The 69,824-nt window shown below is 54.1% G+C and overlaps 2 protein-coding genes across 3 annotated transcripts; one reads left to right on the top strand and one right to left on the bottom strand.

Moving 5' to 3' along the window:
- Window positions 1-25,742: 25,742 nt before the first annotated feature.
- On the bottom strand, window positions 25,743-50,932 carry IGHMBP2 (immunoglobulin mu DNA binding protein 2). Its single transcript, XM_029208185.1, has 15 exons — window positions 50,787-50,932; window positions 48,915-49,084; window positions 45,855-46,038; window positions 45,549-45,646; window positions 43,639-43,802; window positions 41,960-42,160; window positions 40,486-40,633; window positions 35,953-36,127; window positions 33,058-33,240; window positions 32,661-32,779; window positions 32,022-32,116; window positions 30,949-31,072; window positions 29,437-30,267; window positions 27,789-27,961; window positions 25,743-26,832 (listed from the first exon to the last, which is right to left on the bottom strand). Exons 1-15 carry the CDS (start codon window positions 50,870-50,872, stop codon window positions 26,635-26,637), a joined length of 2,949 nt encoding a protein of 982 aa, XP_029064018.1. The 5' UTR covers window positions 50,873-50,932; the 3' UTR covers window positions 25,743-26,634.
- A 77-nt stretch (window positions 50,933-51,009) lies between these two features.
- Window positions 51,010-62,965, top strand: MRPL21 (mitochondrial ribosomal protein L21). 2 transcript variants are annotated; one of them, XM_029209309.1, is made up of 7 exons: window positions 51,010-51,124; window positions 54,410-54,467; window positions 56,650-56,735; window positions 57,800-57,963; window positions 59,662-59,714; window positions 60,087-60,190; window positions 62,853-62,965. In XM_029209309.1, exons 1-7 carry the CDS (start codon window positions 51,025-51,027, stop codon window positions 62,915-62,917), a joined length of 630 nt encoding a protein of 209 aa, XP_029065142.1. In that variant the 5' UTR covers window positions 51,010-51,024; the 3' UTR covers window positions 62,918-62,965. The 2 variants fall into 2 exon arrangements, with proteins under 2 accessions (XP_029065142.1, XP_029065141.1); XM_029209308.1 differs by lacking the exon at window positions 62,853-62,965 and having other exon boundaries at window positions 60,087-62,827.
- Window positions 62,966-69,824: the final 6,859 nt, after the last annotated feature.

The raw sequence follows: 69,824 nt of genomic DNA, 5'->3' as shown, positions 1-69,824 counted from the left end.
ACCTGACCCCTGGCCTTTGCCTTCGGGTCGCCTTGCACCCACGGCGGGTCTGATTTCTTTCCCCCAGGAGGCCACACTGCAGCCGGAGAGCCCCCGGCCGACCCCTCTGGAGAGGGACAGTTGTTGAGGGGACGGTGCCCCAGGAGGCGGGGGCAGCCTGGAGGCAGCTTCATCCCAGAGACCCACGTGACTAGCAGAACGAGAGTCTGTGCTCCAAATGATTGCCCCCCACCAGGGTCTGCCTCAGCTTGCCCCAAACACTTCTCCCTTTCCCGTGCCAAAGTGCAAAGAGGGAAAATTGGGGGTGATGCCCTTCTCCCCACCCTCCCTCTTTTCTTCCCACCAGCTCCTGGGTCCAGGACAAGAGTGGATGCATCACACCCTTTGCTACCGTCCAGTATCCAGCCTCGTGCCTGGGGGCTTGGGTGGAAAGGGGACGTCATGGGAGGTCCATGATGGGAAAGCATAAAAAGGAGGTGGGAGGAAAGACAGGAAGTGGAAAGGGCGATTCCCAGGACCCCAGCCCCACCCGCACGGCGGCATCTTGCCGTGTGATCCTAGTCTGTGTATCAGTAGCGGAAGAATGCTTCATTCCTTCTCTTGGCATCCTTTCGAAGCATTTCCCAAGCTCCTCCTGAAACATGGAGGCTTCAAGCCAGATGGGGCGAAGGTCAGAGCTTCAGAAAGGAAGAGAAAATCTCGTTGATAATCTATAAAAAGTACAGTATCGCAGCAAATCTCCGAGTCTACGACTGGGAGTCCTGGGAACTAGAGTGTGTGGAGCTGGGGCACGTCGTCCTCGCCTCCGCTGCCCCTCCACCCCCGCCGCCAACCCCTGTCCTGGCCTCCCCGTGGCATTCACTGAACTGAGCTAAGGACTGTGCGGCCCCTGGAAGCAGGTGTGCTCTCAGTGCCCTCTGTTCCCTGGGTCACCTGCTTTCCCATCTCAGCTCAGACCCCCAGGTCTGCGTGTCCCAGGGAGGCGTGAGAGGTGGAGGCTCTTTATCAGTCATTCCAGGCATCTTACGGAGCACCCAGCACCAGTTTGGACCTTGCATGCCATAAGCACTAATAAGCGCTCATTTGTTTAATAAGAATAACTGACACCTGTGTAGTGCTGTATAGCAGCGGGGCTCAGAGAGGCCAATGTTTTGTCCAGCGTCACACAGCTAGTGAATAGAAAGGCTATGATTTAACCTTTATCTTTTGACCACAAGCCCCATCCATGCTCCACAGCCTCCTCTAACCTGGACAGGGACAAAGTGGCCCATCTGAAGCAGATGGTCAGTGATGAGGGAAACCTCACCTTTTGGGGGTAAGTGAGGTGAGGCCCGTCACAGGGCCCCTCAGCTGCATGTGGAAGGAGAGGAGCCCTAGAAATTGTTCACACAGTTTTGTTTGTTTGTTTGTTTGTTAATTTTTGGCTGCACCGTGCAGCATGTGGGATCTTAGCTCTCCGACCAGGGATTGAACCTGCACGCCCTGCATTGGAAGGTGGAGTCTTGACCACTGGACTGCCAGGGAAGTCCCCACACAGTTATGTTTTGGTAAAATTTACTATATTCTACATCAGGCCATGTGACGCTGGCGTGGCTGCAGGTATCCAGGGGATCTGGCTAAGGGAAGGTGGAGTTGGTGGCACCTGCAGTGTGGGCTTCGTGGGGAACATTTATGTGATTCACAGCCCCCATTTCTGTGTGTAGCTGTGATCAAGGCAAACCATCTCGGCAAAGGAATGCCTTTCAGTGGTGTTCCCACCACCGACTGTGCCAACTCACCCGGCATCGTGAAGAAAAATGCAGGCCCAGAGTTGTAAGGAAATCGGAACATCTTCAGAATTGAGTGGGGAGTGGGCAGTGGAGAAGAAATAGGTTTGAAATGTACATAACCGGAAGCTAGTCTATGGGGAGATTCCGTTCTCACGGCTGCCTAGTCGGAACAGTTCTCATCTGTAAGAAATATGCTTGAAATTGCAGCATGTATAACCGTAAAACATGCTATACCTTTTTTTTCTACAGGAGACGTGCAAAAATGCAATTTATCAGACATCCTGTCCTTGTAGGCATAATCCTGACTGGCAAAATGTCTGGGTGAAGTTGCATGTGTTATGCATCTCAGCTATTGCTATTGTTAAATAAATCTGATCATTGAGGAGAAACCAAGTTCTCTTTCTACTTTCTCTATAGAAACACTACAAAATGTGCAAAAACAAGAACTTGGGGTCACACGGTTGGGGTGGGAGGTGCAGCTGGCCTCTGTCACACACGGGCGGTGCAGGCTCGTCAGGTCACTAAGTCTCTCTGATTCTCCCTGTTCGCATCTGTGAAGTGGGGACAATACTAGTCCCTGTCTCCTGGGTTCACAGAGCATTCAGTGAGATGATCGTGCTGCGCTTAGCTGTACGTGGCCCACAGCAAGGACTCAGTAAGTGCTTACAAGGACTCAGTGAGTGCTTACTATTTGTATGTGCCGGATCTTTGGGAGGACTGGGGAGGGATGCACCCAGCCTCTGGTCCCCTTTCCTAGGACCCCGCAATTTACTACTGTCCCTCTTTGCAGGACAACTTGGTTAATCAAGGAGACCTCCACTCCAGAGACCATAGGGGTCCCCTGAGTCTCTCCTATCAGGTCCTCACCGTCCCAGAACATCTAAGGGCTGATCTAGGACCTACACTGGCCAGGTCCCTCTCTCCCAGGATGCTGAATCATGAAGAGAGCAGGAGAAGCACTTGGGAAGTCATCCATTCCCACAGCGGCAACCTGACACTTAACTCAGATCTCGTCCCATTGCCTGTTCTGTTTTCAAGCTGGTTCTCCAGTCTGGGTGTTGATTGCCCAAGCTCTCCGTTCTCTTTCCAGATGATGTCCTTTATTACTTGACCACAAGAGGTTTTTGTCGCCTGCACCAAGGAACACTAACTTACACAAGAACTCCTATCAGTAATGCAACAGGTCTTCCAGTTAATAACGCAGGGCTCTGAGAACTGAGACCTGGCTGAGGGTGCAAGGCTGGTAAAGCGTGAGCCCCAAAACTCCCCGCCACGTGGGCTCCCCGTAAGTCCCTGGAGGCGGCCCCGCGCTGTGTCCATGAGGTCATATGTTGGTGGAATTTGCAAGGTGATGTATTTTAACCAGGACTGGTTACCCCTGATGCCCTATTCCTCACCAACTTCCCTTGTCACTATCCCCTTCATGGCAGTGACGTTGGAGTGGCCACGGAGGGACATTTGGGGGAGGCTGAGTCGGAGATAGCTTCAGTTTGGGTTTAGTGACAGATGTTTGCGTAGTTCACACTCACTCCTATGTAACGATGGTTCCCAAGTCTGATTAATGGGTTGACCAGTGTCAGGACACAAAGGGTCTGGGTGGTGGAGGAGAAATGTACAAGCCAGGAGCCAGACTATGGGAGAGCCTTCCAATCACCAGATTCATAGCATTTTTTTTTTTTTTTTTTTTTTTGTGGTACGCGGGCCTCTCACTGTTGCGGCCTCTCCCGCTGTGGAGCACAGGATCCGGACGCGCAGGCTCAGCGGCCATGGCTCACGGGCCCAGCTGCTCCGCGGCACGTGGGATCCTCCCGGACCGGGGCACGAACCCGCGTCCCCTGCATCGGCAGGCGGATTCACAACCACTGCGCCACCAGGGAAGCCCCAGATTCATAGCATTTTAAATGGAGGAATCCGTTCTCCGGGATGCTAAGCTGTAGCAAACAACTATGATGCACCCTAGATCCCATCAGAGAAAAAGCTGTGGCCCACACTGCTGTTGACCTCTGCAGTGTTTCCAGTGGTTATAGGTGTTCTTTCCGAGTTCATCTTGTAATTGGAATATTTTAACACACAGCCCAGCCTGGCTTCTCCTCTTAAAGAGCTATCATAACGAGAGAGTAGCCCATCACAAAGCTGTTCAAGCCTTATGTCACGGGGACGGTGACATTTTCAAGACTCCAAAATATATATTTGAAAACTGGATGATGTGGAAGAAAAACAGAAACTGTAAATAACAAAAAAAGATTGTTCAAATGTGGAAAGATATTTTGGAACATTTCCAAAAATAGTGAAAAATTATAAACTCTTGGCTTTAATAGATATGAAAATGACCTTCTTTTGTTACCTTTTTGTTTGTTTGTTAAAGTTCAGATTAAAATTAATGAACTATGGTTAAAAAGGGATAAAGATAAATAATGAAGTCGATAGAAGTTAGCTTTGAAACTGAGAGCTGAATTGTAGTCAAAAGTAATTCCCCAAGAGGAAATCATTTTAGAATAGAAGAAATGAATGAGCTCTTGGATCCTGATAATCTGATTGATGAAGAGAAACATGTCTTAAGAACACATTGGGGGGCTTCCCTGGTGGCGCAGTGGTTAAGAATCTGTCTGCCAATGCAGGGGACACAGGTTTGAGCCCTGGCCCGGGAAGATCCTACATGCCACGGAGCAACTAAGTCTGGGCACCACAGCTACGGAGCCTGCGCTCTACAGCCCGCAGTCACAGCTACTGAGCCCGCGTGCCACAACTACTGAGCCTGCGCTCTAGAGCCTGCGAGCCGCAACTACTGAGCCTGTGCTCTAGAGCCTGTGTGCCACAACTACTGAAGCCCGTGGGCCTAGAGCCCGTACTCCTCAACAAGAGAAGCCACCGCAACGAGGAGCCCACACACCACAACGAAGAGCAGCCCCTGCTCGCCGCAACTAGAGAAAGCCTGTGCACAGCAACAAAGACCCAACGCAGCCAAAATAAATAAATAAATAAACTAATTAGTTAAATTAAAATTTTTAAATGTATAGGACATTACCAATAATGAATTGTGGAGCTAAGAAACATTTTTAAACTATTAATATTACAAAATAAATGTTGATCAGCCATGCTAAAAAAAAAGGATCAAATTACCTTTCAGCTCTCTATGGAAAATATTCAACACTATTGACGTATTTAAAGGCTATCAAAGAATGTGCAGCCAAAAAAGGTAGGAAAAAACACTGCAGATATTTTTCTCTATTTTGTATTATTTGTGGTATTTGTGAGTTTTTAAAAATCTGTGATTTGGTCTTCCCTGGTGGCACAGTGGTTGAGAGTCCGCCTGCAGATGCAGGGGACGCGGGTTCGTGCCCCAGTCCCGGAAGATCCCACATGCCGCGGAGCGGCTGGGCCCGTGAGCCATGGCCGCTCAGCCTGCGCGTCTGGAGCCTGTGCTCCGCAACGGGAGAGGTCACAACAGTGAGAGGCCCGTGTAACGCAAAAAAAAAAAAATCTGTGATTTCTTTTCCCATTCTAAACAAATACTCGTTGTATCTAACTTTGTTGTTATAATTTTGTATTCTTTTTCTTAAAGAGCACCCCCTTTTCTTTTTTAATTAATTTATTTATTTTGAATTTTTGAATTTTACTTTATTTTTTTATACAGCAGTTTCTTATTATTTATCTATTTTATACACATCAGCGTATACATGTCAATCCCAATCTCCCAATTCATCACACCACCACACCTGCCACTTTCCCCCCTTGGTGTCCATACGTTTGTTCTCTACGTCTGCTTCTCCATTTCTGCCCTGCAAACTGGTTCATCTGTACCATTTTTCTAGATTCCACACATATGCGTTAACATACGATGTTTGTTTTTCTCTTTCTGACTTACTTCACCTCTGTATGACAGTCTCTAGATCCATCCATGTCTCTACAAATGACCCAATTTCGTTCCTTTTTTATGGCTGAGTAATTTTCCATTGTATATATGTACCACATCTTCTCCATCCATTCGTCTGTCGATGGGCACTGAGGTTGCTTCCATGATCTAGCAAGAGCACCACCTTCTTGTTGATAAGCTTTGGGCCCCACAAAATTTTTCCCTGGATGGAAGGCAGAGGAATTCCCGTTCAGACCCTGGGATGGTTAGCAGAACCCTTGGGTCAACAGAGGACAGCCTGAGGGGTGACCACAGAGCTATTTTCATGGAGCCCCGTGAAAAGTGGGAGGAGCCCCCAGGAAGAGTGGGAGGAGCCTCAGGACTCCTACTGGGGCTCAGGGAGCTGGGGGGCTGGAGGGCTGCTTCTGACAGCCCAGGTTACCTTAAGTCAACAGAATGACCGCTCAAATCCCTAATTTCTTGTTTTGAAATCTGGACTAAAACTCGGGGAATTTCTATGCCCATGCTGAAAAAAAACACCTTTTTTTTTTTTTTTTTTTTTTTTTTTTTAGTAGCCTGGAGGCTGAGACTGATTTGGAAAACAAGCAAACAAACCAAATGAACTCACAATGTGCTTTTGCAATTTGCTGAATTAGAACCTCTGTTGAATTCACCAAGTCATGGGTCTGTTATTCATTCAACAAACATTTATGGTCATTTACTGTGAGCCAGGCATTGCTCAATAAGAGGCTGCACTTCTGTCCATGGAGATGTTGAGAAGGTTCCAGAAGACACGGGGCAGACCCCGACCCTGAAGAGCCAAACTCCCTGGAACCACCCATAGGCATCTCTTGCTGGAAGGTTTCCCCTCCTCCTTGTCTGAGGCCACCCCTCCCTTCCCTGAGGAGCTGCTGCCTTCCCATGGGAGCTCTGCTAAGGAACTAGTTCGCAATCCCCTCCGCGTCGACCCCGTAGTCATCCTTACCTTGGACTGGATCCCACCTGAGCCAGGGTGGGTGGAGAGAAGGGCGGGAATTCCATACCCCAAATGAGTAAACATCTGGGTGATTGTTGTGGGGATGGGTTTGGGGGAGTGCTTCACAGAAAAGGGTGCAAAGTTACTTAAGACCAAGTGAAACGGGTCGGTATGCGTGTGTTTATAGAAACCACACAAGGTTGGACGTGGTCCTGGGAGTCTGAGGGCCATTAATACGAATCTGAAACTCGCCTGGGCGGGGTGGGGAGGGACCTCGAATGACAGAGCCCTCGGCTTAAGGTAGATGGAGGGATCCGAAGACCACAGAAAATGGGGGGAATCTGGCATGGGAGTCCCACCCTGCCCCCGCCACGGCCCCAGAGAGGACCCAGAGGGACGCGAGACACCCACAGAAAAGGCAGTGCCGGAACATTCCAAGATGCTCCGCGTGATGGGAATGTGTGAATCAGGAGGGGGCGTGTGCCGATGGCCTTGCTCTCTGGGGTGGTCTCACATCCAATCCCTTTTCTACATGAACCAGGATTCCCTTGTAGGAATGGCCTCCCAGTCTTTTTTTTTTTCAGGTTGTATCATGGGATTTTTTTAAAGGTGTAAAATGTGGTCATTTAATACACGCATACACCCTGAAACGATTACTGCAATGAGCTTAACACATCCCTCACCTCCTCACCGCATGGCGTGTGTGGTGGCAGCACATAAGATCCACTCCCTTAGCAACCTTCCAGTGTGCAGGACAATATTGTTAACTGCAGTCACCGTGCTGGGCAGTCGATCCCCCGAACTCATCCATCTATAACAGGAAGTTTGTTCCCTTCGTCCAGCGTTGACCCCATTTCCCCACCCCCCGCCCCTGGCAACCACAGTTCTACTCTCTGCTTCTATGAGTTTGGTTTTTCTAGATTCCACACTCAGGTCAGATGGTCCAGGATTTGTCCTTCTGTGTCTGGCTTAATCTCAATTAGCACAATGTCCTCCAGGTTCATCCAAGTTGTGGTAAAAGGCAGGATTTCCCTCTTCTGGTGGCTGAATAATATTCCACTTTATGCCTACACCACATCTTTATCCATCCATCCATCCAGACACTTAGCTTGTTTCCATATCTCGGCTATTGTGAGGGATGTGGTGATGAGCATGGGGGTGCAGATCTCTTCAAGAGGCTGGTTTCATCTCCTTGGGATAAATGTCCGGAAGTGGTCATTCTGTTTCTAACTTTTTGAGGCAGCTCATCACTGTTCTCCATAACTCCTGTACCAGCCTCCCAGTCTTGGCCGGTACGGGCCTCCCACTGTCAGGTGCCGACCCTTCAGTTGCTGGATCATCAGAGAGAGGTCCAGGGGGTCCCAGGGTTGGCAGTTAGGGCAATGAGGGGTCAGGGGGCTCGGGGTAAGAGCAAGTTATCAGCCGTACCAAGATGGTTCTGTATGTCAATGGCCTCGAGGCCTGACTGTACACGCGGTGGCTGAATGCCAGCATGGGTGACAGGACCAGAGGGGGCAGCCCCTACACAGCCATGTGAGCAGCACAGATGGCGCTGACGGGGCCTGCGGTGGGCCGTGGGCAGTGGGCAAGTGACCAGGCGGACGGAGCAGGGCAGTATAGGAGTGCAACTGGGAGCCTGGCCTGGATCCCCAGGTTCCTAGACCCGGCCAGGATGGGGGGGTGGCTATGAGGGGAGGGGGCACCGGGGGCCACGTGATCCATCAGGGCCCTGGGTCTCTGTGCTGGCCCTGTTCACCCAGAGGCCTGCAGACCAGGAACAGAGACTTGGGGTAGGCTCACCCCCCAAGTTCCTGCCACCCCGCTGGGTCAGTGCCCCAGGAGACACGAGGGGCGCATGGTTTCTGCTCAGCCACACCGTAGGCCGGTTGGCACCCTGCATGGACCACGCATACAGCAGACATTTAATACGTGTTTGGTCAAGTGCGAGTAACTCCACCTTGTGCTGGGCCTGGTGCTCACAGGGGGCCCACAGGTGCACCCTGGCTTCTTTCAGCCTCTCCTTTGAGGCCGTTTCCTGCCTCCTCTGCACAGACTCCTGGGCAGCAATGGTCTCCCTGCCCCAGTCCGCTGACCTCTGCCCTCGCCTTCTACAACTGCACCCACTAGCTCCAGGCCGCCTCAGGACCTTTGCACCTGCTGTTCCCTCTGCCTGGAATGCTCCTCTCCCACCTGCGTGCAGAGCTCTCTCCCTCACCTCCTTCAGGTCACTGCTCAAATGTCACCTCTTCAGAGAGGCCTTTCCTGACCACCTTACATAAAATAATGCAACACATACACACCCCTCAATCTTCCAACCTCAATTCATTTCCCCCGTGTGCTCGCCACTGTGTGATACATGTTCACGATGAGAGCAGGGGCTGTGTCTCTTTCAGTCACTGCTGTGCTCCAGACCTAGGGCAATACCTGGTACAGAGAGAGGCCCAGGACATGTCTGTGCAACGTCCCACTTGGCATGCAGGCCTGAGGGCCAAGGGGACAGCAGCCACGATAGTGGGGGTGGGGGGAACCCAGGTGGCTCAAGTCCACACTCATCTCCAAGAGGACCTCCCTCCAATGACACACCCCATGAGGGTCCTCGCCCATACCCAGGTGGGACCGTTGGTGTTTGTGTGGACACACGTGTGTGACTGTGTGAACAAAAGTGAGAAATGAGTGTGTCTGCCTGCTGGTGTACATCTATGTTGTGTGTCCAAAGTACATGAGCCACACCATCCTCACCTGGTGCTGGCCGCTAGTCTCCAGCTGTTTCATGCATCTGTAATATTTTTTTCTGCCCTCTGTAGGGCGAACTCCCTGAGAGAAAAGCCTGACTCTTTTCAACCCTGCCCAAGGCTGATGGCAAAGACTGCAGTCCCTCACCAAAACCTGGCTTTCAGAATGAACAAGCAAGCCCATGCATGAGGTGTTACTTTGCTTTATCTATTTTGAGGCTATGTTATTAGGAGCACACAAATTTAGGGGTGTTATATCCCGGGAAATTGGAGCTTTGGTGGTAAATTATGAACTTACCCTCGTGAATCCTAGTCATGTTATTTCTTTACGGTCTATTTGTCTGATATTAACACAGCGTCACCAGCTTTCTTTTGGTTGGTACTTGCATGGTGCATCTTCTCTCCTTCTTTAACTTTCAACCTTTCTGTATCCTTATCTGTTAGATGTATCACTTGTAAACAATTCAGAGTTGGATTGAGTTGCAACTTTGAAAATTAAACCCACCATGGCAGTGAGTGGGCCTGTGTGTCCCGATTCCCACACCCCACCCCGGAGTCCATCCTGAGGAGTCGTACAGGTGAGCAGGTAGGAAGGCCCCGCCCTCACTGAGGGACCACAGCGATCGGGGAAGGGTGGGAGGGGAAGGACTGACTCTGGCTTTGAGCCTCGGCCCCACCACTACCTCCCTGGGTGCTTTTTGTCCTCTCTGAGCTGTGTTCGCATCTGTAAAATGGGAACAACCACCTCCCTCCGCTACCAGGCTGCGGTACAGAAGGGATGTCCTGCATCCATCTATCAGTGGGCACTGAGAAGTGTTATCCCTAAGGTGGAACCCTGGGCCTTCTGGTGAGGCGGCCTGTGCTGCGTTAGAGCTGTATGGACACAGCCCAGCCCTGCCCCATCCCAGGCCCCCTCCGTCCTGTCCCCGGGTCCGCCAAGGGTCAGCCCCCGAGGGGACTCACAGGATCTCAGAGGATGAGTTTTCATCCCAAAAAAAGCCAGGACTTATTTGGCTCTTACATCACCTATGCCTTATTTTCCGGGGCAGGGCTGTACCCCGTCCTTGACTCAGGAGCTCCACTTCAGACTTGCAGAGCCCAGGGCACACTCACTCCAGAGACAGCTGGGAGCAGTAAACAGGGCAGTGAGGATGACGAAGGGGGCTGGATGACAAAGACAAAGCGATGACCAGGAAAGGCCAGGATAACCAGGGGAGGCCAAGATGAACGGGGAAGCCAGGGTGACCAGGGGAGGCCAGGATGACATGGGCCCGTGAGGGTGAGGCCCTCCGTCCTGGGCCGGCAGCCTCCACTCCAGTCTGCTCCAGTCCGCTCTGTGGCCGAGGCCCCCTGGCCCCCAGAGGCTCCTCTCAGTTCCCTTTTGCCAAGGGGAACATTTGCCTTTTCCAGACCTGGCTCACTGCAGTCTGACTCAGGGAGGATGCGGAAGAGGGAAAAGCAGAGGGAAGAAGAGAGACGGCCAGTCCCCTCCCCAAGCCTTCCTGCCTCCCCAGACTCCTGCCCTTCAAGCAGCGATTACGGGGTGCAGGGAGGGAAGCCCACTTCAGAGAGGCCCAAAACACCCGCAATGGGGATGTATAAGCCCGATGCGGCATCTCCCGCACCTCCAAAGAGGTGCACGGGCCCCCTCACAGTGACCCCCTCGCAGAGCGTCCGGACCTCCAAGAGTGACCCAAGGCAGCCTCTCCACCTGGCCAGGCTATTCCGCCCGGAAACAAAACCTGGTAACCAGGGAGGGAGCCGGATCAGGACCCTGAGCAAGCCCTGCCCCAGGCCCGCCCACCAGGCCCTGCCCCGCCAAGCCCCGCCCCGCCAGGTCTCCGGGATAAGCTCCTCCCCAAGCCCCGCCTTGCCCCCTACAAGCCCTGCCCTAGGCCCCAGGACCAGGCCCCGTCCAAACCAGCCCCACCCAGATAAGCCCCGCCCCACCAAGGTCCCACCTAAATAAGTTCCTCCCAAGTCCTGCCCTTTCCCCGGACAAACCCCGCCTCCAGGCCCCTCCCAGCCTCAAGCCCCGCCCTCCACCCCCTGTAAAGATCCCCCTAGCAAGGGTCCCACACTGGTGAGGAAGGGCTGGGCCTGACTGGGGTGGAAGGGGACACGTAGTAGGGGGCCCTGGAGCTCAGAAGCCTCCCACTAGAGCCCCTGCCCAAACCGAGGAGCCCCCTCACGCAAACCGCTTCCAGCAGTCACAGCCCCACCATGGCTCCCGCGGACCCTGAGCCTCTAGTCCCAGGGGTGCCTGAGACCAGCCTCCTCCTGCCCCAGCCTGGTCAGCGGAGGCCGTGTGCCGGTGAGGCCCCCCCTGCATTAAGGCCCACTCAAAATGTGGTTATTAACCTGTCAGCACTTGCACGCAGGCAGCCCTCACTGGGGGCCGTGCACAGTTCCAGGCACCGTGCAGACGAGCCCCTTCAGTCCCCCGCAGCACTGGCAGGGCGTCCTGTTAGCACCTCGTTCCACAGCTGAGGTAGCTGAGATGGTGAAACACTGAGGGGCTTGTCACCAAGCCAGGAGGCAGCAGACATGGACTCTGAGGCCAGGCGTTCAGCTCCAGAGTCTGTGAGCTCAACCCACGAGCCTTTTGAAGGTCAGCAGTCTTCAGCAAACCCAGAGCCCAGCACGAAGGTGCATTGGTAAACAGACAACTGGATGTACCCTTAGTGCTCTCTGTCCTAAAACAGACCAACCTCAGGGTTGCATCCAGTGACACTAGACAAGACCAAGAGCAGGGACGACGCTCATTCTGACAACTGGAGAAAAAGTGAAGCTACACACTGGTCAGGGAGACCCCCCCCCCCCAGCTCCCTGGGCTGAAGGTTGGAGGACTCTTTACTGGGTGCGTTAGTTTCCTATTGCAGCTGTGACAAATGACCACAAATTTAGCATTTTAAAACAACACAAATTTGGACTAATATCTCTGAGTGGATGGACTTAGAACCAAGGTTTTTTTTTATATATATAATTAGGAAAACACAGCTCTTTGTACTTTGTACTTTAGTCTGTTGTTGCCTGAAAGGTCGCTAAAGCGTGATGCTACAGAGAGCTTCTGGCCGGCAAAGCATGCATTTTGAATGAAATGAGACTTATTAGCTAAATCACAGCCGATGCTTCACTTCTCAACCTTGTTCAGCAAATAACATTTTCTCAGGGTCCTATTTTCCATGTTTCTCTCTTAGTTGTATCAGAACCAGATCTTCAATATTTTAAACTTGGTGACACATATACATATGCTAAAAATGAAAGTGGAATGCAATCCCTGCAGTGGTATAAAAATGAAATATTTCTTTAGTTAGAGATCACTTGGTAACCACTTTAAGCTATTGGTTCTAAAAACTGAATAAAAAATGAAATATAGGGACTTCCCTGGCAGTCCACTGGTTAAGACTCTGTGCTTCCACTGCAGGGGGCACGGGTTCAATCTCTGGTCCGGGAACTAAGATCCCACATGCTGTGCAGCGCGGTCCAAAAGAAAAAGGAAAGAAGAAAAGAAAACAAATTTCCACTTGACATAAATAAATAAAATACAGATTCATCATCCTACAGTTTGGGAGGTCTGAAGTCTAAAATGGGTCAGCAGGGCTGCATTCCTGCTGGAGGCTCTAGAGGAGAATCCGTTTTCCTTGCCTTCCAGTTTCTAGAGGCTGCCTGCTTTCCTTGGCTGGTGGCCACTTCCTCCATCTTCAAAGCCAGAAGCATAACATCTTCAAATCACTCTCTCTCAGCTTCCATCGCCACATCACCTTTTCTGTCTCTCACATGCCTGCCTCCCAGATCTTCCAAGGACTTACTGGGCTCACCCAGACAATCCAGAATAATCTCCCTGGGACCCAGCAGAGCCCTGAGTCCTGGGCTCTTCTCCCAGTCTGCTCCATCTCAGGAATTCTAACCCCATCCACCAGCTGCCTAAGCCAAAAACCCAGGAGGTGTCTTAACCTCTCTTTTCAACCCCTCATCTCCCACATCCTTTCAGCAATCCTGTAAGTTTAAACCCAAAATATATCCAGGTCTCTCCATCACCCCCTCACTTTCTCCTTGCCTCTGCCTCTGCCCCTGCAATCCATCCTTTACCAGTCTGGGGTCTCAGTGGGTCTCAGAGTAAAATGCAAGCTCCCTTCCACAGCCTCCGAGGTCCTGCCCCACCTGGCCCCCCCCATCACTCTCTAGCCCACTCACACTCACCTTCCACTGGCTCCTCAACAGTGTCCATCTCGTTCCCGTCTCAGGACAGTTGCACCCACTCCTCTCTTGACCCCAAATGTCCTTCCTCGTGGTCTTTGCACGGCTTCTCCTTCTCAACACTGAGATTCCAGTTCTAACATCACCTCCTGGTGTCAGCTCCTCAGATAGGCCTTCCCAGACCCCAGGACCTTCCACTGGCCACTCTCTGAGATGATCGTATTTCACCGTCTCTCTTCCCATCCCACTCGATGTCACTTCCAGAACATTCCAGCCCCCAGAGCTCAGGAACCCTGCATGCTCTGTTCATTCCATGCCCCACTGTACCCCAGAGCCCTCATACAGCACCTGCCACTTAAAAGATTTTGAAGAAATCAAAACCCGCCCCCCCAAAGTAAATAACCTTAATCAGGGGTAGGCACACTTTTTTCTGTCAAGGGACTGGTAGGAAATATTTTAGTCCTTGTGGCCACACGGTCCCTGCACAGCCATTGGCGTCTGCCATTTCAGGGACAGACAGCCCTGCCCCAAATGGGCAGGGCTGTGTTCCGATAAAACTTTACTAATAGACACTGAAATTCGCATTTTATGCCAGTGTCATATGTCACAAAACATTTGTCTCCTTTTGATTTTTCTCAACCATTACAAAACGTAAAACTCATTCTTAGCTTTAGGGCTGTACAAAAAAGGGCAGAGGGCCAGATTTGGCCTGAGGACTACAGTTTGCCAACCCCTGATCCAAATAACATTAGGAAAATGGTTTACTGAATTACAGAGAGCTCCATGATGTAATACATGATGTAATACTCACAAGGCGATTTTAGATGACAATCGCGACAAGTCTTTTTAAAACATGGGAAAATGTTTAAGACACATAAAGTGAAAAACAGCAGAACCCACAAGGGATTTGAACAGCCTGATTGATGGTAACTCTGTAAAAGTGTGCAGACACGTGGAGGATAATCTGTAAAATATTAAAAGGACCGTGCTGGGTAAGCAGAGTAGTTTTATCATTAGTTCTTCCCATTTTTCTTCAAGAAGATTCAGTATAATTCTTGGCTCCTGTTGTAAAGTGAAATTCCAGAGGCTGGGGGAAGCCAGGGATTAAAGTCATACATAAGTTTTGACCACATTTGGGATTCGAACCCAGCTCTGGCCCTCACTCGTTGCTGAACCCCAGTCCCCTCCTCTAGGAATGTGCGAGCAGGGAGTGAGAGGGAGAGTCCAGATAGAGACGCCGCCCTGCATGGAGCCTCCCTCCCGTGGTGGCCGCCCATCATGGGCACCTCCCTCACGACGGTTGTCTGTGTCTCAGTGGTCAGCCAGCTCTCTGCAGGAGGCTCCTCGGCAGCCCTAGTCATCAGGGGCCCTGCCCAGACGGCACCAGCACTAAGCCAGCTCCTCCTTCAGAGGGAGGACCAGAGGCTCGGAGGCCAGGCCGGCCATGGAGATAACAACCATCCCTTCTTCGCAGGGATGAGTGAGGGCCAAAGACAGTAACAGTTATAGAGAGCCCGGCTCAAGGGCAAGCTAGAAGGCTTAAGCCACTGTTTGCTTTTCAAGAAGTCCAGGCGACGGGGAATGACCAACTGACCTAGCACTTCCACTCTGAGAGAAGTGAAAACAGGTACACGTAAAAACTCATGTGCAGGGCTTCCCTAAGCCTTCCCTTCAACTAAGCCCGTGCGCCACAGCTACTGAGCCTGCGCTCTAGAGCCCGTGAGCCACAACTACTGAAGCCTGCGCGTCCAAATCCCGTGCTCTGCAGCAATAGAAGCCACCACAACTACAGAAAGCCCACACGCAGCAACGGAGACCCAGAGGAGCCAAAACATTTTTTAAAAGAGATGAGACAAATACGATTATTATTAAGAACATTTGGGTGGGACTTCCTGAACCATTAAGTCACCCATCACCCAAGCCAGAAACATGGACATCTTCCCAGCCTCTCACCCCGCTGTGGGTCAGGCAACAAATCCCAATGATTTAACCCATGAATATTCAGCAGCTGTGCCCCTCACCCCCTCCACCTGGTCACCGCTCCAGACTCTGGCTACACTTTCCCGCATGACTCCTGTCCACCTCCGACACCTCTTCATGGTCGTCACCAGAGGGATTTTTCTAGAACACAGACTGAGCCGATGTCCCCCTCCTCCCACCCGTGTGAGACCCAGGCTCACTCCACAGCCAACCAGGACCACACGAGGCCCAAGATGGAGAAGCTCGTGGAGGACCCCAGACCCAGCAGGGATCGTTCTGTTCTGATTACAAGACCAACACTCACCGTTGGGGAAAACTTTTAAGAGATAAAAAGTGGGGCTTCCCTGGTGGCGCAGTGGTTGAGAGTCCACCTGCCGATGCAGGGGACACGGGTTCGTGCCCCGGTCCGGGAAGATCCCACATGCCGCGGAGCGGCTGGGCCCGTGAGCCATGGCCGCTGAGCCTGCGCGTCCGGAGCCTGTGCTCCGCAACGGGAGAGGCCACAGCAGTGAGAGGCCCGCGTACCACAAAAAAGAAAAAGAAGAGGGAGAGAGATAAAAAAGTAGTGCAAGTGAAATAACAAGCACCACACCAAATCCCAGAGGTCAGAGAGGCTTACAATTTGGCCTTATGGCTTTCCATCTTTCTTACACATACCAGTGTGTTTTACGTAAATTAGAGCGTACTGAATATACAGCTTTGTATCCCATTTTTATCATTAAACATGAGCATTAAATGAGTACACAGTGTGATTATAAGATGATTCTAGGGACTTCCCTGGTGGCGCACTGGTTAAGACTCCGCACTTCCCCTGCAGGGGGCACGGGTTCAATCCCTGGCTGGGGAACTAAGATTCCGTATGCCGGATGGTGTGGCCAAAAAAACAGAAAAACAACAAAAAAAGATTCTACCATTCGATTTTTACAAAGTATCTGCAAAAAGATGAATTCCTAAATATTATAGAGGAACTCTGGGGTAAAGCTGGCAGACTAAACACATACATCAACTGAAGGTCACCCAGGAGTCAAGCAGACTGATTCCACAGAATCACCAAAGGCTCGGGAAGTAGGGGCCTTGGGTGATAAAATAACCAGGATGGAGGAAAGCCTTTCGGAGAAGCAATCACTCACAGAGACAGACAGTAGAACAGAGGTTACCAGGGGCTGGGGGAAGAACTTGGTGTTTAAATGGGGACAGGGTTTCCATTTGGGAATACGAGAAAGCTCTGGAAGTGGACAGTGGTGATGGTTGTACAATATCGTGACAGTACTTAATGCTACCGAGATGTACCCTTCAGAATGGTTAAGATGGTAAATTTTATGTGTATTTTGCCGCAATTTTTTTTTTTTAAAGATGCAGTCAGATACTCAAATCCCATCTGCTACCCAGCGAGCCTCCCCGCCAACCTGGGAGAAGACTCACCGCAAGCCTAGTCTCTGCTGTGGGTAAAACGGGCACCTCTGCTCTGGGGCCCGAGGCAGAGTGGCGGCGGGGATCCCACACAGAGGAAAGAGCATCAGTCGGGGAAATGAACAGCAAGGTTGAGCACCCCCCCACGCCACCCCCTGCCACTGGGGATCCAACAAGTCCAAAGGGAAAGACAGGCACCGATCTCCGGCCCCCAGCTCTAGGGCCGGGCAGCTGACTCCAGAGCAGGGTCCTCGGTCAACGAGCCCGTGTGCATCTGAGGGTCCAGGCCTCAGTAGATACAAGTGGACAACCAACAGGTGTCTGAAGAGAGCCATCCTGCAAAGGCAGACAAAAGCAACACGGGGGAAGGAAAAGCGCTTTGGGCAGAGGAACGCAGGGAGCGGTCCACCAACAGCGCCCCAGGAGAGGAAGAAGGAGAGAGAGCGGTAAAAACTGGAGAATTCCTAAACCGTGAAAAATGTGATCGTATGAATTTTCAAAACAAATAGAACGGTTGGGCAAATAAGGCTGAGGAACAGCTCATAAAAAGAAAGCAAAAGGCCGAGAGACAGAAAACGGAAGAGGTAAAAATAATTAGAAAACGGGTCCAGATTTGCCATACACGCGAGAGGAACTCCAGGGAAAGGGCAGAGACACATCACAAAGAAGAAAATACTCAGTAAAATGACCTCAGAAAACCTCGCTGAGTAGGATCACCAAAGAGCCCTGTCCTGGCTACAGAGGGACGGGCCCGAGTCACGCGCTCGACAGATGACTGGAAGTTCCAGGAGGTGGACCGGGGCTTGAGACTGGCGCAGACCCGCCCCCATGGAGCTTACAAACATTTCAAACCAAGACTCACAGAAAGAAATGCATTTACGTTACAGCTCTGTACGCACAAAGCCCTGAACAAAAGTTTCGTCAAACGATGCTTCCTTTGACCGCGTCTGTCACACTCTGATCACTCCCATCTCACTTACTCTATTCTATTTCATTTCAATGTTGTTAAAACCCTCGTCAAAACTCACCATATTGATTTCACAGCCTACCACTGGCATATGACCAGCAGTTAATGAGAAAAACAAAACATTTGGTGCATATATACAATGGAATATTACTCAACCGTTGAAAAGCATGAAGTAATGCCATTTGCAGCGACATGGATGGGCCTGGTGATTATCATACTAAGTGAAGTAAGTCAGACAGAGAAAGACACATATATGATATCGCTTATATGCGAAATCTAAAAAAAAGATACAAATGAATTTATTTACAGAACAGAAACAGACTCACAGATTTAGAGAAGGAATTTATGGTTACCAGGGGGGAAGGGTGGAGGGGAGGGATAGATTAAGAGTTTGGGATCGACACGTACACACCGCTATATTTAAAATAGATAACCAGGCTTCCCTGGTGGCGCAGTGGTTGAGAGCCCGCCTGCCGATGCAGGGGACACGGGTTCGTGCCCCGGTCCGGGAAGATCCCACATGCTGCGGAGCGGCTGGGCCCGTGAGCCATGGCCGCTGAGCCTGCGCGTCCGGAGCCTGTGCTCCGCAACGGGAGAGGCCACGGCAGTGAGAGGCCCGCGTACCGCAAAAAAAAAAAAAAAACCAATAAAATAAATAAAAAATAAAATAAAATAGATATCCAACAGGACTTCCCTGGCAGTCCAGTACTTAGGACTCTGCACTCGCACTGCATGGGGCACAGGTTCCATCCCTGCTGGGAGAACTAAGATCCCACAAGCTGTGCAGCGCAGCAAAAAAAAAAAAAAAAATAACCAACAAGGACCTACTGTAAAAAATAATAATAATGCTAATAAAAGAAAAACAAAACACTAAGCCAGAGGGGATGGCAGATTCTATAATGGTGTAGTAATAAAGTCTCATGTGTTCCACTTGGCTAAGTTTTGAAACTTCACCCCAAACCCCAGAGCCCTCCCTCTGACAGCAAACTCCCAGCCCCCTTGTCCGTGTGTGGCAGGACCCCTGCCTCCGACTGCTTTGCTGAGAGCAGCTCGTAGGTGCAAGGCTGGAAGCTGGGAGACCAGAGCACCAGTGGAGTCAGGAAAAAGGGAAGCCACGGTGGGCACTTCAGTCCAAGGATCTCACCCAGGACGCTGGCTGCACAGAGAAAATAAGCAGCTACCAATCACCCTCAGTGCTGAGAGGACAGAAGGGCCGCGAGCTCAAAGGGCGGGCCCCGCAGCTCTCTGAGGAGTGGGTGCTGTGCAGCCTCTGAGGACAGGCGAGAGGCCGACTCTGGAAGAACCAAAGGCAGCTGCCCTGCTGGAGGGACACTGAGAGGGACAGGAAAATAGGGCCCAGGTCCCTCCTACCATCTCCCAGTCTCCCTCTGGAGCCGGCTGCTGGCAGAACGGGAGGACCAGGGTGTGGTCTGCTGAGCGTCAGCCCAGCATCACAGAGCAAAGCAGAGAAAGGGGGACTTGGAGGAGAAAGGTGCCGTGTAGCAGCCAGCGACCCCGAGGCGGACAGGAGGAGGCTGTGCCGGGATCCGGGGAGGCGGGCTGCAGGCGGGCGTCTGGCCCAGGGCGGCAGCAGTGCGTTGGGAAGACAAGGGCTGATTCCGAGCGTCGTTTGGAGGCCGAGGACAGAGGACTTGCCGGCGGTCACTGTGGGGTATAAGAGAAAGGCGTACAGGATGAGCGTGAGAGTTCAGGGCTGCGCGACCTTGAAGACCGAGCTGCAGACGTAGACGGCGTGTCAGGGTCCTGGGGCAGCTGCAGCAAATGACCACAAACTGGGCGGCTGAAAACCACAGAAACTTGTTCACTCCTGGTTCTGGAGGCCACAAGTCCAAAATCAAGGTGTCAGCAGGGCCATGCTCCCTCCCAAGGCCCTAGGGGAGGAGCCTGCTCACTTCTCCCAGCTTCTGGGGCTCCAGGTGTTCCCGGGATTGGGGCCGCGTCCCTCCAATCTCTGCCTCTGTGGTCACGTGGCCTTCTCCTCTTCTTTTATCTGTCCTCTCTGTCTCTTTTTTTTTTTTTTTGGCGGTACGTGGGCCTCTCACCGTTGTGGCCTCTCCCGTTGCGGAGCACAGGCTCCGGGCGCACAGGCTCAGCGGCCATGGCTCACGGGCCCAGCCGCTCCGCGGCACGTGGTATCTTCCCGGACCGGGGCACGATCCCGCGTCCCCTGCATCGGCAGGCGGACTCTCAAGCACTGCGCCACCAGGGAAGCCCCTCTCTGTCTCTTATAAGGACACCTGTCGTTGGCTTGAGGGCCCACGGGCCGCCAGGATGATCCCATCTTGAGATCCTTAATTACGTCTGCATAGACCAAAAAGTCTTATTCGTAGGTCCTGGGTAGTAGGATGAGGGCATATCTTTTGGGGGCCACCCTTCCACCCACTGCCGAGGAGCCGGTCAGGTGCTCAAATTGGGACGTGTTGAGTTTGAGACGCCTCTTAAATACCCAGGTGCAGATGGGAGCAGGCATTCATCTGGAGTTGGGGGAAGACAGCCGAGAAGACAGTCATCGGGGAGCCAGCAGCATATAATTGACCTTAAAGCCCCGAGTGGCTCAGGCCTCAGTCTCCCAGAAGCAGAGGGGGCATCCAGCATTCAGGTGTCCGGCTTACGGGGAGCGGCCACTCGAGGGAAGAGAGTGCGGAAGCAGGTGGGACCGGGGGAAGCTGAGCGAAGAGGAGGTCTTAGCTGGAGACAGGCATCGGCTGGGGCAAAGTGCTGGGGGACAGATCTCACCAGAGTCCTCCCGCCTTGAGCCAAGGGCCAGCATCTTGAATCTCTGTGTCCTGCTGAGTTCTGTCCAAATTCCTGAGCCCAGAACCCAGGAGTCTGGTAAACGGTTGCTTTATACCAGAGTTTTGGGTAAATTTGTTATGCGGCCATAGCAACGGGAACAGCCTTTTTTCCCCCCCTCTGCTGAATGGGAAAGCCCCGGCTGGCATCTAGTTCGAGCATGGCCCTGGCCTCACCCCACCTCGGAACTGGCCATTTTTGCCCCCATCACCCACAGGTAGAACACCCCCTGCTTCTTCCCAGACCAGGAGCCTAGCAGGCCCACTGCTTCCCCGCCTCTGACTGCCCTAGTTCTGTCTGCTTTCTGGAACACAGGGATGTTTATCTTTGGGTGGGGTGTGGCTTCATGTTTTTAAACCTCTTTTCCATTTTATTAGCACGGCTGGGGGTGGGGTCAGAGATGGGGGTGAGGGCCGTGCCCCGAAGCATAAACTTGCAATGTCATCTTGACCGGAAGCCTGAGTTCTACGCCTCCTGCCCTCAGTGATGGGGGCCCGGGGGACCCCCGTGGGGCCTGCCCCTCCCGTTGCCTCCCCAGGGGAGAATAAAGAATGGGGTGGCACAACCCCTGTTCTCAGGCTTGCCGAGGCGGAGGGTCCCGCCTTGGCCTGGAGACGGCTGCCTCTGTGCTGTAGAAGAAAGACGCAAGTTTATCCCCAGCTGAGGCCCCGGATCTATGGCCTGCTGGTGTCTTCCCCGTACACATTCAGAGACAGGGCCAGCAGTCCGTACAGGGTTTGCTAGGGCTTGGCTGCGTGGATCTAAGTGCTGAAGCCAGCAGGGAGATCCACAAGCAAGGGTAACCTCTATCCTCTCACTCCAGGAAAGGGTGTGAAAGACACCAGGACGCTCCTGCATTCACTGCAGAGGATCAACCAGAAATTCCCTGCCCCGGCTCGGCTGTGTCATCCAGACCTGGGCACGCCATGCCCGTCCACAGCCTCTGTCTGTCCGGGGCCACTAGCAGCTTCCGTAGCATCTCTGGGCAAATTAGAAACTGGAAGCCCCCTCTCCCCCACCAGAAAAGGGACTTCCCTGGCAGTCCAGTGGTTAGGACTCTGCGCTTTCACCGCCGAGGGCCTGGGTTCAATCCCTGGTCGGGGAACTAAGATCCCGCAAGCCACACGGCACAGACAAAAAAAAAAAAGAAACTGAAAGCCCTTCCTCTGAGTGGCCACAGCCAGTTTCGCAAGACTTGATAGGCTGGGCACAGTTGGGTTTCAGCCCCAAATCACCCCCAAAAGCCACTTCAGTCCACTCCCGAGAAAGGTGAGTAGGTCCAGCTCGGGGGCAGGACCCCTCTGACTGCTGAAGTTTTCCACGTGGGGCTAAAGGCTAAAACGAGTGGCATTACTATCTCAGAATGGTGTGGACACTGTGTTTAATAGGGAAGAGAGGGGCATGAGAAGTCCTCTGCTTCTCTGGGTCCTGGAATGTCTAACTCATTGCATTGAAAGAATCCAAGTATGGCTTCCCCCTAAGGAGGTTCACTTCTGATTTGTGGCAGACCCCAAAACAGTGATTTCCAAGTGTTTCTGATCTTATACCCCCATCAACAACATATACAAAATTATACACCATGACCAAGTGGGATTTACCCCAGGAATTCAAGGTTGGTTTAACATTCAAAATTCAATTCATGCAGTCTACCATATTCGTAAAGGACAAATCCCACATGGCCATCCCCGCAGGCACAGAAAAACCTGTGACAAAGTCCAAAACCTATCCGTGATGAAAAAAATAAAAACGTTTAAAAAGCTAATAAAAATTCATAAATAAATAAACAAAAACTCTCAGCCAACTAAGGATGGAAGGGAACTTCCTCTCCTGATACTGCAAATGGGCATTAGGGAACGTGGTGGAGGTGAAGGACGGCCCAACCCTACACGTTAACTGAAATTTCTTGCGTTGTACACTGGCAAGGGGTGGACTTTATGGTATGATACTCACACCTCAATAAACCTGTACAACAAAATAACTCATCGGCAGCTGAGGGCAGGGGAGAGAGAGCTGAGTGATGGTTCCAGTAGAAAAGGGGGGAATCGTTGCTGAAACAGGCAGGCAGCCCAAAACAAAGAGAGAAGTCGGAGATCAAAATAATTCACAAACTGGACAACCCAAGCTGGCATAACTAAGAATCTGCCCGCCTAGAGTGAGCCCAGGTCGGCTCACTCGCTCCACTTTTCCTCCGAGCAAAGACGTTTCCAGACCAAATAAGGCTGCAGCTTTTGAAACGCTCCTGGCACAGAACACAGTTCCTTTTTAATACCAGGTTGTAACTCAGGCCTAAATCATTCCCAAAGCAGCCTGGTGCCCATCAGCCCACTCTGATGGCCTGGTAACGCTCCAAACAAACCCAGGTAAACACAGGGCAGGGCAGGGCTGGCCCACCAGCAGGGGGTGAGGGTGCGCCCTGCTGCACGGAAGGAAGCCCGGGGTGCCAGCCCAGGTGCAGGGCTCGCCGAATCAGCAACATCGGCTGGCAGCAGACCAGCTCCTGGGGCTCCCGGCACCCTGGCTGAGTGCGGGAAACACCATTTGCTGAACCCAGACGAGGAGCCACATGTGCTGTCTTGTGTCATCTTCACGGCAGCTCTGCAACAAGATGACAAGGACAGCGGACACTTCCGGAGCACTGAAGCACTCTTTCAAGGGCCTTGTGAGTTTAAAGCTTTTCATCTTCACAGCAACCCTGTGAGATGGGTCCTGTTACCTCCCCATTTTACAGACGAGGAAACTGAGGCCCAAGGCCATGCAGCCCGTACAAGGTAGATCTGGGCATGCACCCCAGGGCTGACATGCTCTGAAGCCGGGGCTCCATCCTGGGCCGTATCGCCCCTACCCCAAAAGAAGAAAACGGCAGGCCCCCTAGTTGGTGCCTCCACAGAGGCGAAGAAGCACGCCCACCCGGAAGGGACCCCAACGCCAGCTGCTCCTTCAGGAAGGGCTGCAGCCTGCAGGTGCCGGGAGCTCACGCTTCTTTGGCCTGGGACGTTTTCTCCTTTTTTGGGGCTACCCTGCCCAGGCTGAACTCTAGGACATATTTTTGAGCAACCAGCTACAAATATTTTCCTAACAAAGTCTCTCTGGGATGAGAAACGGAAAACTTTTGTGTTGTAACCATCAACTCATGACATTTTAACCATGGGTCAAAGCCGGCTTGAGTGGAGGGCAGTGGTGGAGGGGTGAAGGCTCCATGCAGGGCAGGGGTGTGAGGCAACCACAGCAAACCACACGGGGTACTGCCAAGAGCCCAGTAGCCCAGCCCAGGCCTTGCCAACACACACTGCCCACTGCCCGTTGCCCACTGCCACGCTGCAGACTTCTCAGCATAGCCGGAGAGGCGGCCCATTCCCGTCCCTGTGACAGAAGAAGCCACATTCAGTGGAGCTGGCATCCACTCGCAGGGCCCCCCAACTCGGGAGGTCTCTCGCCACCCCCGCGCCAACTTCCCTCCTCTACTTCGAGCTCTTCCTGGCGGGATGGCCCACGGGACGAAGGTACAGGGCCTGCCCTTTCCGGTGCCCTGACTCGGCACCGCCTCTGTGCCGGGACTGGATAGACCCAATAAGATACACAGACGTGGGCACAACTGGGTCAGCGAAGATCCTTTTAGCTGCTAGCGACGGAAACCCAAGGCGGACGGAGACCCAAGGCTAGAAAAGGGGATTTATTAGTCCGGGACACTGAGAATGGGCTGGGGATCAGGTGCGGCTGGACCCAGGTGCTCGATGTGATCAGGTTATTCCGCCACACCCCGTTTTGGTGCTGCCTCTGTGCTGGCCTCCTTCTCTCCTACAGACAGGCTTCCTCTAGATGGCAGGAGGGGTGGCTGTGGGTCATCCCCGGCGGAAGAAGAACCAACACCTTTCTTTTAGCATCTGTCTGCGGACCCCAGGGTAGATCCCTGATGGGCCCTGTTAGGATTCTGGCCCATCCCTGAACCTGGCCCTCCTGTGGCTGTTAGGGTATGTTCCCTGATCCAGCTGAGGACCCAGAGCCTCCCTGCGGCAAGGGGATTGGGGCTTGTTACCACAGAGGCAGGGAGATTAGCACCCTCAGGAGGCAGAAGAGCTGCCACCGTACCGCTCAGCAACCATGAAACGATGCTTCAAACGCAGACGCCTTGCGACCTTGTAGCCACGTCCACATTTCCCACCAGCCTGGGCCCTCAAGGGCAGCGGGAGCTGCGGCTCTACACAAGGCAGTGCCCTCTGTGATGACATGAATCATCACCAGACAGTGTGTGGCACTTAAAGACACAATGCACCCGGGTCCCCACTCCTTCCTCTTCCTGAAAAATTCAGTCCTACAGCCACTTCATGGGAGCCAGTGAGGAAGGCACCCACGGAAGGGGCAGGAGGAGGGGCCGTGGTGCAGAGTGGGTGTCGGGCCTGGGCAGGGGTGGGGCGTCTCCACGAGAGGGGGCACAGGGAGGGCCGCCAGGCGGGGGGGCGGGGCCCAGCACTGGCAAACGCAGGGTGGTCAAGCGTGTGGGCCTGGCGGGAAGGACAGGCTCCATCAAGACGCTGGATAAGTGGCAACTGGGGGGGGCTCCTGAGGGAGACTGAGGCCAAAAACCCAGACACCTGAACACCAGTGGCTCTGAGGGCCCCGGGGATGGGAATGACGATGGGGGCGGGAGGGTGCAGTTGGCGACAGAGAAGGAGCCAGACCGATGCCCGGAGGCCCCGTGCAGGCCTGGCCTCTTCTCCAGCGGCAGCTCTAGGCAAAGCGCCGTCCTCAGTGCTGTCCTTCCTTCAAGCCGGACCCTGTGTTTTCCTCTCCAGTTCACAGTGCTACACCTGCCAACCTGAAACTTTCGTTCCAGTTGGTAGAAAATCAAGCAGAACAGGTATGTTTTCTCCCCCTTGTCGTTTGTCCCCAGGACAAGAGCTGCCCCGCGTGGCCGGCGCCCACCTCCCGCCTAAGGCCCCGAGTGTCCTGTGCTCACCGGTTCTCAACCACTTCGGAAAGTGACGCTTTGAGCAAAGAGGGGAAGAACGACCATCGGAGACACATAACACACATACTGTGGACCATGTGCACATATTTTTATTTGGTTTTTAAATCACTTATATCCCTTTGAAACACAAAAAACTCTGAGGATAAAAGAATACATCCACCTGGGCTTCTCTTCAACGAGGGACCCGGGAGGACACCTCCGGGGGCTCTGGGTCTGCAGGGGTCAGCAGCGCCGGCGCTCTGGGGCGGCTCTTTCCCGAGACCATCACCGGGAACAGCGCCGAGGACGGGCAGGCGCTGGCCCGGGAGCCTTCGTAAACCACACCCGGGCCTGAGCTAGGGCCTGCACAGCAGCAGAATGGTCAGGGCTGTCAGGTCAGGCTGGGGCCACCGCAGCCACGAGGGCACAGACAGACGACGGCCTCGGTGAAGTCACAGCCCCAACGAGGGGCGAGTCGTGCACGGGGGCACGCAGGAGACGTGCCAGCTCCGAGACGTCACCTGGGCGCCCTCTCACCTGACGGGCTGAACGCTGGCCAGCCCTGGACGGCAGGGACATCACTTTTATGGAGTTTGAGGCCCAGGCAGGGGTCCGAGGGAACAGAACCTTCCCAACGCCGGAAGCAGCAGCCCGTGATTCCGAGGGCGGGATCTCGGGGAATGGCCTGGGCCGGGAGTGAGGAAGGGGACGCAGCAGTCCAGGGCCTTCCCTACAACAGCCCTGAGAAGCGGCCACTGGCCCTAGCTGTGCCCCGCGGCCTCTCCACCGCGACCCACCACGTCAGAGCAGCTCACCGCCCCGTGCTCCCGCAGCCACCTCACCCGTCACCGGGTAGACGGCATGGGTCTGCCTGTAGCACTGTCGCCAGGAGCTGCCGCCAGGGACAGAAAGACGCCGGGGGCAGCCCCGCTCACCGGCAGCCACAGCTTCAGACACAGAGGCGGTGCACGCGGTGGGGTTCCCGGCCTCACTTCCCCTTCTCCTTCCTCTTGCCCCTCCGCTGGCCGGTCAGCTGGTCCAGCTTCTTGTCCAGCCTCCTCTGCAGCTGGGCCCTCTTGGCAGGGTCCAGGGACCTGTCCTTGGCCCCGCTGCCGGCGTAGGGGGCCCCTTCCCGGCTAATCCTCTGCCGTGCATGGGCGCGAGCCCTCTCCCCACAGCCGTGGGTCTGGGGGACACAAGAGGCAGTGCTGTGCTGGGGGCGGAGGAAGAGGCCCCCAGTTCCGCCATCGCAGAGCTCGGGGCTCAGGAAGCCCCAGCACCGACCTCGGAGGGGCTCCCGGGGGTCGGGGGCGGGCAGGGTCCACACCCTCACAGGGCTGGCAGCTAGAGCCCAAAACCCTTCCTGCAGCCCTGCCCAGACCCTCCTCCGAGCAGACCTCCCTGGCAGGGTGATGTCAGTCTGCTTGGCGGTGACACACGCACAGGCCCACAGTTTGTATGTGGGTGACACACACAGGCACAGGCCCAGTCTGTATGTGGGTGACACACACACACGCACAGGCCCAGTTTGAAAGTGGGTCACACACACACACGCACAGGCCCACAGTCTGTACGTGGGTGACACACACACAGGCCACAGTTTGTATGTGGGTGACACACCCACACGCACAGGCCCACAGTCTGTACGTGGGTGACACACGCACAGGCCCACAGTTTGTATGTGGGTGACACACCCACATGCACAGGTCCAAAGTTTATATGTGGGTCACACACACACACACACACACACACACACAGGCCCACAATTTGTATGGGGGTGACGCGCACACGCACACAGGCCCAGTTTGTATGCAGGTTACACACACACGCACAGGTCCAAAGTTTATATGGGTCACACACACACAGAGGCCCACAATTTGTATGTGGGTGACACACAGGCCCACAGTTTGAATGTGGGTCACACACACACACGCACAGGCCCACAGTCTGTATGTGGGTGACACACAGGCACAGGCCCACAGTCTGTATGTGGGTGACACACATGTACAGTTCCACAGTCTGTATGTGGGTGACACACACGCGCACAGGCCCAGTCTATATGGGGTGCATACACCCAGGATCTGTGTCCTGGAGACAAAGCCCTGCCGCCCTCCCCACTGCCCGAGCCGAGGGTCCACGTACCTCGGGCAGGTGGTGGCTGAGGCAGTAACGGCGGCTGCAGTGCTGACAGAGCTGGCCCAGGGTTACGACGCTGGCTGTGCACTTGGCGAGGCCACAAGTGTTGTCAGCCTTGATGGCGGCCGAGACCAGGGCGTCAAAGTCCTCCCCGGCGGGCAGATCTATGGCCATGGGTCCTAAGGGGAGAAAGGTGTCACCCGAACAGGCAAGGAGAAAGAAGTCGGACCGGAACTCTCCCGCTGGGCCCACATCTGCCCCATCGGGCAGCTGCGCCCGGCCTCCTGCTTTCGGGGCCACAGCGCGTGAGCAGATGCACCATCGAGCTGGGTCCCTCACTGAACCGACGACCACTCACACCAGGCAGTGAAGGCATGAGTCTCCAGAAAGGGCTGGCCGTGCAGGGAGCAGGCCTGCACAAAGTTCATCCTCTTAAATCCAGAGAAGCATTTAAATGTGAGAATGTTCCTTACCTCGTTAAGTATAAAAACCCCAAACTACCACGCCTCCAGGGTAATGGTCAGATGAACCCCTGCACGTTCACCGGCCAGGGCTAATGAAACCTTAATGTTCGTAACCAGGTGTGTGAAAATCTTTTAAAGTTGTAGGAAAACGCTCAGAAGAGGAAGAGAAACACAATTATAATATGGTCGTAATTCTGTAATTACACCATAATTCTGGCTGCTTGAAGAAGCGTTTCAAACCCCGAGCAGTGCCAGCAGCCGTGAAATGGGGTGATGTCTCCCCAGGGCGCTCGGTCCTCAAGTGGCCATGCCCCACACCTTCCTCTGGAAGGAAGCCCAGTTCCTCCAGTCATGCCTTCCTGGCCCCCATCCTCCATGGCAGTTACATGTTCTCAGTGGGGTTTAAACAGGAGTGAAGCATCTCCTTCCCCCATCAGAGTGTCAGCTCCCACAGGGCGGAGGTGGCGTCCGTCTTGCTCACTAGCGCCAAGGCTTGGCACACGGAGGTCGCTCACTAAATGCCATGGAGTGAGTCCAGACGGACCCGCAGGCGCAGGGAGGCTGCTCTGAAAGCTGAGAATCATGCTCATGCAGCTTTGCGCACAGGCATCAAGGGATACGGGGAACGGGACCGCCTTCGCGGTCTTGCCAAGAGGGAAGCGGCTGTAACAGAGCTCACCTAGGCGTCTACAGAAAATCCAGACCCTGGACCTTCAATCTCAGTACGAGATGGGGGTGCAGAGTAAACAGGCCCCGGGCGCCCCAGCAGAGGGCCAGCACAGCCCGGGATGCAACAGCGGAGTGCACGGCCCTGCCTGGGACCCCGCGAGCCCGTGGAAGGAGCGCCGTTGCCGCAGCAGGGCACTGCGGCTGCCCCTCCGTTCCCAGGGGCCCCAGGCCCACCCCGGCTGCTACTCCAGGCCCTTCACCTGCAGTAGAAGCTCTGAGGGCTCCCTACCTGCCGGGCCCTAGGCGAGGCCCCGGGCACACAAAGGACACTGTGACTAGCACGGCCCTCAGGGAACTCAGACCACACCAACTGAAACTGGGCAGAAAATGCAGGATTAGGGCAGGGGCACCACCGGGAAGGGGTCCTGATTCTTTCGAGGGTGGCAAGTGGGTCTGCAGTGGGGCAAACTCCCCAGTAAAGGGGACACCACGCCTGTGTTCTCGCGAGCCAACCAGCTTACCTTCTGCTTCTTTCTTCTTTTTCTTTTCTGGTAACTTCTGCGGCCCGGAGCCCGTGGCCCGCTGCTCCGGCTGGCTCCCCGCCCTCTGCAGTCTGTCCAGGTGCAGCGCCTTCAGGTCCAGCTGGCCCTGGCTGCTCTGCTCCCCGATGGCGGGCTCTGTCTGCGCAGGGCTGGGGGGCTCTGGACACAGAGGGGCTTTGCTGCCAGGCCCTGCCGGGGTTGCTGGAGCCGCAGGGGCCACTGGGACCCTCTTGCTCACGGTGATGAACCGTTCCTTCCCCTCCCCAGCACTTGCGTGCCTCAGCCCGTACTCTTCCGCGATCTGATGGACCCACATCCTGTCTTGCGAATCCAGGGAGGCAGGGAACTCTAGCTGTGTCTTCTCACTCGCTACGAACTCCGTTATCACAGCCCTGAATTGCTCTGCGCCATCTCTGCTCCTGGCCCTCTCCCGGCCGCCTCCGTTGAGGCTGGGCTGAGGCTGGGCCTCGGAGGACAAAGGCGCCGTGCCCGGCTTCTTCCGACCCAGCGCGGCCCCCGTGGGCTGCCTACTCCCGGGAGCCCTCCTGGCCGTCGCGGCAGAGCCACGGGTCTTCGCGCCGGCCTGGCCAGGGCCCTGGGCACCCTCACGGGAGTAGTTTTCAGGGACAATGTCGTCGAGATACTCAAAGGCTGTGCGCACCTCCCCGTGCTCTGTGAAGTAGTCCACCAGCGTCTTCAGGAAGGCGTGGCTGCTGACGGTGTGGGAATCGCAGACCACGGCCACGTGCCGCCGGGCGCGGGTGACGGCCACATTGACGCGCCGGTTCTCGGCGAGGAAGCCAACCTCACCTGCACACGAACCGGGAGGGGGCGCAGGGAGCAGGGACTAAGGGCTAGGAAGGCAGGCCTCCCCCCATCAGCGACCGTCCCCCGAGAAGGACCACGCGGCTCCGTCCACCCCCACAGCCAGGGGCCCCGTCACTCAGCACCCACCCCTCAGCCCCCAGCCACCGTCTAGGACGGTCCCACGGTCCCACCTGGAGTTTTGGCAGCTACCAGACTGCCGCTCATTCCCAAGTCGGTACAAAGTCCTCTCCCTAAGCCCAGACCCAGGACACAGCCCAGGGCTGCAGCTACGGTCGACACACAAGGGAAAGCGCCAGGGACATTCCGGTGTGTTCTTCCCCCGCCTCAGCTTATCCCCTCCTCTTATCTGTTGCCAACCTCGTACTGGAAACGACTCACAGAGCCCGTTAACTAACAACTGTTTCTGGGTACAGTTTTCTTACCAGATGGCACACCCACACGCCCTGGCCGCAGAAGCCATGCCCTGAGGCTGAACTGGCCTGGAGGCCAGGAGACAAGCTCTGGGCTCTTGGGGCCCCCTCTGCAGCAGTGTCCCGGTCTCCCCAGCCACCCCACTCGGCTTGCGGGACCCTAGTTCCCCGAGCAGGGATCGACCCTGGGCCCTGGGCAGTGAAAGCGCCGAGGCCTAACCACTGGACCACCAGGGAAGTCCCGGCTCCGCACCTTTCCTGTTGGATCTGACGAAGGACAGGATCACAGCCTCCTTCTCTCGGCCCTGGAAGCCGTCGACAGACTTAATCTCGAGCTCCGGGTGCCTGTGCGTGAGGCTCTGTCTGAGCAGGTCCACCTGAAACACCAAGCGAGGCCACATATCACAGCCCAGGTCGGGCCGGCCTGGACGCGCTGCCGTTCAGCCCGGCGGAGGCCTGGCCCTGCAGAGCTGCCAGGCCCCAGGGAGGCCCCGCAGGAGCCTCGGGGAGAAGGCTTCCGAGAACCGCTCTTCCCACGGGCGTGCGCACAACAGACCAAGATAGCACACAAACGTGGCAGCTGTGACCCACACCCCAGCGCTGACATGCGTGTCACCATCTCGCTTGGCTCAGACATCCCCACGTGTGACGCCTCCAAACCGGGATGGCAACTGATCAGCGGGCCTCAGAATGCTTTGAAGCAGGTACGTTTTTCCTACCAAAGCAGGCAGGCTTTGCTTCACGAGCACAGAGGCACTGAGAGGGGAAACGGCAGAAAAGCCCAAGAGAAGGCAGCAGACATCGGTTGTGTCTGCTGGTCCCGACCCACCGCCTTCTCCAGGTGACAGCCGCGCCCCCGACCTTCCTTCAGGCAGCCTCCGGAGCCGCGCCAGCCCCGTGGTGTCCCACGAGCCGGAAGGCCGACCCCGGGAGGGGCGAGGACCCCTCAATCCAGCGGCTCAGGGACGGGACAACCTGAGCCGGACCGATAAGACTCAAACCTGAGACTCCCGTGGGAAATGCCATAAAGAGACAGGCGGCGCCCCCGGGACCACCTTGGAAGGACGGCGTCGTGCTGACGCTGCCTGGCCCCCGAGGGCAGGCCTGAAAACGCAGCCGACACAGCAAACCAGGCGAGAGCCCAGGATGGGGCAGGGGATGGCATGGCAGGGGGAAACACGGACAGGCGGACGGAGGCCGTTGCTGAGGTCATTTGAGCCCTGGATCCAGTCAGGATGTGGTCAGTTCCACCCTGGAGCTTTCATCCTCTGGCCCCTCTGGGGCGGCAAGTCGCCCCGACACACAAGAGACAGCGGAGCCCCACACCTGCAGGTTGTACGGCGTGATGATGGCGATGTCGCCGGCCTGGACACCGGCGTCCACCAGCGCCTGGACGTGCAGACTGACGAGGCGCACTTCACCTGGAGGGAAATGGACGACTCTTCAGCACGAGGCGGGGCGCACCTTGGACGCCTGTCACCGACGCCTGTTTTTTAAGCACTTTTCCGTCTGTGACGACAGGCTGGTCTCACACTGGGCCTGACTCCTGCAAGCCAACAACCTGGGGCAGAGGGGCCACCAGGCCCAGCAAACAGCGCACAGGACCCACAGCTGATGGGAGTCTCCTCTTGGCGGAAGAACGGCCGTGCGACCCACTGACTGACAGCCCTGTGAGTGAGCCAGGGTCGCGTCCCAAGGCCAAGCCAGGCCACGCCAGGCCACTCGGTTCTGAACGAGGACACAGGACGCGGCCTGGGCCCACCCACTCCCTTGACTCGGGGACGCCCACCCGTCGAGAACTCGACCTCCCGGGGCGTCTGGCTCAGGACCGCCGCCCCAAGGAGGGCCGCGCCGTCGCCTGCTCCCCTTGCTCGCTCCGCTCCTCTCTGACGCGGGCAGCTGAGAGGGGCTTCGATCTTTAAAGAGCAGCCCAGGGCCATTTTGGGCCTCTGCAGGCAGGCTCACCAGGGTTCCCTTTAGATTGCTCATCCTCGTCCTCCAGCTCAAGCAGCCCGCAGCCGGCCGTGTCCAGCAGCAGCAGGGGGACACCCGTCTCCTCCGTGGCAGCCACTCCCGGGAGATCCCTGCACACAGGTGAGACTGAATGCACGAGGCCCCGGCGACAGAGCGGCGCTGGGGTCCCAGGAACAGAAGCCCCGCTGCCCTTCTCCCCCAGCCGCCCCTCTCCCCCGACAGGACAACGGGCGGTGCAGAGAGCAAGGGACCTCAGACTGCAGGAGCCCAACCCAGCTCTCCAGGGCAAGATGCAGAAATCCAGTCTCAGAGGCGACTTTCACTCTCAGATCTTTGTGGAACGTGGTTCCGGTGACACAGGGGATGGGGGTGTAGCCGAGTCACTCACCGCAGGAGGTGCCCGGCCACGGAAGGGTGGGTCGTGAGCTGTCCATGGTACAGGGCCTCCGAGGCCCAGCGCGCGATGGCCTGGTGCATGCGGTACTGCACGCTCAGCATGCGTACCGACCTGGCGCCATGCCCTTCCGCCAGGCGCTCCATCAGGCTCAGTGACAGCCCCGCCAGTGCGGCCCTGCCCCAAGGAGAGGACAAGGAAGGAGGGCCTGAGTCCTGAGTCCAGCCTACACCAGGGGCCGGGGAGGAAAGCAGTCCTCAAACCTCAGCACGCAACCCACGCCCCACTTCTGACCTAGAACTAAGGGTGCGGCCCCTCAGAGGTGCCCACGTCCTAATCCTGGGACCTGCAAGCATGTGACCTCAGTGACAAAGGGGAGGAGCAGAGATGCGAGATGATCCCGGGTCATCCGGGAGGGCCCATGTCATCACGAGGGCCTCCTAAGAGGGAGGCAGAAGGGTCAGCATCAGAGAAGGCGATGTGACAAGAGAGCCCTGAAGATGCTGCAGAGCCGGCTCTGAAGACGGAGGGGTCACAGGTAAGGCAGGCAGGTGGCTCCAGAAGCCGGGAGAGGCAAAGGCCCGGATTCTCCCCCCCCCCCCCCGAGCCTCCAGAAGGAACCAGCCCCGCCCACACCTTGATCTCAAGTCGCAGAGACTGATTTTGGACCTCCAGAACTGTAAGATAATAAAGCCCCGTTGCTTGAGTTCGTGGTAATTTGTTACAGCAGCTGAAGGGAACTAACACAGACAAGTTTTTGAAAATTCCAACACACTCCGGCCGTAAGGAGTCCACTACTAACAACAGCAGTAGCTGACGGTTGCTGGGTGCTTCCCACGCACCAGGCACTGCTCTGGGCACTTTACACCGATTAACTCGCCTCATCCTCACACAACCTGAGCCGGTTACTGGTACGCTTCCCTTGTTCCACACGAGGAGAGAGACCAGCCCGAGGCCGCCCAGCCAGCGAGCCGCAGAGCCAGGGCCAGGCCAGGCGGCCGGGCTCCAGAGCCTCCTCTCACCACGGAGGGAAAGTGCCCAGTGTTACCCAGGCATCCGTCCTCCCTCCGTAACTGACCAGGCCTCTGCAGTTAATGCTGTTTAATAAAGGTACCAACCAAAAGCAGCGCCAAGGACAGGAGGGGTGAGGTGACTCCCAGCCCCAACCACAAACCCAGAAACACCCAGCACGACCCCACAGACAGACTTCCCCCCAAATCACCCTGCTTTCTCCACAGACACCATACGGTGCCCCCTCCCCGAGCCCACACCGTCTACCCAGAGACCCGCTTCCCAGGACCCTCCGGGCCTCCTCCGGAACCAGCTGCTGAATCGACGCCCCCGAGGCCCCGCTTCTGGAGAGCGTCCGAGCCCCTCCCCACGCGCACGCCCGCTCCCACCAGGACGATCTTCCAAACCACGTTCCCCCGTCTCCCACTCTATTCACCCCACGCTCTGCGCCCTCACTCTGAAGTCCCCGGCCGGACGCCCCTTCCTGGGGGACCCTGACCTGCACACCCCTCAGCTCCAGGGTCGCCACTCCCCTCCTGCGAGCTCCACCGACGGCCTCCCTCGCACGGACTGGAGGAGACCCTCGTCTCCAACAGCGGCAGCAGGGAGAGGTCTGCTCGTCTCCTGATCTCGCGGGGGCCTCAGCCTCTGGGAGCCACCCCTGGACCTGGGCGTGGGAGCTGGCCCGGAAGAGGCCAGTTAGCTCAGGGACGCCAAGTGTCAGGCCTTGTCCCCAGGCCTCACAGGCCTCACACTGCCGCTGGGAAGTAAACGATGGACTGACACACACCATCGCCAGGAGTGCCGAGTGCTGACAAAGCCAGGCGAGCGAGCCGTCAACGGGGATGACAGAGAAGTGAATGAAGGGCGGTCGGGACCCGACACCCGTGGAGGAGGGACGGAGGGGCCAGCGTGGCCGGAGCCCTGGGGGTCTGCGGACAGGGTGAAGAGGCCCGGTGGCGGCAGCAGGCCGCACCCAGGAAGCAGTCACACCACCAGGGACTGACTGCTGCGTCCCTACAGTGGCAGGAGCGCAGTCCCCTTAGCCACCCCTCGTGTCCTCAGCGGAAGGACGTGCCTGCAGATGAGGGCCAATGAGCCAGAGCCAGTCACACTCCCCCGGGACCCCTGCGCGAGCACGCACCCCCACCTGCCGCCCCGTTAGAGGACGTCAACTCGACAGGCAGGGACTGAGCACGCGCCCGGTTCTGGGGCCACAAGGATGGACACCACTCGACCCCCGACCTCAGGGAGCACACGTCTGACCGAGCTGCCATCTGAACAAGCAAGTACAGGAGCCCACGGATGACGGCGCCCCCGGCGGGATGAGAAACGCCACTGCTCTCGGAGCTGCTGCCCGGGCGGCCTCACAGTGTGATCACCCAGCTCACGCCAGAGCCCGCACGCCCAGAGAAGGACCCGAGCTCAGGGCTCTCGCTCCCGCTCTGCTTCGCTCGGGGCACCTTTTACAGCCACCCCTGAGAGTGAAGCCCGGGAAAAGCCAGTGGCCTCGGCGCCAACCAACTTATAAATGACAGGTCTGCTAGCCACTCTCTAGTGACCTGGGCTGGACGGCTGCCCCTCCCCTGCTGGCCGCGTCCCCTCTTCTGGGATCTGTGAGTCATACAACTTGAGACCCTACTTCCTCTGTGCGGTGTAACTGAAACCGAGCCTCCGATCGGGGGACCCCAGGCTTTTCCCTCCGCCAAAGTGGGGGCTCAGATGCCCAGGGAGCCACCTGCCCACCGCACATCCTTAAGTCAGCACATCGGCCAGGCTTCCCAGCACCTCCAGTACCTCCGGCTGAGCCCGGGGCTTCTGGGCTGGGCTTCGAGGGATAGACACAGGGGTGGCAGCTGAGGGGCGGAGGGGCCTTACTTGTGAGAGAAGATGGTGGGGGGCAGCTGTCTGTGGTCTCCGGCCAGGACGCATTTCCTGGCCTTCAGCAGGGGGATCCAGCAGCTGGCCTCCAGGGCCTGGGCACACTCGTCAATGACCACCATGTCGAAGTGGCCGTCTGGCAGCAGCTTCAAGGGGCCGTCCGAAGAGGCACCTGGTCGAAATCAGAACCGTAAGCCTTTACAGGACGCACCGGCTGTGTCATCCTAGCTGCAGTCACCCCAAAAGAGCCACCAACAAGCCACTGTTTCATCATCTAGTCTTGTATTAAGGCTCGTGTAATATGATTGCACCTTGGAATAAAACCTGGGAAGGACGCTCCGGAGCTCATGGTTCCAGCCCACTCCACGTGTAAGTGTGAAGCAGTGCGCCCCTGGTCACGGCCACTCCAACGTTTCATTCACCAAAATCAATCACCGCTTTGGGGCTGGGACCCCAAATCCTTGGAAGGCTGTCTTAATTCTAAATGTAATTTCTGTATTGTTTTCTGAATTTAGGATTTACCTCATTCTCTTCTTAGGTGTCCTCTTGAACACACAGAAAATGAACTGCTGGGCGTTCACCCGGGGAAACCCCTACGTACCAGCAACACAGAACCACCGCACCAGTGCCTCCTCCGTGGAACACAGAGCCGTACGGTGGAATGAGGTCCAGTGTGGGCGAGACCCGGGGCCCGCACCCACGCTCACAAACAGCGGTGAGGCCTTGGGCAAGCCACCCGACCCCAGCGCCTCACCTACAAACAGACTGTTACACACACCACATACTAATAGAGCACGGATGTGTCAAATAACACATACTGGTTGCCCAAATACATATATAAAAATGTAGCACACGTGTTAAATAATACGTATCAAGTGCCTGCCACAAGATGAGAGGCTTTAACAGATGCTACAAACGTGAGTTCTTGCCCTTTTCCCCTAGATTAATGACGCTGCGATGTATATTATCTTATGATTAAGACCTACATCTCGATAACTTTCCTGAGCCCGACTTTGCAGAGACGGTTAGGGAGTCTGTCTGCAGAGAAGGCAGAATTTGGACGGGGCTTTGGATAGCTAAGAGCTGTGCCTGGATTATGGCTGTGATTTCACGTTGCAGAGGGAAGCGCTTCTAGGAATCTCATTCCAGTTCCCCAGTCTAACCAGGAGGGACCTAAAAGGCCACATGCTGACCTTGCACGGAGGGGCAGCTGTGATTTCCAGCGGGTGCTGCATTGAAGTCAGTCAGAGAAGAATGTGAGCAGAATCGGCTGGATAAGGGCCTCTGAAAACTCCCTCCACCACCAAAGCAACGAGAACACTGGCAGAACTGGCAGAACCGACTCTTTCAGAACTCCAGAAATCAATCAAAAGCTTACAGCAATCCAGGAGTGTCTGCTCCGAAAACTGACTAACTCTGGGCAAGCAGAGCGGGCTCTGTGGCATTCCTGGGCACAGGCACCGCTCCCAGTTCTGTGCTGGCCCTGAAACCAATGGCCTGCATTCACAGTGAAGAGCAGCGGCCTGCCCCACTGGGGACAGAACTCCTTCGAAGCCCCGCCCCCAGAGAACTGTCACTGTCAGACTTGCTGCTGGTTCCCTGGAAGGTCCCACTCGCAAGACTGTCTTTATTTGACCTGACTTGGAGCTCGCCCTGTGCAAACAACCCCTCCCCAGGGGGTGTCAGTGGGAAACAACCAGAGGCCACTGTTGCACACGAGTGCTCTCGGAGGCTGAGGATAACAGCTGGCGCAAAGCAGGATGACCAGAAGCTTTGGAGGAAAACCTGGGGAGTGAGATGTCCGTGGGCTCTGAAAGCTCCGACACGTGGCCGAGAACCTAGAAGCCACACTCGTGTAAGGGCTGTGTGCACACTCGGGAAAGACCAGAGGAGGCCCTACACACTCACCTCTGGCTCACCTTGGGGCTCTGCGCCCACAGGAGGTGAGGGTGAGGGATGTCTGAGAATGACGTCCCGCCAAATAGAGACTATCGATAAAGACACAGAAATTATTTAAAAAAAAAAAAAGTCTGCAGTTGAAAAGTACAATAACTGTTATTCACTGGAAGGGCTAAACAGCAGATCTGAACAGGCAGAAGAATCAGGAAACAGGCCAACTGAATTATTCAGTCTGAGGAACAGAAAGAATAAAGAATGAATCCCATGACCAGCAACTTGAAGACCATCAAGTACACCAACGTGTGCATAATAGGAGCCCTAGAAAGAAAGGAGAGCAAGAAAGGGGCCAAAAGAATATTGGAAAAAATAATGGCTGAAAACTTCCCAAATCTGATGGAAAACAATGCACACATCCAGGGGACTCAACAAATCCACGTGGTTAACCCGAAGGGAGCACACCGAGACTTTTACCACAGTCAAGCTGCCGAAAGACAAAGAAGGAACAGCAGGAGAGAAGCAACCTGTCACATACAAGGGATCCTCAGTAAGACTAACCCTGTGCTCTCAGCAGAAACCAGAGAGGCCGAGAGGCAGGGGGTGACACAGTCAAACAACTAAAAGGAAAAGGCTGCCAACCGAGAACTCTCTCTCTAAAAACAGAGTCATTCGAAAACAGAGGAGAAAAAAGATAATCCCAGGTAGAGAAAAGCTGAGACCTGCCCTTCAAGAAATACTAAAGGGAGTCCTTCAGGGTGACATGAAGAACCCTAGACAGTAACTCAAATCCACACCAAGAAGCAAAGAGCACCAACAGAAGCAACTACATAGGTAAGTACAAAAGACAGTATGAGAGCATTTTTGTAATTCTGGTTTTGTCCTATCTGATTTAAAAGGCAACTGGGTGAAACAATAATTACAAAGTCAATCAGAACCTGGACTCCATTCCTTAGAGTAGCCCCCATGAGAGGCTGTGTCAGACAGACCCTAAGGCAACCCCCTCCTTGACCCTGGCCTCCCGGTATTCACACTCCGTGGAATACCCTCCCCTTAAGCGTGGGCCAGACCCGTGCCTTGCTTCTGGCCAAAGGAATATAGCAAAGATGATGGGGTGTCACGCCATGGTAACATTACAGAAGACTAACCCATCTTGCTACAAGACTCTCTCACTTGCTGGCTTTTAAGAACCAAGCGGCCACATTAGAAAGGCCTAAAGCAGCTAAGTGTGGTCTCCAGCTGAAGTGGCTATCTTCATACCAAAGTAGACTTCAAAAAAAGAACATACTAGGGATACAGAAGGTCATTTCATAATGATAAATTGGTTAATAAAGGAAACATGACATTTACGCCCCAAGTAAAAGAGCTACAAAGGCCACAGGGAAAACACTGACAGAACTCCAAGGAGAAATAAACGAATGCATAGTGACAGGTGATTTCAACACCCCTCGCTCAGAGACAGGACACACAGACAGAAAATCAGGAAGATACAGACTTGAACGACAGTCATCAACCATCATGAAACACTTTGACAAAACCAGACAGCCCATTCTTTTCCAGTGTACGTGGAACATTCACAGAGACCACGTTCTGGACCATAAGATAAGTCTCAATGAAATGATTCAAGTCGTACATACTACGTCCTCTGTCCACATGGAATTAAATTAGAAATCAATGATAGGAAGCTATCTGGAAAACCTCCAAATATCTGGAAAGAAAATGACACACTTCTAAATCATCATGGGTCAAAAACAGAAATTAAAAGGGAAATGAGACAATATTTCACAATGAATGAAAATGAAAACCAATACATCTGAATTTATGGGATGCCATGAAAACAGTACATGGGGAAACATTTATAACACTAAATGCCTCTAGTATAAAACACAACGGGTCTCAAATCAATACAAATCATTGACCTCTGCTTCCAGCTGAAGAAAACAGAAACTGAAGAGCAAACCAGACCCAAGTGAGCAGGAAGAGGGAAATAATAGGAACCAATGCCGAGATCAATGAAACAGAAAACAGAAAGATAACATAGAAAACTTGTGACACCAAAAGCCAGTGCTCTGAGGTGATCAATAGATTAATAACCCTCCTGCCAGAAGATCAGGGAAAAAAGAGAGGATACAAATTACCAACATCAGGAACAAAAGAGGTGACATTGTTACTGATGCTACAGACCTTTTTTAAATAAGGGGTTATTATGAACAACTTAATGTCTAGGAATTGCACAACTTAGATTAAATGGGCAAATTCCTTGAAAGACACAAGCTCACTCAAGAAGAGACACCCTGAATATCCTATATCAATTAAAGAAGTTGAATTTGCAGTTAAAAACCTCCCTACAGGGAGTCCCCTTCCCTGGCAGTTCAGTGGTTAAGACTCGGCACTTCCACTGCCATGGTCCAGGTTCAGTCCCTGGTTGGGGAACTAAAATCCCACCAGCATGCAGTGTGGCCAAAAAAAAAAGAAAAAACCTCCCTACAGAGAAAACTGCAGGCCCAGAAGGGCTGGAATTGGTGTGTTCTACCCAATTTTAAAGACAATTCTACCAAACTCTTCCAGAAAACCAAGGAAGAGGGCACACTCCCAGCCCTCTTCGAAGCCACACGGGGTGGAGGCCCGTCCCCTCACCTGTGTTTGTCGCGAGGACCACGTTGGCCGCCACCAGGCTCTCCAGCATGGCTGCTTCCTCCCTCTCCTTCAGCTCCTTCCTTAACACCTTGATTTCATTTCGAAAATTACTTTTCTCTCTTTTATTCCGGGTCTTTTTGCTTTTTGCCTGTAAAGAAAAGCAAAGAAAACATCATAATTCTGGCTCGACTTTGCACTTATTTTAGCTCCTTTTAATTCACCAAATGCTTTTATTTATCATCAATTGGTCCACTTATGTAAGTCCCTTCAAAGGCGCTAAAAAGTCAAAAGTCTTTCTTGAAGGAGCAACAGATCCACACAGGTGACATCCTGACTGGCCTTAGAGCCACTGTCACCTCCACAGGGAGAGGGAGGAAGCAGTGGTTAACCGGCACAGTGGTTAAGAATCCGCCTGCCAATGCTGGGGACACGGGTTCGAGTCCTGGTCTGGGAAGATCCCACATGCCGCGGAGCAACTAAGCCTGTGCGCCACAACTACTGAGCCTACACTCTAGAGCCCACGCGCCACAACTACTGAGCCCGCATGCCACAACTACTGAGCCCACGAGCCACAACTACTGAAGCCCGCACACTAGAGCCCGTGCTCTGCAACAAGAGAAGCCACCACAATGAGAAGCCCACGCACCGCAACGAAGAGCAGCCCCTGATCGCCACAACTAGAGAAAGCCCGCGCACAGCAACAAAAACCCAACACAGCCAAAAATAAATTAATTAAATAATTTATTGAAAAAGGAAAATGAAATCATCCACATGTGTGACGGCGCGAATAACATCACTGCAAATTCCTACAGCGCCTTTAACCTTGAGTAACATGCATGTGTCCTGGTCTCCGCCCCCGGGGTTCCCACTATTCCACAGGTCCGTGGGGAAGGCTGAGTCTCTGCACCAGCCCCCGACACAAGGAGAGAAATGTGAGGCAGTGAGACAGGCTGGCGGTGAGCAAACACAGGGCAGGACACGCGATTAAGGGAACTGGGGGCGGACGTGTAAACTAGAGAACCAAAGAGCTCGAAAGTTCTGAACTGCACGAGAAAACTCCATCTCAGATTAACCTATCACCTACCTAGTTCTCTTTCACAAGGATTACACCATGTTTTATATTAATGGACTAGAAATTTAGGGAGGATGCATATTTTCTGAATTTTTATTTTCAGGCTGCTTTTTTTCTGCTGGTCGATATTATCCAGCCAACATGCCAGACATAGGGAATCCTTAAGAGGAATATTTTCTGCAAGACAATTGCTCGCCTCTTCATGAAACTATCTTGAAGACAGGTGAGTCCCTGTTCAGTGCTGAGCACAGGTCTCTACCAAAAATGGGCAGTCCCAACGTTCAAGATAAGTACATGAATCGGCAAAGGCCAGAGAAAAGCAAGAGGATACAGTGCACTCCCGGCAAAGACTGCAGATCACGAAACCACATGCAGAGCGGACACCGGCTGAGAGCTACTCACCAAGACCTGGTCGATGTCCTTCCTGATGTCAGCCACAATCCGGGTGCCATCACCCCGCGCCAAGACCGCATCCAGGGAATGTTGCTGGACAGACTCCAGGAGCCGTGCGGGGTGCCCGAGGCGCAGGAGCCTCTGCTTCCACTGGGCCAGCTGCTCGACCAGGTTGTCCACGGCGATGTTAGAAGGGGCGCAGCACAGAACCTGGGGAAGCACAGCGCAAACTCGGGCTTGGTGATTTCTTTTTTAACGAAATCACTTAAGTTTCTATTAAGCAAATGGAAAGTCCGAAAGTTAAAGAGAGGAGGGTGGAACGTGCGCAACCAGTAACGTTACAGTGTAAACGTCCGGCTGTAAGGACGGATGCAGACAGTCTGCAGGACATGAGTTACTGGAAACTGACACAACATCTGGATACTAGACCTCGGGTCTTAAGAACCTGTTAGGCTCCAAAGGACCAGAAAGGATGCCCAGCAACTGGAAGGAAAGGCCTCAAAGTGCCCTGAGATAATCAGGGCTGGGACACCCGTCTCATCACCCATCAAGTCACTTTATCATCTGACAAAGCGGAATGAGGAAAAACCTTTCTGAACAGGTTCAATCTTGCTTCCAGAACTGCAGTCTGGCTCTTAGGAGGGGGTGGAGCGGGAAGGGGAGGCAGAGAGGAGAGTCCCCACCCCATCTAGGTGGCCAAAGGCGGTTTGCACCAAAGCGTGAACACAGGTGTCTCCTGTTTCACTGTTTCCTGAAACAGAGGCACCCAATTAAACCATCAAATCTGCTCCCTGCCAGTAAGTCATCTTTCACCAGCTTTTCTTGGTAAACATCTTGCCAAGACAGTCATTTGCAGGAGACCATTGGACGTGGCCTTGCAGCCAACATGGATCTCCCTGCAGGAGCGGGGGCTCTGGGGAGAGTGTCGCCCGAGTCTGAGTCCTGGCTCTGCCACCCACTGTGGAGGGACGGGGCCCGAGACCATGGAGTCCCCGCACCCGGGGCTTCTGTGAGGATTAAAGGGGCGAACTCTGGAAAGACTGAGAAACGTGCCTCGTTCGTAAGAAGCACCCAGGAAATGTCAACCTACAAATGTGGACCATATTGCTCTAATTCTTATCCTTATCCAACGTCTACGACCCAGAAAGGTTTTCTGAAAAGCTTTCCACGTGCTCAGAATCCACGAGGACTCGTGTTGGTGCAGATGAGGATGAAGGATCCTTCCTCACCCACTAAAAATCTAAGTGAACAACACACGATATCACATCCCACATCTCGGAAACGGTAACCTGCGCTCTGCACAACTCACCAGACCACCTGATCAACCAGAACACTTCTGTCTCCGGGAACTGGCTGCACGGTCTCCTCCTGAACGGCACAGACAGTCCCTGGTCACCTGCACGCCCGGCATGCCCAGCAGGGGTCTGGGCACAGAGCGTGGGTGCTGAGCAGACGCGGCTCCTAGACTGTGGCCTGGCCGACAGTAACCCAGACCTCACCACCCCAGACCAACAGTCCCAAGCGCTGTCAGAGACCGAAAAGGGCCCAGCCCAGTGCTCAGTCAGTAAACACTCAGGAACATTGCCGACCGAGTCCCCCAGAGCCCAGGCTGGGGCCCTGCTGGGCGCCTGCGAGCGTGGCAGACTGGAGTGAGGGGTGCCGGCGGGGACACGGTGCCCACTGCCCACCTTTGAGCCCTGTTTCACAGCTTGGAGAATGATTTCAACCACAGTGGTGGTCTTCCCAGTGCCGGGAGGCCCATGGATGATGGCGAGTTCCTTCTGGGACAGCGCGAACCAGACCGCTTCCTGCTGGGAGGCGTCCAGAGTGGCGTTGTAGAAAGTAAGGGGGGCTGCGGAACAAGCGACAGTGAGGACCCAGCTCCCAGTCACCCGGCGCTCCCCGCCCCTGACCCCGCGTGTGCCGACAGAAATACGGGCTGTAACGGGGAGAAAGCCGGCCCTCCCCAGGGGTCGGCCAGTCAACGCAAAATCAACCTGCTTTGTTTTCCTGGACCAGCAATCTGCAGACTGTGGCCCGCAGGCCAAGCCCAGCCGGCCGCCTGCTCGGTGAGGCATGTGTCCCGGGACACTGTCCCCAGCAGCCTGCCGCCGCACCGGCCGGCACAGCCTACGATGTTTACCATCTGTCCCTTTATTGAAAAAGTCTGCCAACTCATGCTCCAGAATAACAGCTTCTTGTAAAGTAAATGTTTCTGGGAACAGATTCATTTCTACCATAGTGGCCCTTTTTAAGCGCCCGTAAAACGATGAAAGCAAACAAGAATTATGAGCAGATCCAGGACCACGTTTCTGTTCTGAATCTTCCATGGCCGATTCTAATGACCTGCTTCGTAAGCTCCGTGCTCTGAGAGCAGGTGCCGCTGCATCCAGCCTCGCACCCGCAGCCTCCGCCCCGCGGTGCCCGCCGCAGAGACGAGCGCACTGACCCCCACGGGCATAGGGCGCCGACCCGGAGGTTAAGACGGAAACAGACTCGGAGAGAGCAACGGAGCATCCGACCCAGAGCTCCTGCGTGTTCCCTTCTCCCCTGGACGCTGGCTACAAGCAGGGCACATCGTGTTCCTTGAAACACAGCAAAAACAATGCTAGTTCCCTTCCCAGCTCATAGTAGCCTCTCGGTAAACGGTTGGCAGAAATAAAGTCTTATTGAAATGTGAGTGCTTTTGGAATCTGAGAAGGTACAAAGCAGCCCTGAGCTAAGAGCCAACACACCGCCAGGGTACGAGCACCGGCGTGACGGGAAAAGGGTGTGGGGCGGCCCTTGTGTGAGAATGACTGAAGCTGTACTGTAAAAACCGGCCAAGTCCAACACCTACAGGGTGGTTCAGTGACGGGCAGCTGCCTGGCGAGGTGATAAAACTCCTCTCAAAATGAGCTTCTCCAAGACACTGAAGGAGATGAGAAATTGCAGACCACCGTGAGAACAGTCGTGTGTGTGTGCGTGTGTGTGTGTGTGTGTGCGCATGGACACATGCGTGTGTCTGTATGTAAGTCAGACTGTTCTGTGTGGAGGTGGAAAAGCAACTAGAAGAATACACACACGTATCAGTGAGGCTCACTCTTAAGTGGCAGGCTTTCGAGTGATTTCTTTCCCTTGTTTATATGCTTCTTTATTTCCAAACGTTCTATGACTAATACACGGCACTCTTACAATTAGAAATAAACTGTCTTCAATTTACAGGATACTGAGAAAATAATCAAATGCACTTAGAACTGAGACTTTTCAAACTATAAAACAATGCTATCGAGCATGAGGCATGACCAGTCATCCTCTGTTCTCACAGGGCACTGGGCTAGAAGAAACACCCTCGCATTTCAAAACAAAAATATTCGATATTTAGATATATTAGAAAGAACATCATAAAAAAAAATGGAATGAACTACTTCTTTGACGCCGTGTACAGGAAAGAGACTTAGTTCTAGCAAGTCACACAAAGAAACTTATAAAAAGACACTAAGGTAGATTTCTTCTCACTGTACATTCTCAAACTCTTGCTAAAATGGCCCAGGGTCTCACTGTTTGAGATCCTGTCCATGGTGATTTCAACCAGAAAAGGAAAACCACAAGCTCTTACGTATCTCACTGGCAGGGCTGGGGTCTGATCCGCCGAAGAGGACCTCTGTGAGCGAGGCGGCGGGGCCAGAATGATACTTCTTTAGGGTAATCAGAGTTCTGCCAAAGGAGAAAATGAAAATTAGGAGCTTAGTGAAAACCAGCAATTAACCCAGCGCCCGAGGCTCCACGCGACGCTGCTGCCCGCCACCTCCCATGAGAGGCATGCGACCGACCCCAGACGGATGTGCCTGCCCTCTTCTGCCCAGCAGGAGGGAGGTGTGTTTAAGGAAAACGTCACATGTGACTTCCAGTCACACACACTTACTTTTTCAGTCGCTTATAAGTGATGTCGTTGGCAAGTTTTAACAGCCTGTAGGAATGCTCTCGGTCCAAACTCAACTGGAAATCATGGGACTCGTCAAAGGCCACAGTGACCAACTGCTGGGTGATCCGGGTCAGGATCCCAGTGGCCAGCTGACTGTCTTCCTCATACAGACCCACGATGTCACCTACAGAAGCAAAGACCAGTTACATAAACACTGAACAACGCTAAACGTGAATTACTTCATATAACAAATTCCAGCATATTTCAAACACTGTATCTGTTACATTCATTAGAAATGAAATCAGTAAAAAAAAATACTTTTAACTAACATCATATGTGAAAATTTACTGGAGCTCAATGAACTGTTTAAAACAAACATGACAGTCAATAAAATATTTAAAGTCTTCCTCTGTGCCCAGCACTGTTCTGGGTGCTGGTCTATATTAGGAATAAAACACAGTCCCTGAGCTCACGTTAGGGAGGAGAGGAGCAAATACGAAAACCTACCAGGGGTCAGAGCCAAGGGCTTTAGTTAAGATGAAGTGCAGGGGCTTCCCTGGTGGCGCAGTGGTTAAGAATCCACCTGCCAATGCAGGGGACGCGGGTTTGAGCCCTGGTCCGGGAAGATCCCACGTGCCACGGAGCAGCTGGGCCCGTGTGCCACAACTACTGAGCCTGCGCTCTAGAGTCCGTGAGCCACAACTACTGAAGCCCATGCGTCACAACTGCTGAAGCCCGCACGCCTTACAGCCAGCGCTCCGCAGCAAGAGAAGCCACCGCAATGAGAAGCACGTGCACCACAACGAAGAGTAGCTCCCGCTCACCGCAACTAGAGAAAGCCCGCGTGCAGCAACAAAGACCCAATGCAGCCCAAAACAAATAAAATAAATGTATTAAAAAAAAAAAAAGATGAAGCGCAGCAGAGGGTGGAGAGGGACGAGGGTGCCATTGCAGTGTGGGAAGGGCCTCTCTGAGGGGTGACCCGTAAGCAGGGTGGGCCCTGGAAACAGTGGGGGCCACGAGCTCACCTGGGGGAGAACATTCCAGGTGGAAAGGGAACACTGAGGAAGGAGGGAGAGGGTGGTTTGTTGCCCACTCAGCTGGGCCTCCCCACTCCTGTGACAGCTGTTTGGTGATTCACCCATCACCAGGCGAGTCTGAGAGGCTTCCCCTGATGCCGGGACGGAGCACACGACCCACACCCGAGCCAATCAGGGCTTCACGAGCCCCCTGGCCAGTGACTGGCTCGGGGATGGACAAGGGACCAAATCAGAGCCCCTGAGATGTGGTGAGACTTTTGGGTGGACAGCTGGAAGGATGCCCTCACCCTTCCCAGCTGGACCAGAAACTGGAGAGGACGTGAGGGCTGAAGCTGCTATCACTTGGCACCTGAGAAGGAAGCCAACCCAGGAGAGGGCGGAGCCGAAACACGCAGTGGAACTAAGCCCAGGTGACCTCCTCTGAGCCGTGCAGCCACCTTCCAGCTATCACAACCCACGCGCCCCCCTCCTGTTCCAGCCCATCTGGCTCGGGGTTTCTGTCACTTGAACACAGACAGTTCTGACCAAACAAGAATCCACGCTGAGATGCAGCCAGGGCCTCCCACATACTCACACCCCATTTATTCCGAGTCAGAGTACGTGCCACGCGTCAACCAAGCGTGAGGCGTATTCTTAGTCCTAGCTGTTTTCCTTCTAGGCAATGAGTTTCATCTGCACCTTGAATCTTTTCTGTCTCCCGCCCCAACTTTTAAAGACAAGGAGCAGGTGGCAGCAGTGCCCCTGGGCCCGAGGTCTGGTTCTGTGCACGGGGACCTCCGTGAGGCTGAGTGCAGGCGACCCCGTCCCGACTGTGACTTCCCCACCGGCTGCCCTGAGTAGGGTCCCACATTGCAGAATTCACACCTCTCAGATACAGAGCCTTAAAACTGCTCTTCAGGAGACGAAAAACTAACAACCCCACCTACGTTTGATCAGAAGCCGAAGCAACACATCAGATTTTCAGCTCCATACTTTTTCACATAAACAGCTGACTTCCTGTTTATCAGCTATTCACCAACCCCTCGGGTCATTCACTCCGCAACACTTACTGCCTGAACACGTACTATTCCTTTGGTTTTCAGAGTTTACAAACGCCCTGCGCATCCAGTCCCACCCACTCATACTGATGGCGAGGCCGAAAGCTCAACTATAATCCCCTTGGTTCTGTTCTTCAGAGGACACGTGACTGACCCTCGGCCACTTAACAGCAAAGTGTAAGATCTGACTCCAAACCAGCAGCTTCCCCTCCTCCTATCTGTCTCCAAACCCAGCCCGTATTCCAACAATTGTGGGGCAAGCGTCTAGAAAATCGAAATATGAAACCAACAAACTCTGTCACCACCAAAACAAGGCAGAGAGACTTTTCTAATGGAAATGCAGTGCTCGGCAGTGTTGCTCTCTCCCAGCTTCCAGCTCTGATCAAAAACACGAGTCCCAGGTGTGAGCTTAAGAAGCTTCTTCTAACTGCCCCTCCTTTCCAGCAGAGCTGCCACAAGTTTAGCCAAAGTATCCTTGGCGCGAGGAAGGTCTGGGAATACACAACTACACACGTTGAACCATCTGGACCAGGGCTACTCAAGAGACATGTGAGAGTCATGTGTAATTTTACATTTTCTAGTAGCCATATTAAAAAACCAAAAGAAACAGGTAAATTTAATCACGTTTTACTTAACCCAATACATGAAAAATATTATCATTTCAAGATATAATCAGTTTTCAAAGAAATTACTCTTGATATTCTAAATTTTTTGCACTAAATCTTCAAAATCTCATGCGTATTTTACACCAGCAGCGATCACTAGCCCTATTTCGAGCGTTCAATAACCCACGTGGCTAGTGGCTGCCAGTCTGGGCAGTGCTGCTCTAAACTACCAAAAAGCCTCGGAACTGCTGAATTTCTAAGTGAGAGCTTTCCATTACAATGCTTTATTCCCCAACTGGTCGTATGTGACCTGGTCTTTACAACCCACATCTGAAGACAGCAATACTCAAAGTCCACCTATGTCAAAAATGCACAGACCGGAAATAAAGCTGTTACTGGGAAGCACAGCTGCAGACATGCATCTCCTGGGCTCAAAGGTGACCAGCAACCGTCCGTACAGCCCGGTCCGCTGGCTGGATACCTGCAGCTTCAGCAAGCAGACGCCTCGGCTCTGGAGTTCTTTCAGAGAGACATTTTCCTGCCAGGACCTGGGAGACACCCAATGTTGAGACTTCAGTATTTGTATTTTACCAGTTTTTACTTCCAACCGTGCAGGAAGAACAGATGGAGATCTCTGCACAGGCACAAAGGGTGACCAGGGAAACTCCAAACCTGCCCCCTCTCAAACCTGCCCCCCCCCCATAGCCCCAGCGCGATCTGTGCCCTCCTCCCAGTTTCCCAAGACAGAACCTTCGCTCATCTTCGCCTTCTGTCCTGAGTCCTGTGTGCCACTGAGTCCCACCAGGCCCCTCCCATTTGTACCCAGAATCCACCCCTGCCTCATCCTCACCGCCACAGCTTTGGTTCAAGCCCACATCACTGGCCGTCTCTGGACTAAACTGAGCTTCCTAACTACCTTATCTCTGGGTTCTCCCCAGCCAATCCCAGCAGCGACATCCAACAGATCCCCCTAAGATGAAAATCTATTTACCTCCCTGACCTGCTTAACTGCGCCGAGGCCCATCCTCTGCACAGGAATATAATACAATCTTCTCCACAAGGCCCTTCCCAATCTGGCCCCCGCCTATCTTCCCATGGGTGCTTACTCTGTACTCTGAACCGTGCTGAGCACTTGACTTCGAGATCATTGTGTTCCCACCTCACTGGTTTGCTGTGAGAATGATCTCATTTTACAGATGAGGTAACTAAGCCTGCAAAGTCATCCAGCCATAAATCATGGAGCTGGGATCCCACTGACGTCGACAGGACTGCAAATGCTCTTAACCATCACGATCAAAAACCTCTAAAACAAATCCTCTCCACTTGGGTAGCACAACGGTTGAGTGCAAACTCTGGGATCAGCCTGCCTGAACTCAAATCCTGGCTCGACCTGTGTTACCTGGGGCACATGACTTAACCTCTGTCTCAGCCTCCTTAGACATAAAACGAGAATTACAGTAACCAACTTCGCAGAGTTGACGTAAGGTTTAAAGGGGCTGATGTATGTGGGGTGCTTTTACAGGCCTCAGTGTCATCTCTCAAAGTTTCAGCCCTACGGAAACAAGTCTGGCTTTCTCAGGGCTCCACCCTCGCCTGCAGGGCTGCCCTTCCTCCCCACATCTCTTCCAGGAATATCCTCCCCCGCCTCCACCTGAACCCCTATTTTTCTGCAAGCTGTGCTCAGGCACCACCTCCTCCACGAAGCCAGCCTCAACCTAAGGCTCCCCAGGGTCAGCTGTCCACCCTCCTGTTCCCACAGCACTTTGCCTGCACACACGGGTCAGCATCTATCACGCTGGGAGGGAACTGTTTCCGCTCCCACCTGCCCCTTCCGCTCAAACCCAGCCGCCAGGGGACCATCAGTGACTCTATCTCACTCGGGGCCTGGCACGGAGCAGGCGCAAACACTGACAGAGGGGACGATGACGGAAGAGGGCTGAGAACACTTTGGGGATGGAAATGGGGAGAGAGGCAGCACCTACGAGGCAAAGTTCAGAGGAGGACTTCAGGGGGAGAACAGACCCTTCCTAAGGGTCCCCCAAACGGAACGGGCTGTCCCGGGGGGTGAAGAGGCTTCCATCTCTGTGGGAGGCCGAGCCCCTTCACAGCCGCGATCCGGACTCGAGGAGGCCGACCCCCAGGTCAGGCCGAGCCCCCAGGAGGGAGGTCCGCCCGAGGTCTGAGCTGGGAGAGTAGGGGGGCCTAGGGGAACCGCCGGACCGAACCCGAGGCCCGGGCCGGCGGCCGTACCTGCGCTCCTCGACCTCCGCGTCCCTCTCGAGCTCCAGCAGGTCCAACTGCTTGGCCACGAAGCTCTCCACAGCCGCCGACGCCATGGCCGCAGTCCGGCCTGGGCCCGGAGCAGCCGAGGTCCCGAGCCGCCGAGTTCCGGCTGCCGCGAGGGGCGGTGCTCCCGGCCGGGCCCGGTGCGTCGACGCACCAGGTTCGCGCCTCTTCCGCTTCCGGTGTCGGTCTAGGCTGCGGGAAGATGGCGGCGGCTGTGGCGTCCTCGGCCCTGCCGGTCACCTTCGGGCGGCTGGTGTCTGCATGCAGCCGCAGTGTCCTGAGAGCGTCGGGGCCCGGAGAGGGTGAGACCTTGGCCGCGGGGTGAAGAGAGGAAGTGGGGCGCCCTGCCGTCCCGCCACATGTGTGTCTGTGTCCGACCGATGTTAATCGCTTTTTTTGATGCGGTGATTACAACGCGGACTTTAGAGTTGGGGAAACCTAGGTTCAGATCCTGGTTCCTTTAGTTAGTAGCTTAAATACTGATGAAAGCTCCCCAACTTCCATATAGGCTGTATTTAACCGGGGGAACAAACTGAGGCTCAGAGTGGTTAGGTAACTTGCTTACGGTCACACAGCAGGGAAGTGGGAGAGGACTGAATCAGACAGCTCGGTCCGGCTCCAAGGCCTGTGCTTTAACCATCACCCGCAGGCTGCGAGCCACTCTCTGAGCCTCACCGTCCTCATCTGGAAAATGGTGATGAATGTCCTTACCTAATGGTAACCAATCCAGCAAAAGCGACAGCTGTATTTTAGGCACTGGGTTGTCATGAGGCTCAAAAAGATTATGTTTGTCAGAAACACTATAAACTTCTGTCTGAAATGGTTGGAGTGTGTATCTGTGTGAGGGAATGTTTATCTATGTTTTAGAATTGGGTCTGAATTGATAATAAATAATTGTTCCCTTTTTTAGGTGTGATAATGGTGTTGTGGTTGTGTTTTTGTAAAGAATCTTTATCTTTCATAGAAATACACTGACAGTTGCTTTAATCACAGAGTTGGGCCAGAGGCACTGTGAATGAATCAAGCTTGGCCAAGAGTTGATAACTGTTGAGTCTGGGGAGAGATACAGGAGGACTCGCTATTCTCTTTATTTTTGTATGCTTGTCATTTTCCATAATAAAACTTGGGTTTAAGCAGGCAGGGAAGTTTTTACAAAAGCAATGGGACTTACTGCATTCTACCAATATAAAACCACCTCTAGAATGCTGTGTTCAATTCCAGACCCAGTGTTTTCAGAGAGAAGCACAGATGAAGTGAACTGCGTAAAGAGAGGGTGACCAAAATGGTAAACAGGCAGGACCTTGAAGAGTAAGTGAAGGAAACAGGGTGGACACTGGCACGATCCTTAGGGATCTAAAGGATGATCCTGGGGCACCATTTGTTCCCAGGGGGGGTCACTGCTAAGCTAAGACCACAGGCAAGAGAAGCACATCAGGTGCAGAAACTTTGTGAGCTTTCAACGGTGGGATGGCTCTCAAGAGAGGCCAATCACAAGTTCCCAATCATGGAGTATTCCACAGGGGCCTCATTTGATGGCTTAGCAGAGTAGATGTCATTCATTTATTCGTATATTCACCATTTATCGAGCACCTATCACAAGTCAAACACTGGTCCAGAATAGCGAATACATCAGTTATAAACATAAAACAATAATCCCTGCTTTTATGGAGCTAGCATTCTGACGCAGGGGGAAGGGTTGTGCAGAGAGACAGGCAAATTTTTAAGAAGAAGCAAATTACATAGTATGTTCGAAGCTGTTAAGACTCATGGAGAAAAATAAAGCCCGAGTTGGGAAGAAAGAGTTCAATTTTAAATAGGATGGATGGGGAAGGCCTCTCTACTGAGACGGTATTGGAGTGGAGACCCAAAGGAAATAGAGAATTAGCCTGGGGGCCACGTGGGGTGGGGGAGCGTCCAGGGCAAGAGTGGTCAGGCATAGGCCCTTGCATTTGGCATCTTCCCGGAATAGCCAGGAGGCCAGAATGGAAGGTGTGCAGTGAACAAGGGGAAGCTCATGAGGCACGAGCTCAGAGAGACAGATGGAACCACACTGCCCACTGCCCTGTCGGCCGCTGTAAGGACTTCGGCTTTTTCTCTGAGTGAAATGGGGTGCTCTTGTAGAGTTTCGCAAAGTAGTGACACGATCTGACCTCAGTTTTAACAGGATCCCGCTAGCTGCTGTGCAGAGAAGGGAGGCTAGGGCGAGAGCAGGGTGTTAGTAATAATGCAGGCTTGGGTGATTGAAGTGGTCAGAGCCTGGATCTCTCAAAGAGAGGCAAGGGGACTTGCTGATAGGTTGGCTGAGAGGTGTGAGAGAGAAGGGTCATAAATGACCGAGATTTGGGGCCTGAGCAGCTAGAAAGATGGAGTCGCCATTACGTGAGATGGGGAGGGGTGCGGGAGAAGCAGGCATGAGGGGCAGATCAGGAGCCTTTGTTAGGTTCTGAGACGCCTGTTAACATGCAGGTGACGATGACAAAGAGACAGGTGTTTGTCGTGTCTGACAGGCTGCAGGTGTAAACTTGGGAGTCACCAGTGTATAGGTGACATTTAAATTCATACAATCACCAGAGGAACGGCTATAGGTAAAGAAGAGGTAAGATCCAATGTCTAAACCACAAGCGCACCAAGATGGCAGAGGGGAAGAGAAACCAGCCCAGGAGACCAAGAATTGGGAACAACCGCTAATGAGTGAGCTTTAAAAGAGTGAATTTTATGGTTTATAAATTAGAGCTCAATTGAAAAAATAAAACCAACAGTAGTTATTGAGAAACCTGTCCTCTGCTTTTTGCACTTAAGCACCAGCCATTTTATTTCTGAGTCCTTCTCAGTAGGCTGTGGGTACCTCTGTCCGTGCATTAATTATCTACTGCTATGTCCCAGATTACCCCCAAATTCAGCAGCTCAAGATACCTAACGTGTATTATCCATCGCTGACGGTCAGGATCCAGCAGCAGCTTAGCGGGTGCTTCTGGCTCCCAGTCTCTCATTAGATTCAAGTCGGGCTGTCAGCTGGGGCTGCAGAATCTGCTTTCCAGCTCCCTCCCTGGGCTGCTGGCAGGAGGCCCCTCCAGGGACTGCTCACAGCAGAGCAGCCCTGCAGCAGAGATGAGAGAGGACACCCAGGACAGCAGCTGCCCTTTTATAACTTACTCTCGGAAGTGCTGGCCTGTCACTTCTGCCACATGCTGTTGGTCACAGAAACCAGTGCCCTGTCGGGGGACAACACAGGGGTGAGAACACCAGGAGGTGGGCTCGTCGGGGCGTCCTGGAGGCCGCTCCCACACTGGGGTACCGAACAGGGCCTGAACTTAGTGGACACTTGTGGTCAAGGAGTGGGTTAGCAGGTAGGTGATTTGGTTTTAGGCCCTTTTCAATGGTGTGACAAACACATCCTGACGCTTATGGTAATAGCCAGTAACTGTAAGTGATGTTCTTTTAGTTTTGTTGGCCTAGGTTTTTCTGTAGACATGTCGTGATGTGGTTTAAATCGCGTGCCAGTCACAATAGCGGCACTTGCACTGAGCGTCGTAAAGGGCGGCTTGCGTTTCGTTTTAGTAACTACGCGTGTTTCTTTATTCCCTCAGCTTCCCTGTGGTCTGCTTCTCGAAGGTTCAGTTCGCAGAGCGCTTCATTTCCACAAGGGTAATATCAAAATGTGGGTTTTGGTGACTCTCTTCCTTTCCTTTCTAAAGTCAGAACTTCAAACATTTGGGTTTTCAAGAATATTTAGTTTTCTTTTAACTTTTTTGACAGTATTTTTCTCAGACCCTTGACATATAGAAATACAGACAGAACCTCAAGCACCCAAAGACAAAGGTGTTCTGGGCCTTGCACGGCTGTGTCTTTCTAGGCAAAAGCTTTTAACTCCTAATTGGGGATTTATTTCTAACTGGGAAGGTCGAATCACGGGATGGTTGTGTCAGAATCTCCAGGAGGACCTTACGTAATTTAAAAGAGCATGTTCAGTGTTAAAGAAAAAACATAAAATTAATATAAACTACAGAAGGTAAACTTGACAAAATCATAGGTAGGAATACACAGGGTCCCGTCCCTGCCCCGCCCTGTCAGCCCGGGTCCCTGAGCAGGGTCACGCACTCTGAGCTTCGTTCCTCTTCGGCAAAATGGAAGCGATATTAGTCTCCATCTCAGTGGGTTTTCATGAGAGTCGAGTGAATTTCTGCATTTAAAGAGCTTAGAAGGGAGCTTCCCTGCTGGCGCAGTGGTTAAGAATCTGCCTGCCAATGCAGGGGACACGGGTTCAATCCCTGGTCCGGGAAGATCCCACATGCCGCGGAGCAACTAAGCCCGTGCGCCACAACTGCTGAGCCTGCGCTCTAGAGCCCGCGAGCCACAACTACTGAAGCCCGCACGCCTAGAGCCTGCGCGCCGCAACGAAGAGTAGCCCCCGCTCGCCGCAACTAGAGAAAGCCTGCGTGCAGCAACGAAGACCCAATGCAGCCAAAAATAAAATAAATTTTTTAACAAAAAAGAGCTTAGAAGGACTTGTGGTTGCCATGGGGAAGGGATGGATTGGGAATTTGCGATTAACAGATAGAAAGTATTATACATAGAATGGATAAACGACAGGGTCCTACTGGAGAGCATAGGGAACTATATTCAATCTCCTGAGATAAACCATGACAGAAAAGAATATAAAAAAGAATGTATGTGTATAACTGTATCACTATGCTGTACAGCAGAAATTAACATTGTAAATCAACTATACTTCAGTACAAAAATCAGAAGAAAAAAAAAGAGAAGAGCGCCTGGCACGTAGTAAGCTCTCAGTGCAGCCGCCTGCGCTCCTGCAGCGGAGATTCTCCGCAGGGGGGACGCAGGGCCTGGTGTTTCCCTAAAGGAGCAGTGGGCACCCTGGGTGAGGGTGGAGGCAGAAACCCTAAAGGGTGCTTTCATGAACTCGGCTGACTTCTGTGACCACCGTGAGTGGCCACTGCTGCCCCCAGTCCCGTTCCAGGTTTGTCCCTCGGTCCTCGGCTGGCTGCTGCCGGGCCGCCCGGGGCTGCTCAGACATGATGCGTGACGGGAGTGCACAGCTTCATTTGGGGGCCAGTTGACTCCGGCAGAGAGGGCGTTCGCTCACTTCACAGTGAGCGAACAGTGAGCTGGAAGCGGCAGGGTCCCCAGTTTTCTGGGATCTTCTGGCTGGTCTGAGAGTTAAATTGACATGAGACAGGTTAACAGGAGAAAAATCAAACCAAAGTTTAATAACCTGTACACACAGGAGAGACCCAGGAGAAATGAGCCACTCGCGCAAATGGCAGAAGCCCTCACCTTAAGTAGCACCTTCAGCTAAAGACAAAGGACGATGTTGAGGGCAGGGGGTTGAGACTTCAGAGGGGATGAAGGCAATTCACGTGGAGGTGGAAAAGCAGATGTTTGGTGAATAAATGTTGGCTGGGCCTGCAGAGACAGTGGGACAGGAGCGGCCTCAGATCTCTGGGCCCCTGTGTTCCTCGCAGCCGTCTCTGGTGATGCTGTGTCCCAGGACAGGCCCTCCATCTCGAGTGTTTCAGGAAGCTGGGCGCAGACCCAGGCCTGCCTGCCTCCTGCCAAAGTTTCTTCCTGCGTCTTTTGGGCCTTGATTGTTTTCGGCTTGAAGTAATCTGCACGCCTAAGAGACATTTTGGGGCGGGCAGGTTTTGCTCGCCCACAACTGCGGGGGCAGCTGTCCCGCCAGCCACACAAGCATCAGAGACGTGCCGGATCCTTGCCCTTCCTAGTGTGCTGAGCGCAGTCATTTCTCACACATCTTGAACCGTCTTTTCACGCGTGTGTGACCCACGTCTGTAAAATATTTTTACAGATACGTTCCTAAAACGTCACTGAGTTCACCACCTTGGCCAGAAATTGTTGTGCCAGACCCCGTCGAGGAGGCCAGACACCACGCAGGTAAGAGAGGCAGAAGCTAGGGGGTGGCGCCCCTGCTTCCACCACAGGGGGCCTCCTGGCCACAGAACAAGGACTTCACGTTTCCAGGTGCCCGAGACATGGCGCAGCGTGAAAGCTCAGGTTCGCTCAACACCAGAGCTCAAAACCCTCATTCGTTGAGCCAGTCCTCCTAGGGCACCAAGGCACCAGCCGAGTTGCAGGCAGGTAATGCGGGTGGCGCAAGGGCCAGGGCCCAGCTCTGTCTCCCCGCTGTTGGTAGAAACGGGAGTTCAGGGAAGAAGAATGACGTGCCCGGTCATCGGTGGAAGCCGGCCCCAGCCCAGGTGTTCGAGAGGCCATCAGGTGTCGGGAGGCATGTCACACAGGATGCGTGTCGCCAGGAGGGCAGTGTGGCCACCACGCCCAGTACCGGGATGAGTGCAAGATCCTCAGTTTCCAAAAGCTGGAAGTCCATAGTAACGCGTGGAATCTTCCAGTTGTTAAATACTATTTCGGATGCTGTGCCCGAAAAGTACAACTGCAGGCGAGGTTCCGCCCTCTTGGCCAGGTGCAGCCGAGGGCTTGACTCGGTTTCCAGGGCAGACACTGTGCCCTGCGCCCAGCCGCAGGCGAGGCCAGGAGGGTCGGGGCAGGAGAGAAGGGCCGGGCCTAAGACGAGGTGGTGACCGTGGGAGCGGGGACTGGGTGCGTGCAGACGTGAGCAGGTAGCATCCAGCGCCATGAGGGTATAATTCTAGGTTTTCCTTGTTTACAAGAAGCCCTCTCCTCTCACTTTGCCAGGCCGCTGGCTCGTTGTTAATAATGACTGGGAATGAAACCAGGTGAGGGTTTCTCCACCGCAGGGTCAGAGAAACCAAGCCAGGCGCGCCGAGCGCTCAGGCGGGAGGATGGCAGGGGGATGGGAGCTTCTGTGCCGTCAGGGCACGATCGTCTGTAAGAACCCCGTGTGCCCCGCGCGCCCCAGTGCCAGCTCCTGGGAGCGGCGGCTCACCCTGGCCTGCGGCGGGGCAGCGGGCACCCGGGTGAGGGTGTAGCTGTGACCCTGACCGCCCTTCTCCACACAGAGGTCGTGGAGAAGGTGAACGAGCTGATCGCCCGGGGCCAGTACGGCAGGCTCTTCGCAGTGGTGCACTTTGCCAGCCACCAGTGGAAGGTGACCTCTGAAGACCTGATTTTAATTGAAAACAAGTTAGACGTTGCGTGTGGAGAGAGGATCCGGCTGGAGAAGGTGAGACTGTGAGTCAGCTCTGGGGACGCGGCAGGCTGGCCAGTGGGCACGGTGGGGTCAGGGGGGTGTGGGCAGAGCTGCTCCCCGAGGGCGGCCCGATTCGGTAGGGCCCCTCCTTACAGGGAGCCGATCAGCACGTTTCTCTAAGGGGACGCGTGTGTCTGTCTCACGTCGGACAGAGAAGGGTTTGCCTCACGTCTCCTTAGTGTATTCTTAGAGGAAAATATCTGATCACAGGTACAGTGAAAATCCCAGTTAGGGATGTGAAGAGTTCTCAGGCCCGGATTTATGAAGCGAAAATGTTCCGTTTCGGCTCGAACACTGCCCTGACGTTAGGCGTGACAGCTGCCGCTGTGCTGAACAGCGAGCACGGTTTAGAGGCACCTCGCAGGGCGCTGGTCGTCTTCCGACCCTCCTGAACTGCCGCGTGGTGTGTCCTGCGTGTTTAGCCAAGTGCCTCTGCCCTCCGCTTGTGTTCGGGGGCCTATCTGGTTTTTGCCTATTCTACTTCTATTCATAAAACTGTAGATAAAATATGAGATTTCTGTACCGGATCATTTTCTTAGGATGTGGTTAACTGTTGGTGTGATGTGATATGACATATGGTTTTCTTTATAATTTAAAACTCCTCCTTCCTTTGTGATTGTAGATTCTTTGCATATTTACACCCAGGGGAGCATTAAACTCTCCTTTCTCAGACGGTCTTCCCACAGCCTGTGATCCGAGCAGGACCACGGCTCAGGCTGAACCAGGGCGCTGTGTGGACGCCAGCAGCCAGCACAGCCCCTTCTCCTTGGTGACCCCCGTGGTTGTGTCATGAGCTCACGAACAAGAGTACATTTACCTTTTACATCTAAAATAAGAGACTTCTGGAGTGTTTTTGTGAGGATCTCTAAAAAGACATTATTTTGAAACATTTCACATTAACAAAAACCTAGGAAGCTCCACCTAATGCAGGTGGTTTTCATAACGTAGGGAGCCCAGCAGCTGAGAACGTGGCGGGCTGAGAGTAAGTCAAGCAAGACTTCATTATTTGTCACCACGTAACACACATAGCCCATTGATGTTATTACAAAATAGGCTTTGTCTTTAGACATTTAAGCTTAATGCAGTCGAGTTTTTTTCTCATCAGGAGAATTTCAGACAGTCTCCCAACGTCTAATGAGAACCCCACTGCACTTGGGTCACAGAACTGTCTTCATCTGAGGCCACACTTAGCGCCACAGTTTCCCTCCAGTGAGAGAGGCTGCCTGGCCGTGCAGGGTTTTGCAGTCATTAAAAGAATACCTTGAACCTCAATCTTTTCAGTATCAGCAGGACTGTGAACTGCATAAAAGACACCACAGTCTGGTTTGTACATTTTTTCCCCGTATGTATTATACTTCAATAAAAAGTTGTTGTATTTTAAAAGCCACTGTTGCCATAGGAGGTTACCTGCTCACCCGGATGACCGAGTTCCACGTGTCCGGGTCTGACAGCGCGGGCATGTCCGCAGGCAGCCGGGCGCCCCTGCACACACAGCCACGCCGCCAGCTGGCGCCCCCTCTGTCCCAGGTTGAGGGAGTGGCTAGTTAGCAGAGGAAGCCCACGTTTTGGTTTCGGGGAACTGACACCTTGCTTCCTTTCCAGTGTGCTTGGGCGACTGCCTGTTCTAGGGGCTTTGTGTTATTTGCTGGTAACACGCCTGTTTGATTTCAGGTCCTGCTGGTTGGGGCCGACGACTTCACGCTGCTCGGCAGACCCCTCCTCGGGTAACGTGCTCTCAGATGCCGGCGGGGAGGCTGGGCAGAGGGGCTCCCGTCACACCCGCTGCAACCACCAAGCTCAACACGCTTACGCTTCTCCCCGTGGGTGTGTAGTGTCCCGAGTAAAGAGCATCCAGGACAAATCGTTGACCTGTTACTCATTCACTGCAGTTTGGCCCTTTTAAGATTTGCTGTGGGACGACACTGTTCTTTGTTGTGCTTTTTGGTAGTTTTCACAGTGCCTGCAGGGAGGGCGTATGACGTTGATAACCAGCAGAAAAGGAAGTTAAACTTTATTTAGATGTTCTCACGTAAAGCACTAGTAAAACTGAAAAATAATCAGGAAGGTACATTACTGTTCGTTTTCCTCTCTTCCAGAAAGGATCTTGTTCAAGTAGAAGCCACAGTCATTGAAAAGACAGAATCGTGGCCAAAAATCAATATGAGATTCAAGAAAAGGAAAAACTACAAAAGGAAAAGAAGTAAGTTGGAGAAAGCGTGGCTGCTGCGTTCCCGTCCTCTGGGTGTTGCCCCGCGTCCTGTGCTGGGCCAGGTTGGACGGGGCTCTGCCCTCTGCCAGGCGCTTTTGTGGGTGCAGCAGCCCAGAGACCAGTGAGAGCTCTGCCCGCGTCCTGGCTCTGCCGGGGAGGGGCGGGTAGCAGTCGTTAACCACTCCGGGGCTTGTGGAGGGCGCGGCCCTGGCAGCTGGGTTCTTGCCGGACAACCCAGAAGCAGGTCACGTGTCCACCACGGGGAATGGACGAGCAACGGAGATTCCCTCAGTGGGATGTTGTCCAGTGCAGTGGATGGCCCACCTCCACACGGCAGGGACGATCTTAGACTATGTGAGGGTGAGGCCGAGTCATGAAGCCCGGAGGTGGGCAGAGCTCAGCCTCGTGCTGCTGGGCACACGCTCGCTCGCGCACGCATTACGCACACACATAACAACGGCACATTTTTAAAGGAAGAACGGTATGCACAGAATCACGGGTGTGGCTGCCTCTGGAGGGGCGGGGAAGGAAGGAGTCACAAATGCAGAGGGATCGTGTGTCCTGTGTTCCAATTCCTGTGGGCGGCTCGTCAGACTTCATCGTACCGTAATGCTTCGGGCGTTCGTTCATGTTTGTTCCATGAAGCAAAGGCAGGTGGGGACAGCATCCTCAGAAGGTGGTTAAAGAGAAGAGGTGGTGGCTGGAAGGGTGTGAGGTCGACTGGGCCAGGAGGCGGAGGTGGGGCTGGTTTGTTTGAAGGAGTGAAAGAGGCTTTGGGGGAGGAGGGAGGCCCGTCTGGAGCCCGAAGGAAGGCAGTCCTGGGAGAGAAGGTCTGGAGAGGTTTCCCTGGGGAGGCGGCAGCCGGGGTGGCCCCTGGAGGGCCAGGGCATCCGGATGCTGGTGGGATGGAGCGGGCAGGGTGGGCTCGAGCACAGGGGCTGAGAGACCAGGGACACGAGGCCCCTCCGTCCTGTCCCCCGGACGAAGGGGCGTCCAGGCACATGTGGTGCCCCTGATTTAAAGGGCCAGTAACAATGGACGTCACCAAGGTGGGTCTGCTGGGAGGGGGGAGGGGATGGAGGCGGGAAGGGGTGAGGTCAGAGGTTGGAGAGGTGAAGAAGCAGCGCCCCTGTGTGGACTTGCCGCGGGTTCTGGCAGGTGCAGCGCGTGGGGTGGACAGAACCTCAGCCGGGAAGGGAGGAAGCGGTGGCGGGAAGGGCTGGCACCTGAGGGGGGTACTTCACAGCAGGGGCCTCCCCCAGGGGCGCGCAGGCAGGGCCTGGTGAGCGGGAGTGGAGAGGCCACCGCATCCAGCGGCCTTGTGGTGACTTGTGGGAGTTGGCGGCTCAGCATAGGGACAGGAGGGGAGCCTGTGCCCTGAGTGGGGGCAGGAGACCCCGCTCTTCCTGTCCGGCCTCACGGAGCAGGGCCGGGACGAGGGTTCACGGAGGGATCCCCCTCGGCCCTCACCTAGCCGTTGCTGCCCGCTTTCCAAGGCCTGGGCTGTGTCTCCCCCGTCTCCCTGACCCCACACGACCTTTTGTTCCCATCCAGAGCCCCCTGCCATTTCCCAGTAAACCCACAAGCGGGAACAGAACTGTCCCTGCAGGGGCCTCCACTGGAGGTCACAGCCCCTTGGGGCGGGACCCACAGGCTGCAGCATCTTGTCTCAGGAGGTGTACATTTGGCCCCCTGTATCCCCGTCTGCCACACTCGCAGAGTCAACCAGCCACAGATTGAACATTTGCAGGAGGGACTTCCCTGGCGGTCCAGTGGTTGACTCCGTGCTTCCAATGCAGGGGGTGCAGGTTTGATCCCTGTCCAGGGAACTAAGATCCCACATGCCACAACTAAGAGCCTGCGTGCCGCAGGGCCAAAAAAAAAAAAGAAAATTTGCAAGAAAAGAAAATTCCAGAGAGTTCCAAAAAGCAAAACTTGAATTTGCTTCACCAAGTATTTACATAGGATCTATATTATACGTTGTATTTACACCTGTTCATATGGTGTTTACAGTGTTTTAGGCCTCACATGTGACCTAGAGATGGTTGAGAGTATACGGGAGGGTGTGTGTAGGTTACATGCAGACAATAGACCATCTTATTAAGGGGCTTGAGCGTCCTTAGATGCCGGTGTCCTCAGGGGTCCTGGAACCCATCCCCTGCAGATAACGAGGGACGATGTATGTCTCTCACAATCCTCGGTTACAAACGGTGGAACGTACCAGAGACGGTAGCTTCAGCTTTACTAGAGTTGGGTCAGTAGGGAGCCTCTCCTGTACCCTCCGCCACCTCCAGTAGCCTCAGCGTAGCCAGAAGGGGTGCCCCCACCCATGCAGGGCAGGGATCTCTGGGCACGTGGGGGAGACCAGGCTGGGGGCCCGCAGCAAGGGCGCCCCTGGCCTCCAGGCCCCGGGGTGTTGCAGCCCCTGTGGGGTCTGACGGGGCTCACGGAGCAAGTGGTGAGGCAGGTGGTCAGTGATGACCAAAAACCATGGCCTGTGGGACATCACTGGGTGGCCAGTTCTGCCCGGCTGCGGGGCGGTGCTGGTGCAAGGCAGACCCTCGAGGAAAGAGTGGGCGGCGGCTGGGTCTCGCGGTAGCTGGTTGACGGCATCCGGATCTGTGTTCATGCCGGGCCCTGCTCTGTCTTGCAGTTATCGTGAGCCCTCAGACCGTCCTCCGGATAAACACCATCAGGATTGCTCCATGTCTGTGCTGATCATCCAGCTAATGTTTCTAGAAATATAAAAATAAATCCATTTTCTGAGGAGTCCGGGTTTCTGTGTTCTGGTGTAGGTAGCTCTGCCGTAAAAGGCTCAGTCCTGTCGTGGACTGTTTGAGGCTGAGCACCCTGACTGGGAGCTTATCCTTAGTAAGGAATAGTCTCCCTTGGCTGGAGAAACCAGGAATTCGGGAAGAATTACAGGCGTGGCCCTCCCAGGGCTGGAGCCTGGATGCTCGTGTAAGACACAGACTGATATTACTGGCTGCCCTCCACCGGGCACCGCAGGTGCGCGACATGGGGGACACAGCCGGGGCCCAGGAGCTGACGCCAGGAGAGACACGATCTGGATTCCACTCCTGGGCAAGATGTACAAAGACGTGAGCAAATTCCCATCCCTCAGGTAATCCAACTACCTGTTTCTAGTGATTTGCTTTTCCAAGAAGCTGAGATGCAAACCAGGCATCTGGGTGCAGAGTCCCTGCCCTTGTCCTTCTGCTCCGCTGGGTCCAGCAGGGAAGGGGGGGCACTCTGTCCAAGGCCGGGGCGCGGCGCTGGGGCTGCAGAGCTGGGACAGCGCAGCACGTGCTGGGAACTGGATGTGAAGTGACAGAGCAGAGGGGCCGGAGCAGTTTTGAACCTGATCCTGAAGGCAGCCTCCTGTCCCAGAAGGGTTGGGGTCTGCTGTCTGGGGCGGGTCAGGCCGGCAGCTGACCCCTGTGACAAGGGAGGGATCCCGAACCAGATTGGCCAGGGCTGGAGGGCAAATGGAAGGACGTGGAGGTGGGGGTCGAGTGTAGGGAGCGGGGGGGCTCCCAGGCGGCCCAGGTGTCTGGTTCTGTGTCCTTCACAGAGGCCAGGCTTCCTCCAAGAGAAAAGTTAGGGCTTCCAAGAGAAAAGTTAGGGCTTTCAAGGGACACAATAAAACCCTTTATCAAACTGTAGTTAATACTTTCTTCCAGAGTCCCATGACGGGGGAGTGAGCGAGGCAGGCGGCACTGCACCAGGAGGCCTACCCCTCTCCTCCCTGCCCCCTTTCAGGTACCCAGTCTCCCTCAGGGATGCTGGGGGACGCTGGCTGGCCAGGCCGTGGGGACGCTCCCCCTCCTGCAGTGCCCTCCATGTACAGCAGGGGGCAGCAGTCCTGCTGGATGCGGAGATTCTGCATTCTGGCCGCCGGTTACTGGCTGCAGTGCCCCTGGGGTGGGCGGCAGGGGTGGTGGGCCCACCTCAGAGCGTGGGTGCTCTCCCTCTGACACCGCCGCGTCAGGATCTGTGATAACTTTCCACACGCTGTAGCTCGTGCGGACTGCGTTGAGAGCCACGGCTCCGGATTCCGGGGCCTGGCTCTCTCCGGGTCCTCTCCGCCGGCCTAGGGCCCACTCCTGTGGTCCTTTTCACCTGTGCAGGTAAGATGGGAATCACCTTCCACATCCTTCATCTTATGCACATCCATATGCTTGAAATACAGAACAGGTTCTGAAGTCGTCTGCTATACTGAGACAGCACAGCTTACGTAGTTGGGGAGGGGGCGGGTGGCTCCGGACCCAGACTGACCTGGTGTGAACCCCACACCCACCCTCCAAGGAGTGCTTGGGCACGTTATCTGGTCCGCCCTCAACTTCCTCATCCCTCAAATGGGGGCGATACTAGTACCCACCCGCTGGACCACCGTGAGGATTCTGAGCGACAGCAACTGCTCAGCCTAGTCAGCATTTGTGATCCTAGAAAGAGGCAGAGCCCCCGTGCACTGGGGAACTGGTGACGTGCCCATAAAGCATTGACATCGGTGTCGAACTGGTGAAAGATTACTCCTTTTAAAAACTGGACTAGGCAACATTCACAATAGTCAGGAGGCAGAAATAGCTCGTGTCCATCCTGATGGATAAACAAATGTGGTCTACACGTACAATGGACGTGTTTATTCAGCAATAAGAAAGGAATGGTCAGGGCTCCACGCTTCCACTGCAGGGGGCACAGGTTCGATCTGATTGGGGAGCTAGGATCCTGCAAGCGGCCACAGCCAAAAAAAGAGAGGAATGGCATTCTGACACTTGCTACAGCACAGATGACCTTGAGGACAGTGTGCTGAGTGAAAGAAGCCAGACACAAAAGGACAAATATTGTATGATTCTACTCATGTGAAATACCCAAAATGGGCAGATTCATAGAGACAGAAAGTAGGTGAGAGGTCATCAGGGGCTGGGGGAGGGGAAGCAGAATTCTCGCTTGAATTCTCACTTCCTGGGCACCGGGTTTCTGTTTGAGGTCATAAAAAAAGTCCGGAAGTGGATAGTGTGATGGTTGCACAGCATTGTCAATGTCATTAATGCCGTTGAATTGTCAGTTAAAAGTGGTTAAGTTGGTAAATTGTATGTTACGTATATTTCACCACAACGTTTTAAACATAGGGAAAAAACCCGCTAGGTTAATGAGTCACATCAGTTGACTGAAAACAAAAAAGGCAAAAATTGGATTCCCGTGGCTGTCGTTGATGACTGTTCCCTTCCAGCTGTTCTTGGCCGGTGCCTGGACACTGCAGCTGCAGGTCACCTGGGCTTGGCAGGGGGCTCCAGCCACACCACCCTCACCGCCTGTCACCTCGCTGCCTGCTGGGTCCTCCCGGGCCGGTGTCTCTGTTCCCTTTTTCACAGGAATACTTTGCTGCTCCGTCTGCAGTGGGGCCTTCACCCTGGCCTCCAAGCACCTGCTTGCCTCCCTGCCCCCCCCCCCCCATTAATCCAGACCCTGCCCAGCGGGCACCACCTTGGCCTCGCCCGGCTCCCGAGCTCAGGCTGCCCCTCCATCCTCCGCCCAGATCACTCCGCCAGACTGCAGGGCTAACCCTCTCAGGGCCAGGTGTGGCCCGAGACCCGAGTCCGCTGTCACCCCAAAACCTAGCAGGTCCAGACAGATAGTGAAGGGGGGGCACGTAGGGGGGCGTGAAAGGGGCCGATGGGATGCAGGACAGCCCCGGGTCAGGCACAAGGGCTTTGATCAGACTGTCACCTCCGTTATTGACCAGGGGGGCTGGCTGCTACTGAAACGTATCACTAGCTCAGGTGGGGCTGTGGAGCTGTCCCATCTCAGCAGGTCCCCCCCCCCCAGGTCACTGTCCCTGCTCCCCGTCTTCTACCTGGTGTCAGCACACGTGTATTTTTCTGTCCTGGGTTTCTCCTCTGCCTCCCTCCCCCACTGGACCACTAGCTCCAGGAGGGGGGAACGTATCTGTTTTATTCACTAATGTACACGCAGCATCCAGGACCACACCTGGCCCGCGGCAGGGATGCAGGTGCATGCACGAACGTCTCTGTCACAACCCCTAATTCCACGCTGCTGCTGACCAGGGGAGGGCGGAAGGGGCTCCTTCCGTCTGCAGGGTGGGTCCCAGGCTGTGCTCGGGGCCGCAGGCGTGGGGGCATGCGGGCTAGTGGGGGAGGAGGGTCGGTGGAGCCTGCCCAGTGGCGTCGGGTGAGGCTGCTGGTCCAGCAGCTTTACGGAAAAGATGGAGTCCTTGGTGTCCAGCAAGACCACAGTCAGACAGAGCTCTACAAACATTAAAGATGTAAGTTGGGAATTCCCTGGCAGTCCAGTGGTTAAGACTCGGTGCTTCCACTGCAGGGGACACAGGTTCGATCCCTTGTTGGGGAACTAACATCCCCCATGCCATGCAGTATGGCCAAAAAAAAATTTTTTAATACTTTTTAAATAAAGATGTAAATTGCTGTACAGTGCCGGCGGGGCTGCTCTGGTTCCTGCAGGTGAGCCCAGCTGTCAGGAGGGCAGCTTCCTCCCGACATCTCCCCACCCCTGGGGCCTCGGACTCCTGGGGCCACTTCTGCTGAGTCAGGGCACAAACCCGCAGGGCCTGGTTCTCGGAGATAAGGGCGGCACACCTGGCGGCTGGGTGCCCCTTGACCCACTTCCTGCGAGGCCCCGCGGCAGAGATGGGGAAATGCAGAACCTGGAATGCTCACCTCCCTGGAGACGCCATCTGGCTTGCTTCTTCCTCTGCTCCCGTGGGCGGCCACCAGAGACACATCGTCCCCTTGGAACCCGGGCAACGCTTCCAGGCCTTGGTGTGCAGTACAGAATTGCAAGATAGAGTCCGGCCCTACCCCAGTCTCCTGATAGAAGTTCAGGACTGGCAGAGTCGTTATCATGTTGTCCTGGAACGATCTCGGGGGGACAAAGGTCACCTCGTGGAGGGATCATTTTCAAGTAAAATTGCCTGGCCTGGGGCCTGCCTGCAGCCAGCAAGCCAAAGAGGAAATCGTGAAAGGGTGGGGAGACGCAGCCCCTGCCCTGAGGGGACAAAGGAGCAGAGTTGAGGCCGTTACTGGGAGGTCCATGCAGGTCAGACCTTGACAACAGTGATATCTGTGAGATGCTCTGTGCCAGGTGCACTAGATCATCTAAGCCTCCAAGAGCCCTGCAACGTGGGTACTGTCATTTCTCACCATTTTACACACAAAGAAACTAAACCATAGAGGGGTGAAGGTGTTTTTTTGGTTCCCCAGATAGTTCTGATATGGGCGGCCGGGGTTGAGGAAGCTCAGTGGCCAAGTCTCCCCTCTTAACCGAGGCCAAGGGAGGCCTTCTTGGGGCTGAAGGTTTGGACAAATAAAAAACTGAGGGGTTTTTTTTTCGGGGGGGGGGGTTGTTTGTTTTTTTGTTGTTTAATATAAATTTATTTATTTATTTTTGGCTGCGTTGGGTCTCCATTCCTGTGCACAGGCTTCCTCTAGTTGCGGTGAGCGAGGGCTACTCTTCGTTGCGGTGCGCAGGCTTCTCATTGTGGTGGCTTCTCTTGTTGTGAAGCATGGGCTCTAGGCGCGTGGGCTTCAGTAGTTGTGGCACGTGGGCTCAGTAGTTGTGGCTCGTGGGCTCTAGAGCGCGGGGGCTTCAGTAGTTGTGGCACACGGGCTTAGTTGCTCTGCAGCATGTGGGATCTTCCTGGACCAGGGCTCGAACCCGTGTCCCCTGCACTGGCAGGTGGATTCTTAACCCCTGCACCACCAGGGAAGTCCCTGAGGGGCTTTTTTGAATTGTTCAAAGTGGTGTCTTGAAACTCCCCAAGTCTTAAACCTGGGGCCCAGATGTAAACCTGGGTGGAAGCCGTAACCTGGGCCTCAGACACCAGCCGAACCCCCCAACGCTGCACTCTGGAGCAGAGAAGGCAAGTGCCCAGTACCCCACATGACTCAGACCTGACGCCCGGCCCTCAGGCCTCTGCACCTGACCAGGAAGCCCCTGACAGGAGGCCGCCCCTCAGGCATCTCCGGGACCTGAGGAGAGGAGCCCCCGATAGGACGCCCAGCTCTCAGGTGACACCCTGACAGGATGGCTGCCCGAGCCGTGTGGCTGACAGGGTCTTGGTTCTCCGGCCTGGTGTCGGGCCTGAGCCTCTGAGGTGGGAGAGCCAAGTTCAGGATATTGGTCCACCAGAGACCTCCCAGCCCCACGTAATATCAAACAGCAGAAGCTCTCCCAGAGATCTCCGTCTCAATGCTAAGACCCAGCTCCACCCAACGGCCAGCAAGCTCCAATGCTGGACAACCTTTGCCAAACAACTAGCCAGACAGGAACGCAACCCCACCCATTAGCAGAGAGGCTGCCTAAAATCATACAAAGTTCAAAGACACCCCAAAACACACCACCAGTCGCAGCCCTGCCCAGCAGAAAGACAAGATCCAGCCCCATCCACCAGAACACAGGTACCAGTCCCCTCCACCAGGAAGCCTACACAAGCCACTGAACCAACCTCACCCACTGGGGGCAGACACCAAAAACAACAGGAACTAGGAACATGCAGCCTGCGAAAAGGAGATGCAAAACACAGTAAGTTAAGCAAAATGAGAGGACAGAGAAATACGCAGGAGAAGAAGGAGCAAGGTAAAAACCCACCAGACCAAACAAATGAAGAAGAAATAGGCAGTCTACCTGAAAAAGAATTCAGAATAATGATAGTAAACGTGATCCAAAATCTTGGAAATAGAATGGAGAAAATACAAGAAACGTTTAACAAGGACCTAGAAGAACTAAAGAGCAAACAATGATGAACAACACAATAAATGAAATTAAAAATTCTCTAGAAGGAATCAATAGCAGAATAACTGAGGCAGAAGAATGGATAAGTGACCTGGAAGATAAAATAGTGGAAATAACTAACACAGAGCAGAATAAAGAGAAAAGAATGAAAAGAATTGAGGACAGTCTCAGAGACCTCTGGGACAACATTAAACGCACCAACATTCGAATTATAGGGGTCCCAGAAGAAGAAGAGATAAAGAAAGGGTCTGAGAAAATATTTGAAGAGATTATAGTTGAAAACTTCCCTAACATGGAAAAGGAAATAACCAAGTCCAGGAAACGCAGAGAGTCCCATAGAGGATAAATCCAAGGAGAAACATGCCAAGACACATATTAATCAAACTATCAAAAATTGAATATGAAGAAAAATATTAAAAGCAGCAAGGGAAAAGCAACAAATAACATACAAAGGAATCCCCACAATGTAAACGGCTGATCTTTCAGCAGAAACTCTGCAAGGCAGAAGGGAGTGGCAAGACATATTTAAAGTGGTGAAAAGGAAAAACCTACAACAAAGATTACTCTACCCAGCAAGGATCTCATTCAGATTGGACAGAGAAATTAAAACCTTTACAGACAGGCAAAAGTTAAGAGAATTCAGCACCACCAAACCAGCTTTACAACAAATGCTAAAGGAACTTCTCTAGGCAAGAAACACAAGAGAAGAAAAAGACCTACAAAAACAAACCAAAAACAATTGAGAAAATGGTAATAGAAACATACATATCGATAATTACCTTAAATGTAAATGGATTAAATGCTCCAATCATAAGATATAGACTGGCTAGGGCTTCCCTGGTGGCGCAGTTGT

The sequence above is a fragment of the Monodon monoceros genome, unplaced genomic scaffold, assembly GCF_005190385.1.
Source record: "Monodon monoceros isolate NGI ecotype Baffin Bay Population unplaced genomic scaffold, NGI_Narwhal_1 Super_Scaffold_7, whole genome shotgun sequence".
NCBI classification, from domain to species: Eukaryota; Metazoa; Chordata; class Mammalia; order Artiodactyla; family Monodontidae; genus Monodon; species Monodon monoceros.
Note: the sequence above shows the minus strand (reverse complement) of the source record. Positions and strands in the feature narration are given on the sequence as shown.

What these genes read in the sequence shown, in the direction of transcription:
- IGHMBP2 (XM_029208185.1), bottom strand. Translation starts at nt 50,872, where the DNA reads ATGGCGTCGGCGGCTGTGGAGAGCTTCGTGGCCAAGCAGTTGGACCTG. An exon ending in CCCACCATCTTCTCTCACAA is followed by an intron (nt 33,241 to 35,952) that starts GTAAGGCCCCTC and finishes TCCTTGGGGCAG; the next exon opens with GGCCGCACTGGCGGGGCTGT. An exon ending in GTGGCCGGGCACCTCCTGCG is followed by an intron (nt 32,780 to 33,057) that starts GTGAGTGACTCG and finishes ACCTGTGTGCAG; the next exon opens with GGATCTCCCGGGAGTGGCTG.
- MRPL21 (XM_029209308.1), top strand. Translation starts at nt 51,025, where the DNA reads ATGGCGGCGGCTGTGGCGTCCTCGGCCCTGCCGGTCACCTTCGGGCGG. An exon ending in GGAGGCCAGACACCACGCAG is followed by an intron (nt 56,736 to 57,799) that starts GTAAGAGAGGCA and finishes TTCTCCACACAG; the next exon opens with AGGTCGTGGAGAAGGTGAAC. An exon ending in AGAGGATCCGGCTGGAGAAG is followed by an intron (nt 57,964 to 59,661) that starts GTGAGACTGTGA and finishes GTTTGATTTCAG; the next exon opens with GTCCTGCTGGTTGGGGCCGA.